This window comes from Mytilus galloprovincialis, chromosome 4 (assembly GCF_965363235.1).
Source record: "Mytilus galloprovincialis chromosome 4, xbMytGall1.hap1.1, whole genome shotgun sequence".
NCBI classification, from domain to species: domain Eukaryota; kingdom Metazoa; phylum Mollusca; class Bivalvia; order Mytilida; family Mytilidae; genus Mytilus; species Mytilus galloprovincialis.
Genome location: NC_134841.1, coordinates 51,329,865 through 51,401,953, shown reverse-complemented (window position 1 = coordinate 51,401,953; position 72,089 = coordinate 51,329,865). Strand labels below are relative to the sequence as shown.

The 72,089-nt window shown below is 33.3% G+C and overlaps 1 protein-coding gene and 1 long non-coding RNA gene across 6 annotated transcripts; both read right to left on the bottom strand.

Moving 5' to 3' along the window:
* Window positions 1–24,434: 24,434 nt before the first annotated feature.
* Window positions 24,435–24,768, bottom strand: LOC143072391 (uncharacterized). The gene is made up of 2 exons (XR_012977159.1): window positions 24,641–24,768; window positions 24,435–24,543 (listed from the first exon to the last, which is right to left on the bottom strand). It is a non-coding gene; the product is annotated as an uncharacterized LOC143072391 (long non-coding RNA).
* Window positions 24,769–25,218: 450 nt separating this feature from the next.
* Window positions 25,219–65,452, bottom strand: LOC143072390 (zinc finger RNA-binding protein-like). 5 transcript variants are annotated; one of them, XM_076247297.1, is made up of 24 exons: window positions 65,350–65,452; window positions 62,090–62,303; window positions 60,633–60,720; window positions 58,965–59,186; window positions 56,949–57,011; window positions 54,505–54,662; window positions 53,868–54,059; window positions 52,784–52,991; window positions 51,880–51,963; window positions 50,094–50,150; window positions 49,353–49,492; window positions 37,639–37,784; window positions 36,945–37,050; window positions 36,139–36,216; window positions 35,477–35,550; window positions 34,353–34,421; window positions 33,815–34,016; window positions 33,175–33,310; window positions 31,097–31,200; window positions 29,709–29,804; window positions 29,315–29,426; window positions 27,541–27,638; window positions 26,333–26,474; window positions 25,219–25,422 (listed from the first exon to the last, which is right to left on the bottom strand). In XM_076247297.1, the coding sequence occupies exons 2-24, from the start codon at window positions 62,288–62,290 to the stop codon at window positions 25,367–25,369; spliced, it is 2,832 nt and encodes a 943-aa protein (XP_076103412.1). In that variant the 5' UTR covers window positions 62,291–62,303; window positions 65,350–65,452; the 3' UTR covers window positions 25,219–25,366. The 5 variants fall into 5 exon arrangements, with proteins under 5 accessions (XP_076103412.1, XP_076103414.1, XP_076103413.1 ...); XM_076247299.1 differs by having other exon boundaries at window positions 25,219–25,416; XM_076247298.1 differs by having other exon boundaries at window positions 62,090–62,299; window positions 65,350–65,431.
* Window positions 65,453–72,089: the final 6,637 nt, after the last annotated feature.

Below are 72,089 nucleotides of genomic sequence, written 5' to 3'. Positions count from 1 at the left end.
CGCACTAGCGAAGCCGGAACTTTTCTTCAATATAAACAGTAAAACTTGTGCATGAAATTGAGATAATTGAAAGATTCACTAATCCCAAACAGCATCGAAAACCGTTTCACTGAATTAATAAAACCCGGGATTATATTAGCCGTTTACGGACGATCCAGGAGTAGATTACTTTATTTTAAAATGAGGGGGGATAGGACCTTTATCGGGACTCCGGGATCGGGTGTTTTTAAGCTCGGGATTTCGGGATTGACACTTTCGGGATCTGGGAATCCTTTTTTTTCGGATTTCGGGACGTCGGGATTTACTTTATTTAAATTCGGGACCTCGGGATTTCGTTTTTTTAAGTCCGGGATTTCGGGATCAGGACCCCTCCTATCCCCCCTCTAAAATGTATATCAGAAGTTAAACAATTTTAGCAAGCAACTTTAGATAACTTGGGAAATAATTCGCAAGCCAAGGTTCAAGTAATTGAAGGGGTGTATTTCGACAAATTATGTGCTAGGGAAAATACAATTCTTTTCAAATTAACCCAGGGGGGAAATATTTCGATTTACTGCAGAGTGTCGATATTTTTGTATTGGGGTTGAATTAACGGATATAGAAATTTTACAATGACAGATGATATGCACCTAACCCGATTAATTCAGTCGTTATATTCCGCTTACTACATCCTCGCAAGTAGGAGAGATCGATTACGGGGAGGGTCTGAATTATTCGGGTTAATATGCACCATGAAAGTTTAACACCTTATGATAAAAGTGTTGTACACTTAAAGGAAAATAATTTATTTATGGAAAACCGTTTACATGTACTTCTGTTTCATTTTTCCTCCCTACATTACTTGCGACAATACTGCATCTTTAGCTGAAAAACATTCGGAAGCTGTCAAAAGATTTCAAAACCCCCTTAACATGAAATTGTCCATATTTTGAGTTAGAGCTGATGAAGTTTTCTATAATTTTGATATAGTTTGTCCCAAAAGTAAATAAAAAAAAAGTTTGGTGACCCTAATAGAGTATATCAATAACATGGACATTTCTATATCAATACTCAAGAATGCACCATTTTTAAAGAAAATTCGTGAGACAGGATTTCACCTTTGCATTGTCAGTTTCTCTTGAGTTTACGAGTTTTGTGTGATCCTTTAATATCTTCCGCACTTTTTGTTCTCATGTCATCCGGCCACAAGCAGTTGCTGATTTGACATATGATTATAAATGGGACAACAAAAAATATTACTTATATATCTCACGCTACGCAATTTCTGCTTAGAAAAAATAAAGTTTGACTATCAAATTGGGTGTAATATTTGTGTAGTAGGGATCAAGCCATACAATTTATGGGCGGCAGTGTTTGTTGACCACTTCTTTTTATTTTTTCCATTTTTGTATCGTTTGTTTTCTGTCTTATGGATGTACAGTCTTAACCTTTTGCTATTGGTTTCAAATATTTAACACTTTTAAAATATATATTTTGAAAGTTTTACAAATTTTAATCATGTTAATTAGAAAGATAAAGAATTGTTTGAAGAATATTTTCAGATAATTTAGTCATCTAATGTTTTTAGTTTTCTCCAGAAACATGTACCCTGTAAACGTTATCAGATCATGTTTGTGTTCAGTGGAGCACCTTCGCTAGCCAAGGGTTACGATCGACTCCCGTTCTCTTCACCCTTGGCGGATTGAGATAAAATTTTGGAGACACAAGGTAAGGATTTTTATTGGTTGCAGTCGAAACTCGCTGCATCCAATCAAAAAGCGCCTATAACATGATCACGTGTAAATGTAGAAAGTGTTTGTAAACAATTGCCACTTGTTTATTGTTCAACAAGTCTTTACATTCTATAAACATAAGACTATATTTAGTGACAACTTGAATGTTTTTAATCAATAAAAAGAAGTTCCTGTGTATGTTTCATGCACAGATGCATGAATGTTGACGTATATTTTCGTTTCCGGCTTTATCAAGTATGTAGGTTCTAGACGCTACCGTGTTTTTACCTCAAAATTGAAGAGTTCAAGTGCTACCATTGGTCAAGAATAATGTATTCGGAATGGGCGTGACTTTAATCTTCCGATAGATGGCGCAACATTTTTTCACAAATGTTGGCTCAATCTGCCAAGGGTGAAGAGAACGGTAGTGGATCGTAACCCTTGGCTAGCGAAGATGTCTGTAGTGGATCGTAACCCTTGGCTAGCGAAGATGTCAGTGGAGTAGCTAGGTAATTTTTACGTGTACGCCCAAACCTCGATGAGGGGCCTGAATGAAAAAAGAATCGTACAATAACCATCTGTCACCCGACATCCGTCAGGACGACATAACTAATTTCAGCTGATCTATTTGATTGTTATTCATTATAGGCCTATCCAATTTATCACAAATAAATCGAAATATATATATTTTTCCGTGTTTGGTTTAAATCAGATATTGATCAAAATTGATAAATGGTTTCATTTGTGTAGTACACTGCCACTGCTTCGAAATTTTGTGTGCTAGTTTGCCTTTATTTATGAAGTTAACTGAATGAAATTAGTTCACATGGTTGACTTAAAAAAATACAGTTGTTATTTTATTTTTAAATTGTAACGTTTATCTGAATGACGTCATCAAAACTGGTGCTGTGTGTGACGTTTGTGCGTATAAAAGTGGCAGGTACTTGAAATTACTGGAAACGTTTTGCAGTAAAACCATTTATTTTTTACCGATTTTTACAATGTAAAGTGTTACAGATCGAAAAGCATTCGATAATTGGTAACACAGTTTGCTGTTTGTAAATTTATATTAAATAAAACTGTTTGTTCAAATTTAGAAGGTTAGCTCGGCAGCTATAGTCGGTAGAATCCGGGAATATCTCTTTTTGAATGCACTCTTTTACCCATCATATTTCTTGAGAAATTTACCCATTTTGGATTGGCTTAAACATAGGTTTACTTCACTAGTATTAAAACAATCAATTAAAGTTATAATAACTTATAAGGAATAATTTTGACAATGCCGGTCTAATAAGATAATTTCTGCGAAAACCAAATCAAACCCGGATTTTTTTGATTGATCATTCTAATACTTAAATACGGCATACAATCTGCATACCCCACCTTATGTGTACTGTACATCCGTCTCACTTTGTTGTCAATTCAATATGTTAGAATACATATTCAACTTTTAGTTAAGGTCGTGTTTTTATTTACCCATCACTTACTGAGTATTTTTGGATTTAGTTTTGTCCTTTGTTACTGTGCTGGTTTTTTTTTTTTTTTTGTGCTTGGTCCAATTTTGACAAGTCAAGCTCTTTTTAAAAGCTTTTCGCTATTTATCCTAATGTTAAACTGGTACCCGACAGTTCTAGATTGGAGGAGGGAATTAACGACTACAAAAATTTACTGAGTTATTCCAAAGCTAGGAAGAAGTCTTTGGCAAAGTTGTCGTATCACATACACTTTCATTTCATGTTTTTTTTTCTCGATCCTGCAATACTTAAACAAGCATGTCGTGATTATCTCATTTTAAGTGTTTCACATTGAATTATATAGTGACCAATCGTGCATACAAGGAGAGAGGTAAAAGATACCAAAGAGATAGTCAAACTCACAAGTCGAAAACAAACTAACAATGTCATGGCAAAACACTAAAACTGCCCAAAAGACAAGTTAAAGGCAGCAAAGAATACTAAAGACTGAGCAACATTAACCCAACCAAAAACTGGGGGAGATCATATATACATAACTATTGTCGAAGGCAGTACGCCGACGACCCGTAGTTTATAGCCTTGTTATGATGACTGTGGTGGCTATATGTGTCTCATTTGTAAACCATACTACAGATATCATAACTTTCAGATATCATAACGGACTCTTTCAAAAATAATACTGGTGCCAAAAGAAAATTCTGAATTATTTATTTTAACAAACATAATTGTTCAACAACAGCTAAAGAATAAACAATATATAAACACGGACGGCAGTGCATGATTCTATAAAAATTACATACAAGCTTATACTATAGTACTGACAATTCAAACCCATCACACGCAATTGATATACGAACTTGTTTATATACAGAAGTTAGCATGTAGATCAGTCCATCTGATTCATTAATATTATTACACTATTGTCATCATTTTGAATCCGGGTTTTTTTTCGTTACTAGGAAAGATTAAACAAGACTCCAGTCTAGCTACTTCGTATGACTATAACATAAAAAGATCAAGATATAATCAAATAGAGCTATGGAAAAGAGTTAAAAATATAAAAACATATTATGAGGCATCTCTTGTGATTCTAAGACCAGTGTTTTTTTAATTTTCCGTTTGGCTCAATACTGGATAATAAAGGGTCGTCTAAAATTGAGTATTATCTTCTATCTAACTGGATGGGGTATGAATTTTATTTATTAATGAAATGCACATTTATACAACCCCTGGGGGTTGAAGGCATATACAAACAATACAATACAATATACACAATATAAAAATTAACATATCAAACATCATATATAAAGTGGTAAAACAGTAATATTTATGCAGGCGTTGTGTCCACTCCCCTCAGTGCAAATGACTTTTTAATGAACGGAACAGTAAGCTGCATAATATCAAATGAAGATAGAATTAATTGTAATTTATCTGTTTCAGACAAATTAAAGTATTCTGGACATATATTATTTATATCTTTTTCAAGCTGATTACGTAAAGATTTATTAATTTTACATTTTAAGAAAAAGTGGGTTTCATCTTCAACCGCATTTAAATTACAATGTTTACATATTCTATTTTCTCTTTGAATTCTTTTATGACAACATTTTAATCCGGGGCAATTTAGGTGTCATACCACCAATTAAAAGTCCCTATCTGTTCAACCAAATTTTGCAATTTTCACAGATTTCTAAATATTTTACCTTAAGTTTAACTTCATAGAAACTAGGTATATCCTGAATTGTACAGGTGTCACCTTTCTGCATGCCAATTTTTATAGCTATAAATACGTTACCATCATAAATTCTGAGTGTAACCCCAATTGCGTCATAGGTCAGATGGAAAATCCCAACTAAAAATAAACGTACTCTCACTGGTCCGGACATATACCCCTGTTTGCCCATATTCTTCCATTCAATTTCCATCTGCGACATCGGTCACACGTGCACATCAAGTTTTACAGATTCAACAGAGAAGTGTTTAGTTTTTTGAATAGCTTAATTGCTTTTCATATATATTGTGTATTTTATTGGAAATATATTCCCTTGTTTTGTTTAAATTTCTAAACAAATTATTTGTGTTTTTGACTAAAGTAAAATTTATTATGGACTTTAATTTGAATAGTCCGTATGTAAGTATTCCTGGTTCGGACTATCTCTTAGATGGGTCACTACCTTTAAGTCCCCCCCAAACTACCAGTACATTGACCGGAGTTTCGACAACGGTGTCTGGTATTGCTACCTATCCGACCCTTTCACAAGGTTCGGCCATGCATTTTGGGGGGGTACCTACGTCAACTTCGGTGACTCATACTTTATCTAGGTCTGTTAATTCAGCGGGTACTATTAGTTCTGTCCCAGGTACAGCTATGGGCTTGAACTTGCCAGGTTCTAGACCCCCATTATCCTATTGTGGGTATATGCTTCCCAACACGGGCACACAACCTTTACCCTCATGGTCTCAGCCACCTTGGCCACAGTCTTACCCTTATGGTGGGTTTATGCCAAACCAACCTGGTTTTTGGCCTTATAGGGACAATTTCTATGGTCCCCCTTCTGGGGTAGCTACTGCACCACCTTTAGCTCCTGCTCTACCCGTAGCAGTATCTTTGACTTCTGCAGTAGCTCCTTCTACCACTGTACCTGACTCTCAAGCTTCTAGTTCTTCTCATGGTACTCAGGTTTCTGATCATGCATCACCTTTGGATGGTTTACAGAAGTTACTTTTAGACTTTGGTGAGTCTTTCAAGGCTGAATTTAGTACTCTATCCAGTCGTATGACTCTACTGGAAAATAGAGTTTCTTCTCATCAACCTTCTCCAGCTAAGTCTGTAGAATGTGATGAGAGGGAGGATGACGAGCTTTCTGTTTCCCCTGGGAGTCATGAAAGGGCTTTCCTCACTGATGAGGATGTTGAAAGTTCTTCTTCTCCCAAGGTATCGAAGACGGCCCCTGAGCCTTCTTCTAAGTCAGCTCAACAACCTCCCACCAAGGAGACTGAGGATCCTCCTTCCTTGAAGGATCTTAGGGATAAGGTGTATACCTTGATGAGGGATGAAGCACATATCCCTTTTCTCTCTCCTTCCAAGCCGAAGAAACCTTCTTCAACTTTTGAAGCTTCCTGTGGTATTTCTCAGGATACTGTGACTTCTCACAATTCTTTTCCTGAATCTGGCCATATGACTTTTGCTTTACAATTTATTAATGAAGGTATCGCTAATTCTGCTAGTGAAAAGGTTGCTAATAACAATATCTCAGGATTTGGAATGTCATCCTTTTCTGATCAGGTTAAGTACAAGGATTTTGATATCTTTGATTCTTCACTGGGTAGACTTGTTCCCAGTTGTGACAAATCTATGTCATCTTTATTGGGAAAAAAGCCAGTAGATGGTCTTCGTCTCACTCAACCTGTTTGGTCAAAGACTGAGAATCTCCTTCGTAGTGCTTCTCAAGTTCTTGGCACAGCCGAACATTTTCTAGCTGCAACCGGACATTTGCTTAACAGCGAAGATTCGGTTGTTCCAGCAGAAGTACGATCCTTCTTACTTCAACTGGATAAAGCTTTAGGTTCATCTCAGTTGCTTTTAATGGGTTCTATTGCTAATTGCACCCTATCTAAAAGAGCAGAGTTTCTTGAAAACATTTCTATCGCTGAGCCTTTGAAAGATTCTTTACTGAAATCTCCACTCTCTGACAAGATGTTTGGTTTACCCTTACAGCGGGTTCAAGAGGAACTCAGCAAAAACCCTCCTCCAGTCAAAGTTAGTGTACAAGTTACTAATGGCAAGAGGTCGGTTAATGCTACATCTAGTTCTAATAGTACTTCTGCTTCAGGTGGTCCTCCTTCTTCTGCTAAGAAAAGGAAGAATAACTACGGCAAACCGCAGAACAAACCCAATAACTCAGGAAAAAGCTCAGGTAAGCCTTCTGGTGGTTTTAAGGGTTCCAAGAAACCTGGGTCTAGTACCTAGGTTCTTGCCCCCTCGTACGTTATTGACAGCTTCCCCAGGGGAAAATTTACAACAAGTTCCTCAAAAATCAATACCAGTAGGGGGGAGGTTAAGTTTTTTCCTAAATCAGTGGAAGAAAATTACCTCAGACTGTTATGTGCTGTCAATAATTCGAGGGGGATTAACACTTCAGTTCAAGAACCCACCTCCTCTATCTGCAGTTCCAATAAGTTTGTCTCATACACAAGACCCAGTCAAGTGTCAACTTCTATCAGTAGAAGTGGACACTATGTTACAAAAAGCTGCAATAGAGGAGGTGTCGATCTTAACTCTGTCTCCGGGATTTTATTCCCGTCTTTTTCTGGTTCCAAAGAAGACTGGAGGAATGAGGCCAGTCATAGACCTATCTATTCTGAACAAATTTCTTATTGTTCCCCACTTCAAAATGGAAACAAACAGATCCATCAGGGCTTCAATCCTTCCAGGAATGTGGACTACTTCTCTGGATCTTTCAGACGCGTATTTCCACATTCCCATTTCCAAAACTTACAGGAAATACCTTCGCTTCGTTTGGAACAACAAAGTTTTCCAGTTCAAGGCTCTCCCTTTTGGCCTGTCTACAGCCCCTTTGGCTTTTACCAAAATCATGCAGGCAGCTATAGCTCACCTACATTCCCTGTCTATTCAGATTCATTCCTATCTGGACGATTCCCTTCTCAAGGAATTTTGCCCAATCAAATTGAGGGTTCAGACAGACTTGGTCATCAATTGTTTTCTGTCCCTAGGCTTCCTTATCTCTTGGAAAAAGTCAGAGATAATTCCGTCTCAAGACTTTGTTTTCCTGGGAGAACATTTCCTAACCAGTGTAGGCCTAGTCCTCCCACCAGAGGAGAAATTTACAAAACTATGTCAGAAAATACATTTATTCCTGACGGTTCAATCAGTCACAGCACGTCAATTCTTGCAACTTCTGGGTCTATTGAACTCTCTGGCAGATGTAATTCCATTGGGACGACTTCACATTCGTCCGCTTCAGTTTTATCTGCACAAGTTATGGATTGCAGCTTCACAAGAATGGGAAGCATTGATTCCAATCACTCAGCCTTTATTTCCACACCTTCAATGGTGGTTAGTACGGGAAAATGTAATGAGGGGCCTATGTCTGTCCCCTCAAGTTCCCAGTCTAACATTATTCACAGATGCCTCCACCCTCGGTTGGGGAGCATATCTGGAGGGGCTTACAATCTCGGGAGTCTGGAGTCCAGATCTTTTGGAAGAGCATATCAATGTATTGGAAATGAAAGCAGTTCTGTTTGCACTGAATCATTTCCAAATGTCTCTAAAGAATCAGTCTGTCATTCTGGCCACGGACAACACAACAGTTGTAGCTTATCTCAAGAATCAGGGAGGAACTCATTCACCTTCTCTTTATCAGATAGCCAGAGACATTCTCCTTCTGTGTTTTCAACTCCAGGTTCATCTAGTGGTGAGACATATTGCGGGGCACCTCAATATTCTAGCCGACACTCTATCCAGATCCCTTGCTCCAGTAAACACGGAGTGGGAACTACTTCAAGTAGTTTTCAAAGCTGTGACTCTTCATTGGGGGTCACCTCAGATAGATCTGTTTGCGACCAGTCTCAATCACAAACTTCTAACATTTGTGTCTCCGGTTCCAGATCCAAAATCTTTTGCGGTAGACGCAATGAGCCTATCTTGGAAAGGAATGTTCGGGTACGCCTTCCCTCCTTTCAGGTTTCTCTCCCCAGTACTTCAGAAAATAGCAGGGGAAAATTGCAAGATCATAGTTATTGCTCCAGCATGGCCAAAACAGTCTTGGTTTCCAGACCTTCTGCGCCTATCATGTGCTTGTCCTCTGGTTCTACCTCTGAGACCAGACCTTCTGTCTCAAATCAAGGGCAAGGTTCTTTATCAAAATCCAGAAAAACTTCATCTACACGCCTGGCTTCTCTCAGGGTTAGCCTCAGAAAGAGAGGTTTTTCTGAAGGAGCAACCAAGCATCTCACAAAGTCTGTCAGAGACTCCACTAGCATTGTCTATGATGCAAAATGGTCAATCTTCTCAGATTGGTGTAGTGAGCGGGAAATTGATCCTTTCCAAGTCACTGTACAACAATTAGCAGACTTTCTAGTTTTTCTTTTTGAATCCAAAGGATTATGTCCCTCTACTATTAAGGGATATAGATCAGCTATCTCAAGAACTATTCATATTTCTGGTGGCCCAGATTTTGGAATCAATGAGCATATTTCTCTTTTGGTTCGTAGTTTTAGTCTTGAAAGACCAAGACAAAAAACTTTAGTTCCTAAGTGGGACCTTGGACTAGTTTTATCCTTTTTAAAACTTCCTCCTTTTGAACCAGCAGAAACAATAGATTTAAGGTTTCTTTCCTATAAATGCTGTTTTCTTTTAGCTTTGGCTTCTGGACGGAGAAGGAGTGAAATCCATGCCTTCTCTATTTCTGATGCTTGCCTTCGATTTAACAGGGATAAATCTTCTGTTACTCTTTTAACGGATCCTGCTTTTTTGGCAAAGAATCAGATTCCAGATAAGGGTGCAGAACCAGTTGTGATTCCTGCACTCCCTAGCGATTCTATTTCTGTACTTTTATGTCCAGTAAGAATCCTATCTATTTATCTGGAAAGAACGTGTAGTTTACGTTCTGTTTCTAACTCAAGACTCTTTATTCCTATTAAAAAAGGAATCTCAGATCTTTCTGTTAAAACTATTTCTACTTGGATATGCAAATGCATATCTTTAGCTTATGGTTCTTCTAAGGCAGAACTTTTAAATAGTTTTAATGTTAAAGCTCATGATGTTAGGGGTATCTCTACATCCTGGGCTCTGTTTAACAGTGCATCTTTAGAAGAGGTACTGTCTGCAGGTTTCTGGAGAAATGAGAACTCTTTTATATCTCACTACCTCCAATCTATGGCTACTTTTGCCGAAAGTTTATACTCTCTTGGACCTATAGTTTCAGCACAAAGATTGAACTTTCCTCCTGTTTCTTCTGTTACAGGGGATTCAGCTTTACGTTAGATTCTGTTACTCAGAATTTATGATGGTAACGTATTTATAGCTATAAAATATTCAAATTTTAAAGTAAATTTGGATTTTATTAGATAAATACTTACCATCATAAATTATAGGTCCCACCCACCTCCCCTTCATCCCCTTTCCTTATGTTTCTGTCTTGAGGAAATTGAATGGAAGAATATGGGCAAACAGGGGTATATGTCCGGACCAGTGAGAGTACGTTTATTTTTAGTTGGGATTTTCCATCTGACCTATGACGCAATTGGGGTTACACTCAGAATTTATGATGGTAAGTATTTATCTAATAAAATCCAAATTTACTTTAAAATTTGAATATTTCAACATACATTCAAAATCATATAAGAAAGCAGAGAGCTTCCGAAAGGAGGTACCACTAAAAATAACCCCTGGTTTTCTGGAAATCTTAAATTAGTATACTATGGAGCGCATTAATCCTCAATTTTTAATGCAAACTCATAGACAGGTAAATTTTGGCTCAAAATGGTCTTAATATATTTCTCTTTCAACAAAACTTTCATTTCTGCAAATTTGTTAGTTAGTTTAGGTGAACAATGACATCAAATGCACTTTTTTTTGTCCGAGTAGGCCTACTTTCACGTTCTAAATTTGAGGGAGTAATTGGTGGTATGACACCTTTATCTGTGTCAGTCATCGGCGCAGTCATTCCCAAAAAATGGGTACAATTCGAATGTAGACACTGTTAAAAAATAAATTTCAACTGAACAGAGAGAGAGTGTTGTTTTCTTCTGTGTCTATATCTAGACTGTCATTTTTTTAATTTTTACTTACACCATTTTAGTTGTTTTTTAGTTTTAGCATTTTTTGTAAGACAAGGTAAGTATGAACGTATCGGAGGTTAGTGTTGTATAAAGTCATCTTAAAAATTGCATTAGAGAAAAACACAAGATTTAAATCCAGGCTCATGTGAAATGGGTTACATTTACCACCATAGCAAACTGATTTATACGTATTATTCTGTATATATTGAAAGCAAATACCAATTTTAAGGTCTGAATTAATATAGTGTTTAAAAAATAATTCAAATAAGTAGTTTTCACAACTTATTTAGTAATTAATTTAAACTAATGAAATGTTATGCTGTATAATATTTTAGTTTCATATTATACAGCTTTCCAGGAAAAACCCTATTATTTATGTTTTGAATCACTTGTATGTATTTTTTATGCTGGTATTAATTCACACCCCCATCTTTGTTACGGAGGTTGATATTAAACCAGTATCTGAATGCTGATACATAGTAACACTTAACTCTTTAATGCTAGCTTTTCTAAACAATTTATTGACATTACAAACTAAAAAACTGTTTTCTATCAAGTTATATGTTTCTTTTAGTCAAATGGACTTGTTCTTGTCAAAATCTCCGTAACGATTCATGAACTTTCACTCAAAAATATGTTTTACCTAAACCGAATACTGTTCAACTTAATTTTATTAGCTCTATACAGATAATGTCATCTTCCTTCACACCATAATGTATGTATTATACTCAACTATGAAGTTTTGGAGTCAAATAGTTTCATTTCGAAAATTTCTATCCTCCGTAACGACATTTAAAACCTCCATAACGGACAATTCCAGTTCTTACCAACAGCAAACATATAAATGAATGTAAATATTGGAATTAAATGACAAACAAGACAACAGAATTAAACATTTTCCTTAGTAAATCGTTATCTAAAAAGAGTAAAGTCCTGTTAGAGAAAAAAAACTTTTTTTCCTTAAATTTCTATCCTCCGTAACGTAAATCAATGATGTCGTCTATGATTGACATCACCTTTTGATTTTTATTAGTGATAATTGATGAACTGATTTGGTATCTATAACAATGTACAAGAATTTCAATTGGTATGATCGTGTTTACATGCATCTTTAGATTTTTTTTTATTTGCATAACCTCCGTTACATTGATGAGTCCTAAATAATCTTGAAAATGTTTGCCATAAACCGCTGTTAAAGTTATGATTGTCGTCGTAATTACACAAGTTGTGTTGTAGACTATTTTAAATCTAAGAAAATGGCTGATATAACGTTTATTAAACATTATAATGTTGCTCACACAATAGGGAAAAAACAAGTTAACCTACCTTTCCCAAAACAACATTTTTTTTCTCAAAATCTGTATTTTGTTTGTCTGTTTTCTTTATAATAAATTATGTCTGCTACAAAAATGACTTTCGGCAGTGTCGGCAGCCGCTGATACTGATAAAAAAAAGTCTGACAACTTAACTGTAAATAACTGCGTCACGGAGGTTATTTAAACGGAGGTTAGTTTTATTTACATTATACATGGAAATATGTAACAATATTGTTGAGTTGCTTTCTCAAAACTGATTATTGAGAAGCTTTATGGGTGCTTTCAATGAAATAATCATCATTTTGATTTGTTCTTGGTTAGAGCGTTCCAAAATACGCGTTACGTAGGTTGGATTCTTAGATGCGACAATCGAAAAAAAGAGAGAGAGAAGATTTTTTTTTATTTTTCGTTTCATTGCAATAAAAGTTAAAGGCAGGATTTTAAAATTTGATGTATCAACTTAGCTTAAAGTCACTTTGGGTATGATTTTTAATCATATAAATATGTTTTGACTGTACCTAAAGATACGTTACGGTAGGTTATACGTTTATCGGCGACATTGGTTTAATGGGTAAATCAAAGTGTATATTATAACTTTTGATTCTAAAACATTTTTGTGGATAAAAATCAATATAGTGTCAAATAAAAAAAGCAAATCTAATCATGATTTAGATGAAATAAAGTATTTTAATTCACACCGATATTTGGAGTTTTTCTTGGCGACATTCGGAATTCGTGTGATTTCCGTATATTGAATAGAAAATCACACAAATATATTTACGATATACATCACAAAAGACTATAATTTTATTTTAGTATACATATTAATCACTTAGAACACGAAAAAGATTATCTGTGACATATGTTAAGCTTGCATTTTGTGGTTATTTGCCGGCGACACTGAAATTTTGTAATTGTACCCATTTTTTGGGAATGACTGCGGCGATGTTTTCCACTCATGCCTGAGAGTTGTTTTATTGTCTCAGTCGTTGTTTTCGATAGTATTTGAGTTAGGTTTTTTTAATGTCCAAGCGATTGCGTTCGTTGATATCAGACTGCTATATTTTGATTTAGGAAATGAATGATATAGCAAATACTGGTAGTCTCGAATAAATGTATTCACAGGCAATTTATACTTTTGCTTTTAGTGTTTGAAATATCGTATAATGCATATGTCCGACTATCTTCTTTTCAGACAGTAATTTGACCTCTATATATCTCTGTTAATTTGTTTGTGTCCTGGAGTGTCATTTTCAAGTCTCATTTACACCGAGTCTGGATCTCTTTTTAAAATTGAGCTTGTGATTATATTTGTGCATGTTTCAAATCAAATTCAAAACTTATAGAATCAATCACAGTCAAAAGGAAAGTACGTCGTCCGTAATTATGATTGGAGTAAACTATTGGTACCAACATTTACCTCTTTTATTTCAATTAAACTTCAACCTTACCGTGTACATGTACTAGTTTAAATAAAAATAGACATACATCATAATGTAGGAATCTATGAAAGAAAATAGTTCAAGCATTTGGGGCTATGTCGATTTTAACGAAATACCTAAAGAAACTCTTGCCAATAGAATTTGTCTTTACGATTAGATAGTTTCTCCTCATTTTCTGCGGAAATCACACCTATGAAAAAGGGATCTACATCAGATGATCGCAACAAGAAACAAAATATTTTTATCGACAGACCCCGTTGAATGACTGAGGTTAAGTCGGACTTGTATTTAGCACATGCAGCATAGGACCTATGATTGTGTTTTTTACTGATATTAAGTTCATAACATTTTATAGAAATAGTATCTGTAAAAATCAGCTTACACCATTAAAAGGTCAAGTGAACCACAGATATTAATACATTAAATTGAGACATCAAGTGTTGCATAAAAAAAAAAAATATTTAGTGAAATTATGAAAATTTGCATGCCGTTGACATGTAAAATATTGATTGACTTGAATATCACTTGAAAAAAATCAGTTTAGGATATATTTATAAAAAAAGAAGCAAAATAAATGCTAAATGTTCACTACTACATGTACTGGTCTAGTCAGAAAAGTGACATTCCTCAAAACCAAATAGGCAAATCAAAATGAAAGATAAGTCACACAATTGTTAAGTTATAGCAAACTTATTTCAGATTATACGTTATCGGAAAAAAAAAAGATAAGTATTGTTGTATATTTATGAAATGTTTTCGGCTTAACTATTTTTTACTCAATTATTTGAGACTTATGATGGTTGAATTATTACAATGCTATTTACTTGTATCCCTAATATTGTGGTGATATGTAAAGATCTGCAAAGTGTTAAGTCGGACTCTTCATCGATTGTGCTTTAGAAAAAAAAACAGACCCGCGCTAAGTATGAAGAAACTGAGAACACTGCTCGTTTTTTTAATCATTTGATGATATCAAATCTTACATATGATGATGCTTCATAGAGGGGCGTAAAGAGAGGGGGTAACTGAAAAAAGGAAGGCGAAATAAAGTTGCCATTTCACGATGAACAACAATTAAAAATTCTTGCACGTTGATTTTTTTACCGATTTCACAAAACACGGTGAATAATGAACCTTTTTCACGGCTGCACGTGAAATAAAAATAGCAAAACACGTTACACGAAAATAACCCTTTACCACCCTCTTAATATCAAAATACAGTAATTGAGCTATATTTTCTTCAATATATTTTCACTGTTAATAATATTTATGCTATAAGAATCTTCATTCATTTCCATATTGTCGGGGTTTTTTTAATAGTATTCTAGAAAAGAATAAAAATAACTTCGAATTTTAGCCCGAAAATTAAGCAAAAATCCCTGAACATAGAATTTACGCATAGTTTGCTACGTGTACTCAAGTTAATTCAAAGGTCACCAGAGATATGGGAAATTTCCCCGAATGAGGCCCCTCATGGGGGGGTCCTAGTAATCACATAATCACCTTTTTTTTGCCAATATAATCACATAATCATTAAATATTTGCTTATCTTTAGTAATCAAATAATCATAAACTAAAAATACAGTCCTAGGTAATCAAATAATCATGAAATATTTGGCTTAATAATCAAATAATCATTAAAAAAACGGCCAAGTAATCACATAATCAAAAACCCCATGAGGGCCCTCCCGAATGTATGAGATGTCCAATTAATCGATTAACGAGGAAACGTGCATGTGCTTGTACGGTAATGTGTTGACGTTACGTTACGTATCATTTTAGTAACGTCATTGAAATATGTATGGCAACGTAACCATGTGAAAAAACAACGTCTCGGCGCTCAAAGGGTGAGAGTGTGACCATTTTTTTAAATGTTGAACGTCCAGACCAATCAAAAATCGATAATTAAAAGGAGAATGAATTGAATTACATCAAGGAATTTAGCGGGTTATTTAACAGTGTGCACCACATTTTTTTTTATGTTATTTCGAATAGACAGAAAAAATATTACAGTTATTTCTAATAATTTGATTCTAAATTCCATTTTAAACCGTAGAAAACCATGAAAAAACGTTGACGGTCACATGACTAAATTATGTCTATGGGCTGATAACAAAATAATGTTAGCCCATCAGAAGACGCGTTACTTCCAAAATTAAATTATTGATATATGTTCAAAAATATAATAATAAACAGCTGCGCCATGAGCGCGTGATACGCCAGACGTCTTGTGTGGAAGTTTTATGCAATAATCATCAATAGTTTCTGAGAAAGTATTAAGCAATAACCATTTGTTTTTGATACACGGCGGGACATGTGAAACCCCCACCCTGTTTTTTTTAAAACTAATTATCACTAAAATAAAATTTTGAATCAAACCAAAAAGTATACAGATCTGTGTGTGTACAGTTTCATGAGATACGGCGCGACACGTAAAAAAAACATCCCCTTTTTTACAAAATACTCAATAACTCAAAAATAAAATTTTGAGTCATCACCAAAAAATATACAGATCTTTAGGTTAATCTAACAAAGAAGTGTGTAAAATTTTAAGCAATAATCATAAATCGTTTTTGAGATACGGCGCGACATGTAAAAACCCCCTCCTCCTTTTTTATAAAATACTCAATAACTCAAAAATGAAATTTTGAATCATCACCAAAAAGTATACAGATCTTTAGATTAATATAACAAAGAAGTGTTAGATTTAAGCAATAATCATAAATCGTTTTTGAGATACAGCGCGACATGTAAAAAACACCCTCCCCTTTTTTTTACAAAATACTCAATAACTCAAAAACGAAATTTTGAATCACCACCAAAAAGTACAGATATTAAGATTAATATAACTAAGAAGTGTGTAAAGTTTTAAGCAATAATCAAGAATCGTTTTTGAGATACGGTGCGACATGTGAAAAAAACACACCCCTGTTTTAGTTACAAAGTGCCGTAACTCAAAAAGTTTAAATCTTATTTTCAACAAAAAGTATACAGATCATTTGACCTTTATAAGAAACAACTATATAAAGTTTCATGAAATTTGGATAAGTTGTTCTCAAGTTACGGTGCGACATGTTTACGCCGGACATTTGTATACCATAATACTTCCCGTCAAAATTTTGACGGGCGTATAAAATTGATAGGTCACCGTGCATTTTTTCAAGCTACAGGTTGTGACAAAATGACACATTTTGTATGGATTATACAGGAAAAAACAAGATTTTGTGATTAGAAACTGAACAAAATGAGTAAGGAAAAGACAGCTCTCAGAAAGTGCTTTGAGAATGTAAAAAGAAAAGATAGGGTCATCGTACGTTTTTTCTGGCTAAAATACAAAATAGAAAAATTCCATGTAGATTCCTTCAGAAAATGCACTGTTTATAATTAAAAGCGGTTCCTTCAACCAACATACGTTATAAATCTCAAGACTTTACATCGTTTTTTTTTTTAAATTTCATTGAATGAAAGATTGTTGCCTATAATTAAAATAATAACTAACAGTGTTTCGGGTTTTTTTGCTTATACTATTAAAGCATGGGTCCCTTTTCAAAAGTCTCCCTACTATATCCTTGATTTAGTAAGGTATTCTTTGATATTTTTGTTACGTTTATACGCTATGATAGGCACCTGGGTGAATATTTCACTACATTGTTTGTCTTTTTGCAGATTGCTCCGATGTTTTCTTATAACCTTATTAAGGTTTTTAACCATTGAATTATATTTAGTAATGAGAGTGAGTGGGACATTCTTTGTCCTATCGGCCTTCAATAAGGTTGTTTTTCTGCTTGTGTTATTCTTAACGTTTCTAATAACATTCTCTGTTTTATTTTTACAGTTAGTATCCTCTTTCAACTAACTTATCTTGTAAGTTAGTTAAATGTCTATCTAACTCATTGATGTCACTATTATTTCTAATATGACGTATAGATTCACACACTGTAATACTTGTGAATGTGTGTTTCGGATATGCACTATTTGGTAAATATTTAGTGTTGTCAAATAGTACACTTTTGCCTAACCGGTTACTCGGATAATTGTACTACCGATTAACCGGTTAACCGGTAGTCTAAGTGTGTGTTTGAAAGCTTTTAAGGCTTATCTTTAGTACCATACACATAGATATAAGAAGATGTGGTATGAGTGCATGTCAATGTGAAAACCTTTCATCCAGGTCATAGATTTAAGTTTTTATAATACGATAATTTGAAGTTTGTCCTTTGGTATTATAAGGCTTGTCTGTGAAGATTCCTGGCGAAGTTTGACTTTTAAAATAATCAAATACACCGTATCAACTATAACGTTTGTACTTAGTTCAGATTGAAAAATAAAAAAAAAAACTTCTTGATCTCGTAGAATTTAATATGTCTGAAACCGATGATTCTTTCATTTTCTCTTGTTGTCTCCGAAAATAATGTGGAGCGTTTCAATTTGAAATGAATAAGCCAAAGCTTGTCACTCGTACTATCAAGTATACATTGATTACATTCACATTGGTTTGCATTGCACATTTTTTTTAGTTAGAATTTCGTTTACAATATGACAAAGCCTTGCACGACGCAGATTGCACATTCAGATGTAGGTCTACACAATATAAGATCATATAACATGAAATGAAGTAAATCGTTAAATTCAATCGTAGTCTACTGATTTAAAGTTACTGTTAAAAAACATGTATGTTCCCTTAAGATCTTGGCCAGAGCTGAGAGAAAAGTTCTAATTATTGGGCGATATCTTTTTGCGCCAAAAAGTAACTCATTTGCGCCACAATTTAATTGCGCCAATATTTCTTTTGCGCCACCTAATTTTCAAAACTATAGGTATCATTTGCGCCAATAAAATAATCCTCTAATTGCGCCAATTTTATTTATTTTTTATATAACAACTAAATAATTGACTAGGTACCATCAGCAAAAAATTACTCTGACATTGTACACAGAAAATAGCCTCGCATCCTAACGCATCCTAATAAAATTATCCCATATTGGTTGCTTTTCTTATGCTCGCAGATCTCAAAATTTGACGTTCTAATTTCTGGAGACTGATAATGAAATAATTATATTTCTTTTTACAAATGAAAATGTGGTATTGTATACTGCCAAAATCTGCTTTGAAATTTTCATAAAGCGAAAATGTATTTTATACTCGAGATAGTTGACTAGTATTTGTATTATAATTTTAAGAAAAAATGTTTTATAGTCTCTCAAAACTCTTTATAGAGTGGCTCTTGTTGTTATCTTGTGTTTTAAAAAGCTGTATATTTTATATGTAACAAGTGGTGAGACTTTCATAAAGTATTTGTCTTGTCTTGTCTTGTCTTGATATAGGTAAAACATGTACAGGTATGATATAGGTAAAAATATTAACAGTTAAATGTGGCGCAGTTTCATTTCATTTATTGGCGCAATTAATACCATCAAAATAAAAGAGAGTGGCGCAATAAATACCTACTCAAAACTGCAATTGGCCCTAATTATTTTTGTAATTTGGATTAACAATATCAATCAATATACTGGACAATGATCTGTCAAACTAATTACCACGACGACAATTTTAAAGAAAACATAACTATTTCATGTTTTCAATACAAATTTATATCGAATCTATCAAAATTGAAAAAAAACCAGCCCGGTTAACAGGTTAGCGTTTATGGTATTCGGTATTCGGTCGTTCAAACGGTTAACCGGTTAACCGTTGACAACCCTTATAAATATTGATACGTTTCAGTTTTTTTAATATGTGATTTAACATCAAGGATGTTATTATTATGGAATCTTTCACCTTTGTACACTTCGGTATCTAAATAGGTCATACTAGAACTAGACACCTCAAATGTGAATTTAAGTAGAGGGTCAATTTTGTTCGCTATGTTGCTGCTCACAAAGGAAGCTATTAAACCAAGAGTTCCAAATGGTGAAGTTGAAATCATCCCTTCGTAAATTTTACGGACGCCATCACGAGTTGGTTGACCGTTATGGAATAACCGTTTCACAAATGAAATCCATGCGGATATGCTCCTTACGTCGTAATATATCCCCTTCCCTTTCATGAATTTGACCTACCGAATTAGACTATTTACCGGATTTGATATCACATAAGCAACACGACGGGTGCCACATGTGGAGCAGGATCTGCATACCCTTCCGGAGCACCTGATATCACCCCTAGTTTTTGGTGGGGTTCGTGTTGCTTATTCTTTAATTTTCTATGGTGTGTCATGTGTACTATTGTTTGTCTGTTTGTCTTTTTCATTTTTAGCCATGGCGTTGTCAGTTTATTTTAGATTTATGAGTTTGACTGTCCTTTTGGTATCTTTCGTCCCTCTTTTAAAGAAATCTTCAACCCGTTTCAATGTGCCTGTGAAGACCATAAAACCGTCATCTTAGAGTTACCTCCCCTTAAAATCACAACTTAAAATTTAAAAAAAACAACCATAAATAATCTACACTTGTAAAAATATTAATATCTATAAGTTATATTCTTATAAATTGGTTCTTTTAAATGAAAATTCACATTAAAAAACTGCATTCTTGTATCAAATTTTGCTAACTTGATAGAAAATATGTACCTTAGGTTCACTGTTTTTTACAATCCAAGATGGCGGAAGACGCCCATCAGTGGCGGATCCAGAAATTTTCATAAGTGGGGGCCCACTGACTGACCTAAGATGGGGCCCGCTCCAGTCACGCTTCAATGATTTCCTATATAAGCAACCAATTTTTTTCCCAAAAAGGGGGGCCCGGGCCCCCTGGGCCCCCCCTCTAAATCCGCCTCTGCCCATACCACCTTAATCATATAAAAGTACATGTATAACATGACGGTACCCAAATTACACCTATTTTGACAGTTTTTTTTTTTATGATCACGACAAAAATTCCTATTTTGTGTTCATTTTGTAGCCGTATCCTTTTTTATTATATCCTGTAGACCAATTTGAAAATGGGACCAAAAATTAAGAATCTACATATACAGTTAGTTTCAGCATATCAAAGAACCCCAATTATTCAATTTTTGATGAAAAATCAAAGAAAGTTTAATTTTGGACCCTTTGGACCCCTTATTGCTAAACTGTTGGGACCAAAACTCCCAAAATCAATCCCAACCTTCCTTTTATGGTCATAAACCTTGTGTTTAAATTTCATAGATTTCTATTTACTTATACTGAAGTTATGGTCGAAAACCAAGAAAAATGCTTTGTAGTCCTAAACTATTAGGACCTCAACTCCCAACCTTCCTTTTGTGTTTAAATTTCATTGATTTCTATTTGCTTATACTAAAGTTATTGTGTGAAAACCAAGAATAATGCTTATTTGGGCCCTTTTTGGCCCTTAATTCCTAAACTGTTGGGACCAAAACTCCCAAAATCAATCCCAACCTTCCTTTTGTGGTCATAAACCTTTTGTCAAAATATCATAGATTTCTATTTACTTAAACTAAAGTTATGGTGCGAAAACCAAGAAAATGCTTATTTGGGCCCCCAATTCCTAAACTGTTGGGACCAAAACTCCCAAAATCAATCCCAACCTTCCTTTTGTGGTTATAAACCTTGTGTCAAAATATCATAGATTTCTATTTACTTAAACTAAAGTTATAGTGCCAAAACCAAGAAAATGCTTATTTGGGCCCTTTTTGGCATACAATTCCTAAACTGTTGGGACCAAAACTCCCAAAATCAATTCCAACCTTCCTTTAATGGTCATAAACCTTGTGTTTAAATTTCATAAATTTCTATCTATTTATACATGGTTAGATTAAGCATATATCAAAGAAATTTTTGTTTTTTGTTTTGACCTTAACGTAGAACAATTTGAACAGGACAAAAAATTAAGAATCTAAATCTACGGTTAGATTTGGCATATCAAAGAACCCCAATAATTCATTTTTTGATGAAATCAAACAAACTTTAATTTTGGACCCTAATTCCTAAACTGTTGGAACCAAAACTCCCAAAATCAATCCCAACCTTCCTTTTATGGTCATAAATCTTGAATTTAAATTTCATAGATTTCTATTAACTTATACTAGTGTGAAAACCAAATGTTTTAGGACAAGGACAACGACGCCAACATCATACCAATATACGACCTTAAAATTTCAATTTTTGTGGTTGTATGAAAAACGCAGCAACTTATGGTCACAAGAGTGCACACGCTGAAATGTCTCGCCTTCTATACTAATCATTGATATTATGTTGATAGTCCTAAGTATAAAGCTTAGTTTTATTACAACTGTCTCATAAACTTAACATTAACCAAGATAACTAAACAAAGACCAATGAACCTTGAAAATGAGGTCAAGGTCAGATGAACCATGCCAGGCAGACATGTACAGCTAACAATGCTTCTATACAACATATATAGTTGACCCATTACTTATAGTTTAAGAAAAATAGACCAAACACAAAAACTTAACACTGTGCAATGAACCGTGAAAATGAGGTAACCGTCAAATAAAACCAGCGCGACTGACATAAAGATCATAAAATATTTCCATACACCAAATATAGTTGACCTATGGCATACAGTATTAGATAAAAAGACCAAAACTCAAAAACTTAACTTTGACCACTGAACCATGAAAATGAGGTCAAGGTCACATGACATCTGCCCGCTAGACATGTACACCTTACCATCATTCCATACAACAAATATAGTAGACCTATTGCATATAGTATGAGAAAACAAACAAAAACACAAAAATTTAACTATAACCACTGAACCATGAAAATGAGGTCAAGGTCAGATGACACCTGCCAGTTGGACATGTACACCTTACAGTCCTTCCATACACCGAATATACTAGCCCTATTGCTTATAGTATCTGAGATATGGACTTGACCACCAAAACTTAACCTTGATCACTGATCCATGAAATGAGGTCGAGGTCAAGTGAAAACTGTCTGACAGACATGAGGACCTTGCAAGGTACGCACATACCAAATATAGTTATCCTATTACTTATAATAAGAGAGAATTCAACATTACAAAAAAATTGAACTTTTTTTTCAAGTGGTCACTGAACCATGAAAATGAGGTCAAGGACATTGGACATGTGACTGACGGAAACTTGGTAACATGAAGCATCTATATACAAAGTATGAAGCATCCAGGTCTTCCACCTTCTGAAATATAAAGCTTTTAAGAAGTGAGCTAACACCGCCGCCGCCGCTGGATCACTATCCCTATGTCGAGCTTTCTGCAACAAAAGTTGCAGGCTCGACAAAAATGAGGACGTTAAATCCGAACGATGCCTTACTAGTTGTAGAGAGAATGCCACTGTTTGAGGCGTTCGTAGGTGGTCTACTGAAAGGAAATTTTTCTGTTCCTATCCAATAAACCCTTATTTTCCAATGCATGGTATTTTAAAATTTCCAGACCTTCATCGTGGACTAACCCTATTACAAGACCTAGCTACCTGTTGTATTGTTTTTTGTCCTGAACATACATAAATATTTGACACTGGATGTTTAGTAATCAATCAATCAAATAGCTTCCAGTTAATTATAAAATTTGTAAGGGTTTGCTATTACTGGCAGGCTCAACAAAATTAATAAAATATTCCTCTCGATACTATATTTTGATTGTAAGAAGACTGTATGTAATGTTAGCTGGAAGAAAAATTTAGTCCATTTATAAGTAAAATACGGATAAACAGGTACAAAATTTTAACAAAATTTCCTTCTAGATACTAGCTTTTGATCATAAACAAGCTTCTGTCCAAGTTTGCTACAAACCCAGGATAGTTTAAGAAAGTTATTTTAAAAGCTTTAACCAGAGTGAATGCAATGTTTCTTTGCAGAAAAACTAAGTCCATTTATAAGTAAAATACGGAAAAAAATGGGATTTTTTTTTTAATTTACTTCTGGATACTATCTTAGTATCTTATAATCATAAACAAACTTCTGTCCAAGTCTGGTAGTAATCCAGGACACAGTTTAAGAAAGTTATTAAATATTTGTGGCTGCTGCCACCAACAGAATGTAGGATTGCTATATCTTGCTTTTTTGAGTTAAGTTGAAGGCTCAACAAAAATCAGCATCTTATTTGTATAATATATGTTCTCCCTCAAGCAGAGTGGGTTTAATCAAAGGCAGGGTCAAATCTTCCCGAACCAGGCAGCATTTAGCAGCAACAATAAAGACTTGATTGGCTCAGTGACCGGATTGAGAGTTGTCTTATTGGCACTCATACAACTACTTCTTATATCTATTATCCCAATATGCATGCAGTATTTGTTGTTCCGTCCAATATTATCAGTAATTCCTGTTGGTTTCAAATATACAATTTTTAATTTGTATTCAACACATGTTTCAATTAAAGCCTCAAGAGTAATAACAATCTGGGTCATATATCTTGTAATCTGTTGTTAAATTGAGAAGGACAATGATTCAATTTAGTTTATTTTGACTGTCTAGAGCACAGCTGGATAATATGTATTTATATTCTTGTTTTGAATTTGTCGAAAAATTCCCTGTAAAATTTACATGTTTTTTTTTATAAGCACTGAAAGGAAAAGGTAGATGTGGGTTGTGCAATCTTGCAACTTGGTCCTTTGAATGGCTTTTACAACTATTATTCACTGCCTGCCAGACTTAACTAGTCATAATGGGAGAAATACATTTTTTTCAATAGCTGTATATATATATGTATATACAACTCGTCTAAACATATATAAGGAATAATACAGACATGATGTTTGTATGCACTTTTATTCACTCATGGCTAATATAGCCTTCTATATACATTTTACAATTACCAAGCTTTCAAATGTCTGACTTGAAAACTAACAAAGCTTTTACCTAACACTCAAGCATAAGCTTAATATACAATATCTTCCTTCTCAAATCAAACCTTTGTTTATTATCATGCTGACTTCATAAACAACAAAGCTTTTACCTAACACTCAAGCACAAGCTTAATATACAATATCTTCCTTATCAAATCAAAAACTTTGTTTATTATCATGTCCGACTTCATAAACAACAAAGCTTGTACCTAACATTCAAGCACAAGCTTTCACAATATGTCCCTAATCAATGAAAACCTTTGTTTTAGTACCAATCTACCACATAAACACATTTTAATATGCTGGTAAAATATTGTGCTTTTCATTTAATGCAACAACCTGAATGATCTCTTAACACCTGTCCGCATATATCAATCTTCAATTTGTATATTTTTTTAAAGAACTAACACAATTTCCAGCCTACAAAGAATATGTTCTGTACTCATGATCAAGAGGAATGGAACAACGGGTAACTAACTATATGCAAGTAATCAAAAATAAGAATTTGTTTTTAAAAGAAATGAAATGAATACTTTACAAAATTCATCAACCATAAGCTTTTGCTACAAGTTGACACTGTCAGAGAAAGACACAGGGTTATCTAGTTTGTGTAGGGCATACATGTTAGTAAATAAAACGCCCTATTGATTCCTCCCATTGTCTATCAGGCTTTACAAAATAAAACAAGAATAATAAAACATTCATATAAGGTGAATAAGTAAATATCTACTGAACAATAAGTAATGTTAAAGTTTGCCAATTTAACAATGATACAATTATCCACTTTGATCATATAAACACAACTGCTTATGGTCCCTTGAAAGACTGTTACAAATTCATTTCTTCAACTCTTCTGTCACTTCATCTTTTTTGTCCTTTTTCTCACCTGCAACTAAAAATGATATATTTTAAATGTATAAAATAAAGTTATCATCTTAAAATCCAAACATTATGGATTAAAAGCAAATTTGAACATTCATATTAATATATGAACATTAATAAATACATATTAAGTATTATTTTAAAAGCAGATTGATGTCATAAATGCTTTCTTTCGATGATTTATTCCATGAAGCCAAATATAAATGAATAAATTTTCCTTTTTTTTTTGGCTTTAATTACAGATATAATATACCAGTAATAGACAGTTTGTGACACATATACATACAATATCATTCATGATGAAATGCTTCACACATGCGTTTTTGGCCCCTAATTCAATCCCAACCTTCCTTTTGCAGTATTGAACCTTTCTGTAAAATGTCATAGAGATCCATTCGCTTTAACTATATTTATTGTCTGAAAACCAAATGTGTCTTCGGACGACAACAAAGGCAGACCACATCATAGCATTATACCAACCCAAAAATGTTCTGCAGTCATATAAACGAATGGTTTGTCTGAAAATATTTCAGCACAGAATTATTGTTTTTCTTGTTCTATAACTTGTCATAGTGTAAACTATTTAACAAATATCAAGTCAATATCTTTAAGCATGATGAGAAAAAGTGCAGAAAACGATTATTTGAGTAAATTTTCTAAGTCAAAGGACTATAACTCTGCACAAACTCATCCAACAGGAACAAAATTTGAACTTGGATCTGTAAATTGTCATGATAAAACTATACATTTCAATTTTCAAATCAAAATCTTCAAGCATGATGATAAAAAGTGTGGAAAACTGATTTGCTGGACTGACTAATTGACAGACAGACTGATGGAGTGCAAACCTCAAGTACACTTTGACTTTGTTGGTAGGGGACTAATAATCACAACTTAAGTAAATAAATCACATTACATACCATCACCATCAGCACCAGTATTCTCACTGTCAGTGCGGCGTCGTTTCCGTGGAGTCATGCGCATTCGTAATTTTGGTGCTGGCAGGGCATCCATACCAAGAACCTTGTGTATTTGTCTAAATGCAATCAGCCTCAATGCATGCTAAGCAAAAAATGTAACATCAGTTAGGATATTTTATTTCATGGTAAATCACTTATTCCTTTTAAAAAAAAAAGTCGCTCACCTTGGTCTATGTGCATATTAAACTAAGGACACATATGGTTTTTTAAGCAAAATTGTGTTTTTGTGATGGTGGTGTGTTTTTAGATCTTTCTTTACTAAACATTCTTGCTGGTTACAATTATCTCAATCTATAATGAACTTGGCCTAGTAGTTGCAGTGGAAAATATTTTGTAAAAATTAACAAAATTTATGAAAATTGTTAAAAATTGACTATAAACTCCTTAAGGGGTCAATTGACCATTTTGGTCATGATGACTTATTAGTAGATCTTATTTTGCTGTACATAATTCTGCTTACAGTTTATCTTTATCTATAATAAAATTCAGGATATAACCAAAAGCTGCAAAATATTCTTAAAATTTCAAATTCAGGGGCAGAAACCTAACAACGGGTTGTCCGATTCATCTGCAAATTTCAGAGCAGATAGATCTTGACTTAATGAACATTTTTACCCAGTGTCAGATTGAAACTAAATGCTTTGGTTTCAGAGTTAAAATCCAAATACTGCATTTTACCCCTATCTTCTATTTTTAGCAATATTGACCATCTGGATTGGTGGGCGGGGTCATCAGACATATTTACTAGACTAGATACTCTTATAATGATTGTGGCTAAGTATGGTTAAATTTGGCCCAGTAGTTTCCGAGGAGAAGATTTTTGCAAAAGTTAACAGACGACGACGAACGCTAAGTGATAAGAAAGGCTCACTTGGCCCTTTGGGCCAGGTGAGCTAAAAAAGAAAATGTATATTTCACAGAAGTATGTAGTCTCATTTAATCTGAGAATCAAACAATTAATAATGAACCCATTTAATTTTCTGCAATATTTCACTGATTCCTAAGTTCCTAACATCGTGCGTGGTTACTATTAAAGAATTCATAATTTCTTAATCATCTTTTTTCATTAAATCTTATAATAATCATAAAGAATATTTTTTTTGTTTATTTGTCTATGTCTGGGATCTGGATCTAGAAATGTTTAATACCTGTGCAGAGGCTGTAATATCTTCTCTCTCCTGATTGGTCAGTGATGTAGCAGCATCCATTGGATCTTTCTCACATGGATCATGTAATCCTGGTCCAGCTAAAATATAACACAATCAGGTTTTTAACAGCTGAAATATTTTTAAAATCTACTTGAAATGTAGAAATGAGTGATATTTAATTTTACTTTATTGAAAATTGCTTAAAAACATACATGTATAGCACAAAATGAAAACAAATATTACATATATTCGTGTATATCAATTTTCATAGTTTGAGCAAAAATTACATGTTCCTAGGTTTTATGTTTTTGAAGAAAAAAAAGACCAAGTTACAAATTTGAAGCAACCAGAAATGCAGACTCACGAAAATAATCATATGTTGTTTCATAATGATTTGTGGGACATTGTAAAAATACTTCGTTTCTTGTCTGTCCTAACTGACAACATTCAACACATTTATGATAAAATAATTGCTTTCAAATACGCTGCATCATTTATGCCTACTAATTGTCTTGAATGAATGAAATTGCATTTCAGTTGTTGCAACCATGTAATCAGAAGTACAAATGTATAGACACTAATTAACCTAAGATCGAAGGATCAACTGATTAACGAACTTCAAAGTAGTTTATTGGGCCATAAACATATCACCTAAAGAAAATGGTTAAATAAACAAATGCTTTAAATATACCCTAAATTATAAAATTAATTCTTATTCAAGGCAATCCCAATAATTTTTTTTGTGTATGAAAATTGTGTGGAGTAAAAGTACTTCATCATTGCATATCATCATGGGAAATCTAAGAGTCGTACAGTGTAGGATTTTTAAAAATTAAAAGGATAAAATCCTGCCTTCACTTATATATATTTGCAGAATTTGATATATACTATAGATTGTATGTCCATCCATATCTTTGGAGTCAAACCTACTTTCTTTTTACGATCTTTCCACATCTTAATTTGAACAATAATTTGAACAATCTATATATTTCTTTGGACACATAAATTCATGGATAATGCCATCCACGAAAACCATGAAAATAAGTGCCCTATTTTTTACCTCTATACATGTATAATTATACAGGTTGATATACTTTTCAAGGACTCCCTATCCTCAAGTGCAATGTTTACAGTTACCTTTCAACAATATTCATTACAAGAATATGCTGATAAAGTATGAAAACAAAACAAAACCCTACTATGTTTTGGTCAGTAAGAATGGGTTGAATTATCAAGCCAACTCTTAAAGAAAACGTCTACAGGTAACTCATACCTGCCAACTGTCACTAATTGTGGGGGATTTCCCCCATGAAGGCTCCAAAAAAATAATTTTGAAAGATCAATTTTGTCCATAATTTTTAACAAAACAATTAATTGTAAAATGGCCATAGGCTTGTTCAAGTAAGGAGAAGCCAAAAAACAACTTTAAAATGTATTTGAAGGCCCCATTGAAGGTTTTGTAGGACTACAATAGCCATCTTGCATGTAAAACCCCCCATGGGCATTTTGAAAAGGTATGGTAACTTACTATGTAATTGCAATCTGATATGTTTCTAAGACTGAGTGAACCGGTCTTGGATGAAAAATCTGGATATCAACAAGGCAGTTAATATGTTTTATTATATTTTATACTCTTTTTTTTTCTGTAAAAAATGACTTGAGTGTGCTGAAAAATGTGTCAAGTGTTAAACACGCACAACTTTAAAATAAATTAAATTGCATTAAGTCTGAGCTTCAAAATATTTTAAATAATTCAGATAATTTTGACATTTACCTGGAAGGAGTAATCCAGATGCAATACATTCAAAAACTCTTCTTAAAGCGTCACCAGGACTCATGCTGGGTCCTCCACTGGCTACACACTTCTCTACTAATAGTTCCATAGCCTGTAAACAGTTTATAACAGTTAGTATCAAAAACCTCTAATACACGGAGGAAAAATATTTTTAGTTCATTCATTCGTATTAGGTTTAATAAATTTCTTTCATACCTTTATAATTTATTGCCATCATTAAGAACTCTATATAATCTAATGACTTATATATTAAACAAGTCCTGCAGATTAGTATAAGCCCTTTCATTTGTTTCAAGTAAAGGCATTTTTTTTTTATAGCAAACCAACTCCTGAAGAAAACACTATACTTAGTTTCTAGTTTCAATTAACCTACCCATTCGTTGAGAGGTGTCCATGTTGGTACTCTCTGACAAAGGTCACGCAAGATACGAATCACCACTACACAGGATTGCAGTCCATTTGCTCTAGCCTGTAAAAATTATACAAAACAAATCTACTTTACACAAGTTTCTGTAATAATAAAAAGAAAAATGTGGATGGTGAAAAAAAGATTTTTTTTTGTTCAAAGAAAAATAAAATGACTTACCTTGTCATGAATTGTAATTTTTTGTTGATAATTTTTTATGGTTAATATAAATTGAACTATCGTTATATCAATTTCATCCACATTTTCCAAAAGTATTTTCACACTAACACTCAAATTTCAACAATAAACAATCATCTATTTTGGAGGTCAAATAAATGTGTTTAAAAAGAAAGTTGAGTGTAAATGGGTTATTATGATAAATGAAACTAGATTTTTCTATTTAGACCTAGTTTTCAGGGCTTTCAAATAAAACAAGTCTTACTTTTTTCTATGTAATCCATTTAACTAACTAGACAGCTTCCATTCTTATATTATTGGAAGAATGGAGCCACCTTTGGTCATATAATTGAAAGCCCTGTGTGTGCATATCAACTTTCCAGCCTCATGTTGGCACAAATGATCAATCTTTTTACATGGTTGAAACTCTTGCTTAATGTTGAGAGTATAAATAAAACAATTAAATGGCCTTACTTGTTAAAGCCAGGTTTACAGTTATTGCAAAAAAAAATAACGTTACTGTAGTTCTTCATTTTCTCAATGAAAAACCTGCATTTTGAACAAAGCAAGTGCAATATTTTGAACAAATCTTTGAAAGAAAACATAAGCTTGACATTAAAATATGTGAACTACAGTAAACAAAATATTGTAAGCTGAGATATTGGCTTTGACTTGTAGAAAGCTTGTTCACTAATTTAAATATGACAATGGCAGAAACCTACTATTTCACTGTTTACATTGATTAGATTTTTTTGACCAATGAATGTCTTTATGTAACCATGATTAGAAGTATGGAAGATTTTGCATCTAAATATATCAGCTTTTATTTATGGTATTTTATACACAAGAAAGATTGATCATTGTTTTGTTTTGTTTGCTTTCATACTTGTTCAGATTCTTGTGGTTTTTCTGTAAGCACCTATAACTATAAAATCACCTCATATATAAGCTCTACAGTATATTTCTCGAAGTATTTACGAGCCAGGACATTCTTAATTTTCTTTTCATGCACACAAAAATAGTCTCATGAACATATTTATAGGTGCTTTAGATTTCAGGTAGTGACTGCACATTTCTTACATAACTTAGTAACCACAAAAATATGTACAAAAACTTGCTTTAAAACATCAAAAGTATATTTCATAAGGCTGCAAAGTAGTAAATTAAAAGTTTCCAACCTGGAACCATTTAGCATGGCGTAGAGCTGCTAGGGCATCAAGGCATTTCTGCCTGTCCAATACATCTGGTGGATCTTTGGTGGTTACAGGCGTGGCTGAAGTTTCTGTTAACACAATAGCAGGTTGTAGGAATGGGTGTTTGACCATGAGCAAAGCAGACTGGCAAGCCTTTTTATGCAGACCCCAAAGGATGAAATCTTTGCATTCATTGTTTTGTTTTTTATAAGCATGCTTTATTCTAATTAAAAAATATTATGTCAATCATCACATATCCTTACCAGAACATTGACACAGTAACAAAACAAACAGAAAATAAACATTGGTTAACTGAGAATTCAATTTTCACAATAAAATTAGGCTTTAAAAAGAAAAAAAAAAGAAAAAAAATGTTACAAATTTCAAAGATATTTTTTTTAATTACTAACTGCATAAATGGTTATTGATTTCCTTGACAATTATTTTAAATGATCCAGCTTGTTAGTAAAAATAGAAAAAATTAAATTAAATTACAATACTAATGTATTTTACCAATTTAACCATGCAAAATAATCCTCCTCCATTAAAACTGATGGACACAGAGCATGCAAAAAACATGAGTACAAAAACCATGAAAAAAATCTGTAGGAATTCTTCTATATTTCTCTAAAACTTAAGAAACTGACCAAAAAAATGTCTGAATGCAGATTTCTCCCAATGGAGTCCACAACTGCTGCTATGGTCAAAAATCCTTCCGCTGAGAGACTGGATGTTCTCTGACCTGTGCAGTAGATTGTCTAGAAGGCTTCCCAATGTTAGCACAATATAAACAGTTATTAACATAATCAAAATATAAATAATTTGTTTTTCATGTAGTGTCATATTGTTAATAACTTCCATTGATATCATAATCAAAGGCAGCATGAAATGTTTTTCTGTACCAATCTTGTTTACATATTGAATATGTATAGAAATATATGGTACAGAATACAAGTCATACTTGGTTAGAAGTTGTCTGACAAGTTTAGTACTTCGCATTGCATGAGAATAAACTCGAGGAATTCTTGGTCACTTCTGGACATATGATATCACTAAGGACATATAAATTAGCAAGAAAATATACTGTTCACCATACTATATTTGACAACATGTAATAAAAAAGTAGAACAATCTACAAATTAATCTTTCTTCAAGCATTGTTTCTTTACCATTATTTTTTTTAATGTTTTCTGTACAGTAAATGGAACAATTCTTTTATCCTCATTTTAAGTTATTCTTTTTAAACATTACATATTCTGTGAAACATATTATTCATGAACAGTGTATCTTCTTACTTACTTATTTTACTTGTACAAAAACTAAGAAAACAAAGATCAAGAATAATTACCAAGAACTCATTACAGGAACTGGCATAAAATAAATTTCAAACTTTAACTTTTGTAGGATGTATAATAATACATATTTACAACTATTATTACCTGTGTGCATTGGACTTAATAAACAGACAGCTTCAACAACTATCAGCAACATCAAAGTCCCACTTAAATCTCCATAACCTTAGTACTGTATATGTAAAGTGGACATATTTGTTGTATAGATGAACAACTTTAAAATTAAGTCCAGAAGTGCCATGATAAACTTTCATATTAAAATTAACATTGAGACTTGTGTAAATACTGACAACTCTCCCTATGAAGAACCAATGTTTATGCGATGTACTAATCTGTGTTTAGATTACTAATTCTGACAATACATAAACCCAGTATGGTAAAGCCTTCTATTTTCCTATTGACATGTCTAATGCAATATGTGGTAGAAATTATTTTTTAGAAAATGTAGAATGATCATGTCCTCACTACAAACCAAACCACCTCAAATACAAAATGACCTCAGAATCTAGGAACTTTTGAACTGTGAGACTCTTTCTATCAAAGTGAAGTACATCCAGGCCCCTATCCTATAGTTTATATATACTTTTGAGCTTGACTGCACTTCATTTAAATGAGTCCACAATAAGCCTGAAGATGTTCATGACCACTCTACAATTTTCCTTTAATGCCAAAATTTAAGAAATAAAAACTTTCGTTAATACTTGTCTTTACCTCCTTCAGGGGTTGCTGTTTCCCTCATGACTGGAGAGGTCAGAGTGATGGTACATGATGCTTTAATTTCTGCATCACTGGTAACAACAATAGCTGCTTCTTCAACACATCGTCTCACTTCAAATTTTTCCTCAGACTGAAAATAGAATTGATTGGTTAGGAACTTAATTTTAGTAAAAATTATTAATACCCAGTAGGTATTTGCCAAAAATAATTCTTTCAAATACTTTGTACATTTACCCAGGTTAAATGGTTGAAAAACAAAATATCTAATTATTTTTTGTTGAAGTGTGGAAGCTATATAAGAGTGAAAGTATCAAGATTATTTTTTACATTAGCTACTTCGTACTTCGAGACAATCATGCATCTAAATACTTATTTGAATTTGAAGATCAATAAACAAGTTGAAATCAACTAAAATCAATGTATTTTTTTAACAAAACTATTTATGCTTTTTTAATTGTATGCCTTTACATAATGCATCCTTAAGTACTTGTTTATAGTTTGTATTATCTCAGCTTTAAAGATGCATATATTATAACTGTCCTTTCTTAAATGTATTGTTTAATGTATTTTTGCAATGATTGAATCATGGATGGTGCTTGTATGACAGAGAGGCAGCTATATGATTGTAAGATACCTTCATTTCAGTTAGACATGCTGCAATTTGTTTTGGTAAATTATCTGCAACTCTTTCCAGTAATGTTCTGGTAGGTTTCTCTGCACATAAGACTACCAAGTTAACATTGAGATCCCCATGTAATAACAGTCCTTTAGCAAGGACACCAACTCTCATTACACCCTTCAGTGTTCTAGGTGGCTGATTGTCTTCTTTCTTCTCTCTGGAATATAATATATTTCTTGATGACTACATTCAAAACAATCATAGATGTGAAAAATGTCCAAGATCATTGATTAATTAAGGCATCAAATACCAGGAACTAGTTAATTCTATATACTCATAGTTTTTGTTGTTTTATGTACTGCAACAAATCTAATCTGTCCCATTTCAATCTATGTGATATCAAACAAACAGCGGTTCATAAATGTTTTCATATTGAATAGGCAGGATAAATTTGTCAAAGGGTGACCATTTCGAGTGAAGCCTTACATGGGTATCTATTTACATGGAACTTTCATACTGAGTCATAAAAATATATGTGATTGTAAACACTAACCCCTCCTTCGCATCCTTAGCAGCTTCTTTATTTTCAACTTCCATCTTAACTTCTACTTTCTTTGGCAAGCTGAAAAAGAAAGTTTCTTGCATAAAAGAAAAGGATAGTCATGTTTTTTATGTGATTTTTGGCAGTAAAATGCTTTCCAAAATGAAAAATTCATAACATTTAAAAATAATACGGCTGATTCATTAAACAACATCTTGATGATAAGAAATGTGAAAAGTGTAACCCATTTTTCTCTTCAATAAGAAGACAAAGAAACAACCTTTTATCAATTTTCCTTGTTCTTCGAACTTCTTGCCAACTTTCTACTAGTCACAATTGAGAATCTAATCAGTACCTTCAATCTTCAAATGCTGGGAATCACAAAGAATTTACTTATATAATTAAATCTGTATATGGAATTAAACATATTAGACTTAAAGGATGTACATTTTGAGACTATTTAAAACAAGAGACTGTCAGATTGACAGAAAACCAGATTTTCCTGCATAAAAATTATATTTGCAAATCTGGACCCCAAACAGGATCAAGTAAACAAAAAACATTTGTAGAGGTTGCCAATGGGAAAGGCCAAAAGGGTTATAACTCCACAACAATAAAAGCTTAAATCATGAAAATCGAACTGGACCTTTAAAAAGAATTTGACAAAGTGTTTTTAAGTGTTTAACAGCCACTCCCCCACATCACCAAATCAATAACTGATATTTTCCTTTAGAAAAAAAAAAATTGTCTACAATCTGGCCATTCATAATTTGAATGATATAATACATTTTCTTTGTTCAATTTCAAACCTCTTATTTGTCTTTTTATGTATGGTGCGACATAACCCATATGTGCTGAGACATGGCATGTAAACAAATCAAGTTATTTCAGAAACAAAACAACACAGAGATAACATAGCTGCTTTATAGCAGTCTCATGAGATGATCAAAAGTCCTGCCTTCTTGCAAATATTCATTGTAAAATGAAGATTATATAGTAAATAAATAAATTATAAGGAAAATATCAGGAGTTTGTTATAGGAGATAAACAATATTTTTCTCAATTTTTGAAAATAATACCTAGGCCCGGAAAGACCAACATGCATTTACGGCACAGCATAAATATGAAATACAAACCTTTCTGCTAAGAAATCAGACACCAATTTCAGTGCTTTTTCACATAGTGATACTATATTCTGTACTGCTTGAAGCTGAAAAAAGGTGATTTAGTATTTCAACATCTTCACATCACATCTTATAAAAAATTTTAAGAGAGCATATATTAGTCTAATATTTGAAATATAACTGTACATATAGAATAAAAAAATTATGATTTATATTGTGCTTTGTTCTTTAAAGAGATGCCAGTGATCCTTACATTATTCCTTGTATAATTTCATATGCATCTTCTAGTAATTTTCTAATCCAATACTCTTTGCATTTTCAATTATTGCGAACCCAATTGTACCTATCCATAGATTCACATGATAGTTACCTGTCCATTTAAACTTTAGGCAGTTCTATTGTCCTGTTGAACAAATACAAAAGGTATTTTTCTCAGTGTAGTTTATTCACTCAGACCTTTAAATTTCTTGTAAGAGAAATCTATCACTCATTGATTAATCTACCCGAGTAAAAAAAAGTTTATCTGCTAAATAGATAGAAAAAACAGGTCTCTATGGAAAGGTATAATCGAGTTTGCAATAAAATATTAAGATAGCATCAATGGAATGCTCATTCAGAATATGTAATATTGTACCTTGACAATTATAAACAAGCTTTTTTAATACAATGCTTACCTCAGCCTCATTTGGATAAATGCTGGAATGTTTTGCCATCACATGACGATCATCTGAAGTGTCTGGACGTCGCATTGGCTACAAAAACACACCAAATAAATTATTTCTATTTTTGGCACACAAAATATCAATAAAATGCAACTATAGGATTCTTTACTTCGCCCAGTACCTGAAGTCAATGTAGCAATATTGTGTTTTCAATTATAACTTGTGTTACTTTAAAAATATAAAGCCAAGACACAATATGTAGGGAACTTCAAATGGTGTTATAACAATTATGACCTAGTCCTTTAATCATATCTGTCATCTTTACTTCACTGTCGACCATCAACTGGATTGATACCACTTTGTGATCAAATCATAAGTTGAATGTTTTTTTTTTATTCATTTCAGTTTTTTTCTCTCTTCAATTTAGGATACATCTTTAAACATCTAACAAGACAGGATTGAACATAAATAAAAATTTTCACTGTCTGCTGTACTATGTGAATACTTTGACATTTTTTCATGGTAATCAATTTAAAATTTTGAATTGTCAAAGAACCTATTTCTTGCAGTCTCTAATATCTTTTTAGTGTGCAAGACATTAAGTTTTAAGATCCATAGGCATTTCAGATTTGAAATGTCCAATATGTTGTATAAACTTTAAACTGTCAATCCCTTGATTTAGTATCAACCAAACTTGTAATTGATGATTTCTGGTATAATTTAGACTTCAAAACCCCTATACAAAATAACACAATATATATCATATTACATACTATTTGTCAATCTATATGTGTAATTCAATTTTAAAGATATCTTACTCCCATAGGACCTGCTCCTGGCATAAATGGGCCACGTGGCATCATTCCTGGTCTTCCTCGCCAGTCATAGTAATCTCTTCCATCCCAATACATCTCTTCTTCCATTCTAAAAAGATTGAAAAATCAAATTTACTTAGTCATTGTGGTAAATATATATAATCAGGTCATTATGAGTTGTCTAGCTTGAATGGTTCTACACTAGGCTATTTGAGGTCCTGCGGTATGTGTTTTCTAATCATTGAAAAATACACCTCCTTTATTTTTATACCTGAATATTCTATGATTGGAGCCCTGAAACCTATAAACTACAAATTGGTCATTCCTTCCAAAAAACATACTAACCACAAAAATATTTTGCTTTACAGTACTATTTAAACACTGATTTTCATAAAGTTGCAAATCTGGATCTGTAACAAACTAACTTTATGTGCAATCTTTTCCTTGTTCCAAGTTTCTGACTTTATTCAATGCAAGTGGCAATCAAAGTGTCATTTTACATTCCCAAAGATTGAGATGTAAGTCAGCTAAGGGCTCTGACTGAAGATTTAAAATACATAAATTTCATATTTACACAGATTCTTCTAATATTGAGAACAGATACATAATTAACAAGAAATCTTTTAATTTTAAATAAGATATCTGTTGAATTCAAATACATTAAAAAAAAAAAAACCAGACTTATTTGAGCCTGTACCTCATTTCTTCCCTCCATCTTGCTTCTTGTTCTTTTCTTCTCCAGTATTCCTCTTTCTGTTGTTGTCTTCTCATCTTTTCTTCCTGAAGTTTTCGTGCTCTAATACTTGGCTTGACTTCAACTTGAAGATGAGGATCAACTTTTTTCTATCAAAAATATAAATCAAATGTATATCAATAAATCTTTTCTAAACTAGATGTGTTGAAACGACACAAATGGCCCCGTCTCATAAAGTTGAAAAATCTGCAATTTCAACAACACATGTAGACACAAACATGATGGTAGTCTCACATGTCGAAAATCAGCTCGAAATCTGAAGGTGTATAGAAAAAAAAGTCTGTATAACTATGATTTTCAACAATTTATCAAAGTCCAAAGCCCGTAATTTCAACAAAGATTAGCAGAGCAGTACAAACTAAATTTGGCATTAAAACAAGAAGTAATTGTAACAGGATGCTGTTACGAAGTCTCCCAAACAAAGCTCCCATAACTCCTCATTCATATGGTCCCATGTTCATTTGATTTGATTTTTTGTCCCATACAAGAATATATATGCCTTACAAGTAGGGATCTCCACCATTTACAAGTTTTGAAACAGGAGGGGGTGGTGGTGACCCCCAAGGACTTGACCAACATTTCATTTGAGTTGTTTTATTGTCCCCTACGAGAATATATATGATTTAGGGGTGGGGATGTTGGCCGTTTACAAGTTTTCAAACAAGAGGGGGTGGGGTGACCCCCTCTGAACTTCTCTTTTATTTCATTTCATTTGTTTTATTGTCCCCTACAAGAATATATATGGTTTAGGGGTGGGGATCTTGACCGTTTACAATATAATAGTACATTCTCAAATTGAACGGGGTGGGGGTGACCCCCAGGAACTTTCATTTAATTTAATGTGATTTGTTTTATTGTCCCATACAAGAATATATATGGTTTAGGGGTGGGGATATTGACCGTTTACAAGTTTTCAAACAAGAGGGATGGGAGTGACCCCCTAGGGACTTCCCATTAATTTCATTTCATTTGTTTTATTGTCCCCTACAAGAATATATATGGTTTAGGGGTGGGGATCTGGACCGTTTACAAGATAATAGCACATTCTCATATTGAACGGGGTGGGGATGACCCCTCGGGGACCTCCCTTTAATTTCATTTGATTTGTTTTATCGTTCCATTCAAGAATATATATGGTTTAGGGGTGGGGATCTGGACCGTTTACAAGTTTTCAAACAAGAGGGGTCGGGGTGACCCCCTAGGGACTTCCCTTTAATTTCATTTCATTTGTTTTATTGTCCCCTACAAGAATATATATGGTTTAGGGGTGGGGATCTGGACCGTTTACAAGATAATAGCATATTCTCATATTGAACGGAGTTGGGATGACCCCCAGGGACCTCCCTTTAATTTCATTTGATTTGTTTTATCGTTCCATTCAAGAATATATATGGTTTAGGGGTGGGGATCTGGACCGTTTACAAGTTTTCAAACAAGAGGGGTCGGGGTGACCCCCTAGGGACTTCCCTTTCATTTCATTTCATTTGTTTTATTGTCCCCTACAAGAATATATATGGTTTAGGGGTGGGGATCTGGACTGTTTACAAGATAATAGCATATTCTCATATTGAACGGGGTGGGGATGACCCCCAGGGACCTCCCTTTAATTTCATTTGATTTGTTTTATCGTTCCATTCAAGAATATATATGGTTTAGGGGTGGGGATCTGGACCGTTTACAAGATAAAAGCATATTCTCAAATTGAAGGGGGTGGGGATGACCCCCCAGGGACTCCCCTATATATCATGTGATTTGTTCTATTGTCCTATAATCATTTCTGAAGACTGCATGTATCTATCACTTACAGTTTTCAAGTTATATTCATTTGAAAATTTTAGAAAATAAAATCCCATAGGGTTCTATAGTAAACCCCTTCCTCCTTTCTACCCCCCAAAATACCCCTTAATAGACCCCAATGCACAAACGAAAGATTGATGGCTCACCTAGACATATTAGTCTACCATATTATGAAATCCTAAGTCAATCTGACAAGCGGTTTTGGAGAAACGCTGCGGACAAGTTCATTTTTTAAAGTGGCGGAAGAGGAAGAGGAAGTGGAAGAAGAACTAGAATTGCCATTGCAAGCAATAGCGGATGTCACCCTTCCCCCCATTGCCACTAAGCGGCAGCCATTTCAAAACAACTTAACAGTGAATGCAGATCTATGAATTGCAATATATCTTTCTGTAAATTTTCAGTACAATAAGATCATTGTCAAAAGTTTCACATTTCTGCTGTTTCCATGGCAACGGCTGCCATTTTGAAAATTCCAAAGTCAAAAGTCTCATCTATACATGCCAGTTGACAATAATATTAAGTTTGATTAAGTTTGGAGCATTTTGAAAATATTTGACATTTCTGCAGTTCCCATGGCAACGGTGGCCATTTTGGAAATTCCAACTCCAAAAATCTCATGCAGACTTAACAGTCAACAATCATATCAAGTTTCATTACTTTTGGAGCATTTTGAAATTTTTGAAATTTTTGACATTTTGGCTGGTTTCTATGGTAACACAGACCATTTCAAATTTTTAATGGCAGATACTCCATTGGTACATGGGAGGGAACATACCATCAGAGTTTCAATGGATTTGACCTACCATTTTAAGGAAGTAAAGGCCACTTTTGAAGGTTTTTTAAAGCGTTTTGACCATTTTTGCCTTGTTTCCATGGTAACACAAGACATTTTCGAAATTCCAACGCCAAATTGCACATCTACCAATGTTGCTCATCGTTACTGTGAAGTTTCATTAAATTTGGAGCATTTTGATATTTTGGAAATTTTTGGTGTAGTATCCATGGCAACATAGTAGTTCCAATGAATGCCAAAAATCATCCAAAACAAGTATATAGTGGGCACCTACACTGTATCAAAATATAATGATTCTAAGTTAAAGCATCTCCAAATAATTCCCCAAAACCAAAAAGTGGAATTTTTCACATTTGTTCCGTTTCCATGGTAACGGCAGCCATTTTTAATGGTCTTTAGACCTACTGCAACCCGAAATTTTTTGTTCCTCATTATAGTTGACTATCACTAAGATTGGTTCCATTGCCTTCAAAAAATCTGCTGGACAAAAATCATTGGAAGAATAAGAAGAATAACTAGAATTGCCATTGCAAGCAATAGCGGATGTCACCCTTCCCCTATTGCCACTAAGCGGCAGCCATTTGAAAACAATTTAACAGTGAATGCAGATCAACGCATTGCGATATATCTTTCTGTAAATTTTCAGTACATTTTGAGCAATGTCAAAAGTATCACATTTCTGCTGTTTCCATGGCAACGGCAGCCATTTTGAAAATTCCAAAGTCAAAAGTCTCATCTATACCTGCCAGTTAACAATAATATTAAGTTTCATTAAGTTTGGAGCATTTTGAAAATATTTGACATTTCTGCAGTTTCCATGGCAACGGTGGCCATTTTGGAAATTCCAACTTCAAAAGTCTCATGCAGACTTGACAGTCAACAAATATATTAAGTTTCATAAATTTTGGAGCATTTTGAAATTTTTGAAATTTTTGACATTTTGGCTGGTTTCTATGGTAACACAGACCATTCCAAATTTCTAATGGCAGATACTACATTGGTACATGGGAGGGAACATACCATCAGAGTTTCAATGGATTTGACCTACCATATTAAGAAAGTAAATGCCACTTTTAGGTGTTTTTGGACCATTTTGACCTGTTTTGCCTTGTTTCCATGGTAACACAAGACATTTTCGAAATTCCAACGCCAACTTACACATCTACCAATGTTGCTCATCGTTACTGTGAAGTTTCATTAAATTTGGAGCATTTTGATATTTTGGAAATTTTTGGTGTAGTATCCATGGCAACATAGTAGTTCCAATGAATGCCAAAAATCATCCAAAACAAGTATATAGTGGGCACCTACATTGTATCAAAATATAATGATTCTAAGTTAAAGCATCTCCAAATAATTCCCCAAAACCAAAAAGTGGAATTTTTCACATTTGTTCCGTTTCCATGGTAACGGCAGCCATTTTTAATGGTTCTATGACCTACTGCAACCCGAAATTTTTTGTTCCTCATTATAGTTGACTATCACTAAGATTGGTTCCATTGTCTTCAAAAAATCTGCCGGACAAAAATCATTGGAAGAATAAGAATAATAATAACAAAGAAACGGAGGAATAACAATATGTCACCCGACATTGTCGATCGGGTGACATAATAACTAGAATTGCCATTGCAAGCAATAGCAGATGTCACCCTTCCCCTATTGCCACTAAGCGGCATCCATTTGAAAACAATTTAACAGTGAATGCAGATCAACGCATTGCGATATATCTTTCTGTAAATTTTCAGTACGTTTTGAGCATTGTCAAAAGTTTCACATTTCTTCTGTTTCCATGGCAACGGCAGCCATTTTGAAAATTCCAAAGTCAAAAGTCTCATCTATACATGACAGTTAACAATTATATTAAGTTTCATTAAGTTTGGAGCATTTTGAAAATAATTGACATTTCTGCAGTTTCCATGGCAACGGTGGCCATTTTTGAAATTCCAACTTCAAAAGTCTCATGCAGACTTGACAGTCAACAAATATATTACGTTTCATCAATTTTGGAGCATTTTGAAATTTTTGAAATTTTTAACATTTTGGCTGGTTTCTATGGTAACAGATACCATTCCAAATTTCTAATGGCAGATAACACATTGGTACATGGGAGGGAACATACCATCAAAGTTTCAATGGATTTGACCTACCATTTTAAGAAAGTAAATGCCACTTTAAGGTTTTTGAAGCATTTTGACCATTTTCGACTTGTTTCCATGGTAACAGCAGACATTTTCGAAATTCCTACGCCAAATTGCACGTCTACCAATGTTGCTCATCGTTACTATGAAGTTTCAAAAAAATTGGAGCATTTTGATATTTTTGAAATTTTTGGTGCAGTTTCCATGGCAACATAGTAGTTCCAATGATTGCCAAAATCATCCAAAACCAGTATATGGCTGGCACCTACATTGTATCAAAATATGATGATTCTGAGTTTAAGAATCTCCAAATTATTCACCAAAACCAAAAACTGGAATTTTTCACAATTATTCTGTTTCCATGGAAACGGCAGCCATTTTTTATGGTCTTAGACCCACCTGCACCCCGAAATTTTTTGTTCCACCTTATAGTGAACTATCATTAAGATTGGTTCCATTTCACTCCAAAAAACATGCCGGACAAAATAGGTGGAAGTATAATAATAATAATACAGAAAAAGAAACAGAGGAAAAGCAATATGTCACCCGACATTGTCGATCGGGTGACATAATAACTAGAATTGCCATTGCAAGCAATAGCGGATGTCACCCTTCCCCCAATTGCTACTAAGCGGCAGCCATCTCAAAATTGTTTAACAGTGAATGCACATATATGCATGGCAATACATCTTTCTGTAAATTTTCAGTACATTCAGAGCATTTTAAAAAATTTCACATTTCTGCTGTTTCCATGGCAACGGCAGCCATTTTGAAAATTTCGAAGTCAAAAGTCTCATCTGTACTTGCCAGTTAACAATAATATCAAGTTTCATTAATTTCAAAGCAATTTGAGAATTTTGGACTTTTTTGCAGTTTCCATGGCAACGGTGGCCATTTTGGAAATTCCAAAGTCAAAAGTCTCATCCAGACTTGCCAGTCAACAACTATATTAAGTTTGACGAATTTTGGAGCATTTTGAAATTTTTGAAATATTTGGTCCTGTATCCATGGTAACAGAAGAGTTCCAATGATTGTCAAAATCATTCAAAACCTGTATATAGTGGACAACTATATTGTGTAAAAATTTTATGATTTCAAGTTCAAGCATACCAAAATTATTCAGCAAACCCTGAGGTTTTTAGAGCATTTTGACACTTATGCACTGTTTCCATGGTAACGGCAGACATTTTGGAAATTCCAACGCCAAATTACGCATCGACCAATGTTGCTCATCGTTATTATGAAGTTTCAAAAAATTTGGAGCATTTTAAAATTTTTGAAATTTTTGGGGTAGTTTCCATGGCAACATAGTGGTTCCAATTATTGCCAATATCATCCAAAACCAATATATGGCTGGCACCTACATTGTGATAAAATATGATGATTCTGAGTTTAAGCATCTCTAAATTATTCACAAAACCAAAAACTGGAATTTTTCACAATTGTTTCGTTTCCATGGAAACGGCAGCCATTTTTTATGGTCTTAGACCCTACTGCAACCCGAAATTTTGTGTTCCTCCTTATAGTGAATTATCATTAAGATTGGTTCCATTTTACTCCAAAAAACCTGTCGGACAAAAAAAGGTGGAAGAATAATAATAATAACTAGAATTGCCATTGCAAGCAATAGCGGATGTCACCCTTCCCCCCATTGCCACTAAGCGGCAGCCATTTCAAAACAACTTAACAGTGAATGCAGATCTAATGATTGCGATATATCTTTCTGTAAATTTTCAGTACAATAAGAGCATTGTCAAAAGTTACACATTTCTGCTGTTTCCATGGCAACAGCGACCATTTTGAAAATTCCAAAGTCAAAAGTCTAATCTATACATACCAGTTGACAATAATATTAAGTTTGATTAAGTTTGGAGCATTTTGAAAATATTTGACATTTCTGCAGTTTCCATGGCAACGGTGGCCATTTTGGAAATTCCAACTCCAAAAATCTCATGCAGACTTAACAGTCAACAATCATATTAAGTTTCATTACTTTTGGAGCATTTTGAAATTTTTGAAATTTTTGACATTTTGGCTGGTTTCTATGGTAACACAGACCATTCCAAATTTTTAATGGCAGATACTCCATTGGTACATGGGAGGGAACATACCATCAGAGTTTCAATGGATTTGACCTACCATTTTAAGGAAGTAAAGGCCACTTTTGAAGGTTTTTTAAAGCGTTTTGACCATTTTTGCCTTGTTTCCATGGTAACACAAGACATTTTCAAAATTCCAACGCCAAATTGCACATCTACCAATGTTGCTCATCGTTACTGTGAAGTTTCATTAAATTTGGAGCATTTTGATATTTTGGAAATTTTTGGTGTAGTATCCATGGCAACATAGTAGTTCCAATGAATGCCAAAAATCATCCAAAACAAGTATATAGTGGGCACCTACATTGTATCAAAATATAATGATTCTAAGTTAAAGCGTCTCCAAATAATTCCCTAAAACCAAAAAGTGGAATTTTTCACAATTGTTCCGTTTCCATGGTAACGGCAGCCATTTTTATTGGTCTTTAGACCTACTGCAACCCGAAATTTTTTTGTTCCTCATTATAGTTGACTATCACTAAGATTGGTTCCATTGCCTTCAAAAAATCTGCCGGACAAAAATCATTGGAAGAATAAGAATAATAACTAGAATTGCCATTGCAAGCAATAGCGGATGTCACCCTTCCCCCCATTGCCACTAATTTGCAGCCATTTCAGAATCGTTTAACAGTGAATGCACATATATGCATGGCAATACATCTTTCTGTAAATTTTCAGTACATTCACAGCATTTTAGAAATTTCACATTTCTGCCGTTTCCATGGCAACGGCAGCCATTTTGAAAATTTCAAAGTCAAAAGCCTCATCATTACTTATCAGTTAACAATAATATCAAGTTTTATTAAGTTCAAGGCATTTTGAAAATTTTTGACTGTTTTGCAGTTTCCATGGCAACGGTGGCCATTTTGGAAATCCCAAAGTCAAAAGTCTCATCCAGACTTGGCAGTCAACAATAATATTAAGTTTCATCAATTTTGGAGCATTTTGAAATTTTTGAAATATTTGATCCTGTATCCATGGTAACAGAGTATTTCCAATGATTGTCATAATCATTCAAAACCTGTATATAGTGGACAACTATATTGTATAAAAATTTGATGATTTTAAGTTCAAGCATACCAAAGTTATTCACCAAACCCGGAAGTTTTTGGAGCATTTTGACCTTTTTGCATTGTTTCCATGGAAACGGCAGACATTTTGGAAATTCCAATGCCAAATTCCACATCTACCAAAGTTGCTCATCGTTATGCTTGAATTTCAAAAAATTTGGAGCATTTTCATTTTTTGGGAATTTTTGGTGTAGTATCCATGGCAACATAGTAGTTCCAATGATTGCCAAAATCATCCCAAAGCAGTATATAATGGGCACCTACATTGTATTAAAATCTAAAGATTTTAAGGTTAAGCATTCTCAAACAATTCACCTAACTCCAAAATTATATTTTTTCACCATTTTTCCGTTTCCATGGTGATGGCAGCCATTTTTTTAGCGCCAATATTGAAAAGCAACAGGAAAGTCAGGGTTCCTTGTTATAGTGCACCATCATTCAGATTGGTTCCTTTGGCTCTGAGAAAGCGAGCGGACAAAATTAGGTGGAAGAAAAATAATAATAATAATAGGGAAAAAGAAACAGAGGAAAAGCAATATGTCACCCGACATTGTCGATCGGGTGACATAACTAGAATTGCCATTGCAAGCAATAGCGGATGTCACCCTTCCCCTATTGCCACTAAGCGGCAGCCATTTGAAAACAATTTAACAGTGAATGCAGATCAACGCATTGCGATATATCTTTCTGTAAATTTTCAGTACATTTTGAGCAATGTCAAAAGTATCACATTTCTGCTGTTTCCATGGCAACGGCAGCCATTTTGAAAATTCCAAAGTCAAAAGTCTCATCTATACCTGCCAGTTAACAATAATATTAAGTTTCATTAAGTTTGGAGCATTTTGAAAATATTTGACATTTCTGCAGTTTCCATGGCAACGGTGGCCATTTTGGAAATTCCAACTTCAAAAGTCTCATGCAGACTTGACAGTCAACAAATATATTAAGTTTCATAAATTTTGGAGCATTTTGAAATTTTTGAAATTTTTGACATTTTGGCTGGTTTCTATGGTAACACAGACCATTCCAAATTTCTAATGGCAGATACTACATTGGTACATGGGAGGGAACATACCATCAGAGTTTCAATGGATTTGACCTACCATATTAAGAAAGTAAATGCCACTTTTAGGTGTTTTTGGACCATTTTGACCTGTTTTGCCTTGTTTCCATGGTAACACAAGACATTTTCGAAATTCCAACGCCAACTTACACATCTACCAATGTTGCTCATCGTTACTGTGAAGTTTCATTAAATTTGGAGCATTTTGATATTTTGGAAATTTTTGGTGTAGTATCCATGGCAACATAGTAGTTCCAATGAATGCCAAAAATCATCCAAAACAAGTATATAGTGGGCACCTACATTGTATCAAAATATAATGATTCTAAGTTAAAGCATCTCCAAATAATTCCCCAAAACCAAAAAGTGGAATTTTTCACATTTGTTCCGTTTCCATGGTAACGGCAGCCATTTTTAATGGTTCTATGACCTACTGCAACCCGAAATTTTTTGTTCCTCATTATAGTTGACTATCACTAAGATTGGTTCCATTGTCTTCAAAAAATCTGCCGGACAAAAATCATTGGAAGAATAAGAATAATAATAACAAAGAAACGGAGGAATAACAATATGTCACCCGACATTGTCGATCGGGTGACATAATAACAAAGAAACGGAGGAAAAGCAATATGTCACCCGACATTGTCGATCGGGTGACATAACAAAGAAACATAAGAAAAGCAATATGTCACCCGACATTGTCGATCGGGTGACATAACTAGAATTGCTATTGCAAGCAATAGCGGATGTCACCCTTCCCCCCATTGCCACTAACCATTTCAAAAACTTTTAATAGTGAATGCACATATTTGCATGGCTATACATTTTTCTGTAAATTTTCAGTACATGTAGATCATTTTTAAAAACATGACATTTTTGCTGTTTCCATGGCAACGGCAGCCATTTTGAAATTTTCAAAGTCAAAAGTCTCATCTATACATGCCAGTTTACAATAAAATTAAGTTTCACTAAGTTTGGAGCATTTCGAAAATATTTGACATTTTTCCAGTTTCCATGGCAACGGTAGCCATTTTTGAAATTCCAACTTCAAAAGTCTCATGCAGATTTGACAGTCAACAATCCTGTTAAGTTTCATCAATTTTGGAGCATTTTGAAACTTTTGAAATTTTTGACATTTTGATTTGTTCCTATGGCAACAGAGACCATTCCCAAAAGTTAATGGCATATACCACATTGGTACATAGGAGGGACCATACCATCAAAGTTTCGATCAATTTGACCTACCATTTTAAGAAAGTAAATGCCACTTTAAGGTTTTTGAACCATTTTGACCTGTTTTGCATTGTTTCCATGGTAACGGCAGACATTTTTGAAATTCTAACGCCAAATTCCACATCTACCAATGTTGCTCATCGTTACTGTAAAGTTTCATTAAATTTGGAGCATTCTGATATTTTTGAAATTTTTGGTGTGGTTTCCATGGCAACATAGTAGTTCCAATGATTGCCAAAATCCTCCAAAACCAGTATATAGTGGGCACCTACATTGTATCAAAATATAATGATTCTGAGTTTAAACATATCCAAATAATTCATTAAAACCAAAAACTGAATTTTTTCACAATTGTTCCGTTTCCATGGTAACGGCAGCCATTTTTTAGTTCCAAAGTTGCACTGCAACTCGAAAGTCAGGGTTCCTTGTTATAGTGAACTATCATTTAGATTGGTTCCTTTGGTTCCGAGAAAGCGGTTGGACAAAATTAGGTGGAAGAAAAATAATAATAATACGGAAAAAGAAACAGAGGAATAGCAATATGTCACCCGACATTGTCGATCGGGTGACATAACAAAGAAACGGAGGAAAAGCAATATGTCACCCGACATTGTCGATCGGGTGACATAATAATAATAAAAATAATAAGAACTGAGCAAAAACAATAAGTCTCCAAACTTTGTTTGGGAGACTTAATTAGAAAGATCATGTCATAGCGATCATGTGTACTAAATTTCAAGTAAATTGGACTTCAATCAAAAACTACGTCGACCAAAAACTTTAACCTGAAGCGGGACAGTAGGAAGAACAGATGGACAAACTGACGCATAGACGGAAAAACGTAATGCCTCTTGACAGGGCATAAAAAAGCACCTACCTTGAATATAATCAAAGTGCTTGAAAGCACTGAACGGTAAAGATTGCTTCAATTTATCAGTGGGAAGTAAAATCAAATATTGCATTGGATGTTGTTGCTTTAACAGCTATTCTAGACAAAGGAAGATAATTCCAACTTTTAAAGAACAGGTTAACAATGACATAATTTATATTTTTAGGACAGATATTAGATTCCTGCACCTTGCAAAAGTTATGATTTTCTTGACAAGTGAAACATCATTTTGTGCTTTGAATATCTGAGCATATATTGTATCGATAAATTTCTAGAAATGTTCATGTATAGTATGTATAGAATGTTATGATCAATGCATTGTATTTTGTGTATCAAAAAGGTAGTGATCATCAGCCTTGGAACATTTAGATATCAAGTCAGTCCCATAAGGTTTTGATTTGCATTTCATGCAATCTTTACCTAAAAACTTCAACACTTAAAAATAAAGATCACATGTGCTTATCTAGATTACATTAAACTTAATTCTATAAAGTGCTCTGAAACAGTTCTGCCCTTAACACATATCAAGGAATGTTCATTTTTCGTTACAGAGCCACTCAATTAACCAGACATACCTTATACTGAAGTCTGTGACGTCTTCCTTTCATGTGCATGTCTTTAGCATTAGGATCATTAAATTTACATTCACATAATTTGCAATTAAAGCTGACTGTCTTTCCGTGTTCATTTTTAACTTCTTCAATGTACTCATGTCCTTTAAAGATAAAAGTTCATTGAATTGTTTACTCATAGAAAAGTCATGATTGAATATAAATCAATTATTTAATCTTTAATTTATTACATCACTTGAATAACTTGAACACTTGTAAAATATCAACAAAATTCCTATTTTGTGTTTCCTCAGCTAACTGCTTTCGAAAAGCAGCATACCCAATACTTCTCTGTGTTTAAAGACCATCAAGTTTAATAGGTTTGTTTCCATATCATAACCAAAACACTCTTCAAAATCTTTAAGCTTTTGATAGTATGTTGTTTTATTTGTATTTAAAACACTATTTTCCCACCTGCTTCTAAGCCTTGTACAAATAAAATGTAGACCTTAGATAATAAAATTGCAGACCAATTGAAGTGTTGTTGTCAATTTTGAATATTATTTCAGTATTGCATTCTTTTGCATGATTTGACAAACAGGCATACCAAGGTATTCACTTCAGGGACTCTACCAAAACGATTTCAAAGGCCTTGGTTCACCACACGGAGTTTAAATAAAATTTATATTTCAAGAAAATGTATAATTATTCTATATTTATCCACATCTGAAAGTACCATAAAACATTGCATGTACTTCTACTAACCTACTGGAGCTACGTCTTTCTCTCCCAAAATATTCAATGGACCATCATCTTTCTCATCTGTATATATAAATATATTCACTTAATCAAGGAATACAACATTTACACAAACAAGCATTCAGAGAGTATTGCATGGCAATACATAGTCCCCTACCGGGTAAAAATTAAATTACACTGTAACAAAATGCTAAGTTATTCTATAACTTGTCATGGTGTAAACAAAAGTAAATATCAAGTCATTATATTTAAGCATGACTAAAAACAGTGTGAATAACTGACTATATGAGTGAATTTGTCAAGTCCAAGGACCGTAACATGCAAAACATTATCAGACCAAAACAAAAATTTGAACTTGATCTGGAACTTGTCATGATAAAACTATATACCAATTATCAATCAATATCTTCAAGCATGATGACAAAAAGTGTGAAAAACTCTCTTAACATTGGATATGATTAATAGTTCTCTAAAATTAGATATGATGTAATACAATGTATATCTATTTTCAAATTATAATCAAATATATAATTAATAGTTCCAAATATTTTTTCTTTCATTTGTCACAAACTAATATAGATTTGTAAGTTATCTATAGTGTCAACGACTTTTATCTACACAATGAAAAATATACCTTAATAAAAATAGATTATTATCTAATTAAAGGATGCCACTTGATAATATTTTTTTCTATATATATAGCATTCAGAAAATTAATTAATACAAAATAACAAACAAACTGGCACAAATTTTTCAAACAATTTACAAATGAATTTCTTTAAAAAAATTGTATAGAAATATGTTTTAACATAGTACTCTAACATTAGATATGGATTTTTTTTATGGACCACATCTCAGGACTAAATCATCAGAATGGAACAAAATTCAAACTTGATCTGTAACTTTTCATTATAAAACCATATAACAAATATTAAATCAATATCTTTAAGAACAAAGAAAAAAAGTGTGGAAAGCTGATTTGCCGGACTGACGGATGGACAGACAGAGAGACAGAGTGCAAACCTAAAGTCCCCTTCGACTTCGTCGGTAGGAGACTAAAACAAATCTTAACTATGAACTAAAAAAAGACACAAATTTAAACTGCATATATGAAATTTAATGGTGCGTCATAATTTCTTGTTCCAAAATAGATTAAATCACAAATGTACTGCCAACAGAGCGATCCAGCTTTTAACAACTTTTGTGACAGGAAAATTTACCAAGTATCATGTCATCAGATGAGTGGGTTTTTGGTAAGTTTATGACTATCCTGTTGGATAAAAAGTCAATTTTTCAGTTGAGTTTATCCAAATTACATTTGATTCATTTTTTTCTATCAGAAAATCTGACATCTGACTTATTTTCTTATTCAAATTTGTATATATCAATTTTAATTTACTATCTTACAGTTTTACTATTTATACAATTCTATTATTTATTGATAGTTCAAAAAGAGTATTACACTTTCTTTATAGCACAACCTTTGCTTTCTTTATTTGATGGAGGGACTGAGAGGAATATTATCTAGAATATTGGGTATATTATATATTAAATAATGGTGTAACGGTCATGTGTACTAAGTTTGTTAAGTTGAAGGGAGCACATGTACATTTACCCATATCAAATTTTAATTTGGTAAAAGATGGACAGACCGACCCATAGACCAGAAAACCTAACGACACTTAACTATCTTAGCCTAAGCTTAAACATCAGAGACTTTAGAAGCTCCATGTGGTATAAATTAGTCATTTTAGTGAAAGAAGTTAAAATTCAACACAAAATAAAATGGTACCTTCAGATGTATTAGATGTATTCATAGGTTCTTCAACTTTTACTTCCTCTGTCTTTATTCCAAGAATTTTCAATTGTGTTCCTCCTACAATATATAGAAATGTAACAATGGAACTTTATATAATGAGATAATATGTTGCAAATTCTATAGTTCTCTCTTCAGTAGTTGAAGCAATAAGCAATGAATTATTTCATACACCTTGCCAATAGGATCCAAAAATATTTGAAACAAAAAAACATTTTTAAATCTCTTTAGACTTAGAAAAAAAGTAATCAAGATAATAATTCACAGAAAAATATTTTACATTTCAGACGATGTTCAGGTGTAAACTTTTACATTGAGAGTGCATCATTCGAGTCTGCAACATCAGAATACTAACATCTGCCTTGTATGCTTTATTAATGCTGTACACACAGTCAAAGACTTTTTTTGTTATTTAAAATCACATTTTCAAAATACCTGATATAGACATGACAATGGTTAAGAAACGGACAGTGACATTTTCATTAAGCATCACACCAGTGCACACTTGTACTAGTTCAATGTAGTTCTGTCTATTTTTTTTTTTTATCTCTGCTTGTTTTTTTTTTTTACCTTTTATGACAAGAATTGTTAAGCAATTTAAAGCAAAGGTCAGGTCAGAGACAGCATAAACCTATTTTTTTTTTAAATCATGTTAAAATGGCAAACCCAGCCATGCTACCCATGCAATATAGTGATCTGGATTTTTCATTTGGTTAGTATTCTATTTTAACAAGAATAAGTTTGAATACATGATACTTAGGTTTTATTACATTTTTCTTCCACTTTTTAACTGCCATGTTCTAAATGGCAGCTGGACTGTTTTATGGCTCAAACTTTTCTATTTGAAAGAAATGTAATCACAAACAGACAAGAAACTTACCAACAAACGTAATCTTAGGAGTAGCTGCCACTTTCTTTGTTATAGTTGGTACTGGGACAGCAGTGACAGGCTTGATACCTGGCTTCACCCCTGTTGTTATTGTTGTGGTAGACACACCAGCTTTGGCGGTAGAGGAGGTAGCTGTTGATAATACTACTGGATTAGTTGATGGAATGGGCTTTCCAAGTCTTGTATGAAGTTTCAAAACCTGTAACAAAACAAATATTATATATTGATAGTTAAAGTACACTCTCGAAAATATACAGATTTTTCAGTTTTCAGTTTTGTAATAACTAACAAAATCTAGAGATATATCATTCAAAGTGGTAAACTACACAGAAAAACTGTTCTCATAGGCATGCATTTTACTCTAAAATAATTCACAAGATAAAAGATATTGTTTAAATAATTCTCAAGATAAAGGATATTGCTAAAAACTAATACTTTGCACTCTGTGGTGATCCTCAGTGAAAGGTTGAACACATCAGTGACTTCAAATCATTACATGTCTAACTTGTCTAACTTTGAAAATGTAATTCTTTGCGATTATAAATGTAACTGGTTTTTTTTTTTTTTTTATATTGTTGACTTTGTAATCTTTTATATATCTATTCAATAGTTTATTATTGATTTGATTATTGTATACTAATAAGAATATGTATTATAAGAGCTTTAACTATGCAAAACAATTCTTTGGACTTCTTATTATATAGGGTTTAGCATACACTAGACAACCAATAATAAATAGCAGATAAAACTATCTGAATCATGTCCCCATTTTGTAAACATTTTCTAAGTAAGACGTATTAGATTATCACAAGGTAAACCCAACTAGTACTATTTAAGCAGTTCTTCACCAAGTTGACATCCATACTTTACACAAAATAAGATTTAAATATATAAAACTTGTTAACGTTTGAAGGGTGATGAGGCTTTGAGAAATCACTAATCAATATGTTTGAAAGGACATGGCTTGCAAAATATGTTTAACAGGAACATTTTTAATTGTTTTCCCCCAATATTTTTACTACTTGTATATACTTTTACTCAATCTGATGAAGAAACAAAGAAATTGTAATAAAACCTTTTGATGTTTAGCTCCTCTGATATGAGCAGCATAAGCATCCGCTCCTGTACATGTGACATCACACAGCTCACATCTCAGCTGATTTTGACCACGAGGGGTTGATGATGATGATGTTGTTGTTCCAGTTTGACTTTTCATTGCAGCCTCCTTTTTCTTGTGTTTCTGTCCTTCCAAATGCTCTCTGTATGTCTGTATTGGGTAAAAACAAGTTTTTTGTCAATTCCATACTGTAATTAATTCTTTGCTTTGCGTAAAACATTTTGCTTTCTCAGGGACAACAACTTGCCATAATCCTCATAACACGATTATAAGTGTACACTACTCTTAATATACATCAACCACCGCAAGTCAACTTTATAGCATTATTATTGTTTTCCAATTTTGTTACACAATAAGTATGTAAAACATTTCATGGTATCATTTAATCGTTATATGATAAGATGAAAATGCTCTACCAAATGAAATACATGCATATATTCTCTGTTAAGTAACCAACAATCAATCTTTATTCTCTTGCATCAATTAGAAACATAATTAAAATTTAAGAGTTACTTCCCCTTGACCATTGAATTTTTTAATTTTTTTTAAATTTTTTTTTAATTTTTTAAAGATATGCATTTAAACAGTTTCATACCTGTGGTCCTGCACAGCTAATTTTACAAACATCACAGTAATGTAGCTGTGGTTGCTTAGGTGGCATTTTAGTCTTTGTTTTCACACCAACTTTAACCTTGGCAGCCTGTTGCTGCTGGTAATAAGATGTAGCTGCTGAGTATAAAGCAGCATCATAACCTGTAGAGAAATATAAAATACAAAGTCAAGTATAAACAAATAATGGCCTGCACCTTTTTAATTTTTCATTGGACAATATTGGATTCAAGGATTGTTAACACCACATTTACAATGAGATTTGTTATACATGAAGGATTTGTAAGAAGTTAAAGGTCCTCAAGGAAATTAAGATTGTCACTATGTAAGAAATATATACTCTGCCACATTTTTGCGCCTGTCCCAAGTCAGGAACCTCTGGCCTTTGTTAGTCTTGTATTATTTTTAATTTTAGTTTCTTGTGTACAATTTGGAGTTAAGTATGGAGTTCATTATCACTGAACTAGTATATATCTGTTTAGGGGCCAGCTGAAGGATGCCTCCAGGTGCGAGAATTGTTTGCTACATTGAAGACCTGTTGGTGACCTTCTGCTGTTGTCTGTTCTATGGTCCGGTTGCTGTCTCTTTGACAAATTCCCCATGTTCATTCTCAATTTTATTCAAAGAATTCATGATAAAATAATGTAAAAAACTATGAGATAACACAGATTTTAGAAAATAATGTTGTTCAGAATATTTAAAAATCTGTATTGTGGTATAATTTGTTTGATGTACTGCAATACACAATGCTGGAGTAAAAGGGGCACTAGCTGTCAAATTCATGTGCATAGATTTTAATCAAATTATCATATTTGATTTATAACAATGTAAAACATTTATCCAAACTATTAAAAGTCTAAAATAAACAACACACAGGGCACTTAAGTCTAGAAGCCATCTAATTAACCATCAAGTTGACCCCTAAAGTCATCCGATGACCATATAAGCGATGCACACATAAATATAAGACATTAATAGATTAAGTAAACTTGTGCTGTTGGATTATTTTAGGTCTATTTAATTTCATATTTTAGATGAAAATAAATGTTTACCATCATTTTTACCTTATAAGAATGATTTTTTGTGGATCGAATCATTCAATCAAATGATTTGCCTTTGTTTCACTTTCAATGTTGGCATTCTTTTCCTTTAAATAACTTTACACATACAATTCACGTGTTATCTATCTAAAACTAAGGGGTTAAATTGAAGTTCACATGAATACGGATTCAATGAGGTCTATTAGCTTACTTTGACAAATTGAACCATACTGGCTGCTATTTGCATTTCATTAATGCTTGAGCAAAAAAATAATATATTCAATTTTTTAAAAAATATCTCGTAGCTAGTGCCCCTTTAATCAGTGTTATGTGATATTTCTATTAAATAGGATCATATATGAGTGAAAAACAACAAAAAATATCCTGGAAATGAACTATTATCTACAAGAAGAATCCGCACAAAAATGAAAAGAGAACGCCCAAAGTATCATGTAACAAAAAGTTTTTCAGTCATATATTTGAAACATAAAGCAGCTTTATCAAATTTTTGCTCTAAACAAATCTTTTTAAAGAATTAACACTAAAAATAATATTTTTGTAATAATAAAAAAAGAAAAGAACATGCAAAGCATTAGAGAATTATAAGATTGACAACTTGTCACAAATTAATTCCATACAACTTTGTTAACATCTTCAACCTAACTAAGGAATGTACCAGCTAGTAAATAAAAGTTTCTGTCTAAATTAAATGTCATAACATTTTTGGGTAATCAAATTTTGACAGTAACTAGTCCAGACAAGAATCTAAACTGTATGGGTAGTTCAAGTTTTATTAACTAATATCTAATTTTTCAGCAGAGTATGAAATAGCTTGTTTCTTTTACCAGGTATATTTTACTGTCTAATAGTGTAAAAAGCACACACACACAAAAAACAACATGCAAAATTTGTGATTGTTTCTTCTTCAACATTTTAAATGAAATCTAACACAACAAACTAGTATGGTAATAATGAAATAGTAAGAAATAAAGACATAAGCATGAAACTACACTACCACTTCTCAAACATCATGATAGAGTTGTAATGACCCATTCAATATAAAGCACAAATTTCACGTGCTCATCAAAATTATCAGTATAGGATACTTCATTCTGTCTAGTATAGCCTATGCCACTTATGCATATTAGCTACACTATTAAAATATTCAGCTTGTTAAATTTTTTTTCAAATTAACCTCCTTTTAATTATTTTAAAAATATTTCTCATAACTGTATTTCGCTCCAATAATAATTGTTAAAGTCCATGTTTATGGAATTCAACAAAATAGGACCATTTCAATGCACATTTAAAACTTAAACAAAAAGATCCCAAATTTACATGCCAAATATGACAAATGTCTGATGACCCAACAGGCATAGTCATAACGTACCTTTTATGACAACTGGTTGTACTGTTTGTTTTATGGTGGTATAGTTGGACACGCCTTGTGGGGCTGAAATGTGAAGGGTTAGAAAGTTAGCCAAACCAATATCAGAACCAAGCTGTGATACACTAAATTGCTAACCTTGTTCTGAATCAATGCATTCTCAAAAATATATTTTTGAAATACTTTAAAAGTATAAATAAATATAATTGACATACAAGCAAATTCTGGTATGGTAATTCATATACATAAATGTTAATACATTAACTTATCAAGAATCAAGCATATAGTTGAATATTCAACAGCATTGTTTTTCAAAATAGTTTAGAGTGAAAAATCCTAATTTAACTGATTCTTTTTTTTTGTTTTGTTTACTTGTAAATATGCAAATTTTTAGTTAAATGTCTCTACTGTAATCTATCAAATTATCATTTAATAACATTTCAATCTTTAAATCATTGATTCTAACAAGCATAGCAGATAATTCTGTAATAAGAAATTCAAAGCATACATTTTTACAATGGCTTCACACATGTCACATTAGCAATTCCAATGTAAAAACATTTGCTTCAATTCATGCAAACCAATGTTTTCTCACATTTTACAAATCTGAGAACAATTCAAAGCTTGGTTATCCAAAACAATTAGCTACATATGTACAAATGATAAAGCATCTCCCCATGAATATTCAATGCATCAACCCATCAACAAAGACATAATGCTACACTAAACTGATTAGGTGTTCTTTTTTCTAAAATCTATATACTGATATATTTGATACACACAAAGATAAATATGCTTCATTTATAACACTCCCAAAATCTGCTAGACTGAGATTTCAAGAGAAGTGAATCTCGGTCGTTTCTCTTAATATTGCATTGTCTTTTGTTATTTAAGAAGTAAACATACAAAAAATACATCAGGGTTTCCAATGTAAGATAAAATTATATTATTTTTTTTGAAGCATTAATTATAAAACTAAACATATTCTTTTTAAAAAAATGCCACTAATCGGTTTGATGGAACACAATGTGTACATCGTTTGAAATTAATTCTGTCAAGTGTAATCTTCAAGTTTGGCTAAGATATTAATTCAACAAACAGTTCTACTGCAAAAGTAGTGTCCTACTAAACTAACAAATATCACACATATCTGCACATGAAGTGGTGTGATTAATATCAAAACAAATTCAGAAGCTCTACATGATTTCATAATTCATAAAAGAGTGAATGATACATGTATCTTACATTGAAACAAATGAATATTGTGAAACTGTCAGATAATTTTGAACATTTAATTGAATTTTTACAAGTCTGTTTATATTTGCCATGATTTATTTTTTTGTATAATAAATTCTGGACTACTTATGAAATCATGTTTATCACAAGTGAAACAAGTCTAAAATAAACAGTTTTGGACTATATACCAGCAGCTTTCTAAATTTTAACAAATAATTGTCAAATTCTGTTAACAAATAGACCTGGTCTACTGGTAATCTTAGATACTTAATGAATAAGCAATTACAAAATTCTTTAATTCTAGACTTCATGGAATTCATCCTGTGTACTTATTTTTATCAGTTAAAAGTGTTTATAATGTTCATTTACTTAAGGCTATCCCAGAATTGATCTTATAAATGGGTTTGGAAGGCTATTCTATTAATATTTGAAGGACTGATTATTTTTGAAAAGATACATATGTGGCACGAAAAATCATCGGAAATAATAAATAAAGGTAAATAAGGGTAAAATCATAAGTACTTTCCTATCACAGCTGATCCCACACACAAACATTTATTTCTGGAAAAGCCTCAAGTTAATAAATACTAGTTAGTAATACAAAAGATTCTACAGTGCTTATTTTTGTTTGTATATACAAATAAAAAAGAAACAAAGTTCACATTTTTTACTTCTTGTGTCAACTTCAGTTTGTGTGTGTGAAAGTGAAGTATTCAATGTTCCATCTATTAAACAATGACTTTGATATATATGTTACTAAAACTGCTTTCCTGTTGTCCTTACCCTTGCTTGTATAAGATACTGTAGTTGTAGCATTCGTGTTACCAGCATAAGTTGTTGAGTATGATGACACCTGAGGAGTAGTAACAGCTGTTGGATATACATAGGTGGCAGCACTAGAAGCCTGGATTGGTGCCTGCACTTTTTGCTGTGCTACAACTCTGGGTGTAGCATAATTTGTGGTATTTGTTGAATATACTGGTTTGGCAGCTGCTTGAACATGAACTAATAAAAATAAAAAAAACTTACATGTTATAAAATTGTAGTTTTTGTGTCAAAAAATGATTTGCATTAATAATATGAGGCCCCAAAAAACTGTTTTTCTGTTTAAGGTTTATTAACAAAAATAGGGTAGAAAGGTCAGTATTCATATTTCTTTGTTAGCGACTTGATTATGAATCATGCTGTCCATTTTGCTATGGTCCGTGTTGTCCATAAGCAGAATTTCCCAATATCTTTAATGAGTTGATTATTTTTCATTAAGTTATTGATTTGAAAAAATTGGCAAAGTGTTTATTTCATATAAGGAGATTCAAATTTCTTTAATACAACTGTCATATTTATGATTGTGAAAATAAGGATGTATTAAACAATTAATTTCTTTTATCATGCTTAGTGGCAACTCTAACTTCACTTTTGACAAAGATTTCAATTGATTGTTCTTACATTTTATTGGCCTGAAAGGTGTAGGTTTCATAAGGTCCCAGTATTTATTTGGCCAGTTTTTCTGTGAAAGTCTCATATTAAGATTAACTAAGCAACACCACAAAAAGTCATAACTGAATAATGACTTTGAAATTTGTTCAAATATCTTCCTACAGGCATTTGATATTGGCATTTGACTAAAAAAAGGGCTCAGAACAAAAGATAAATATGACTTGAATATTAAGGCTGTTTCACAGACCTTATTTTGATAAAAATCATAATTTTAACGCTTTATTAACATTATTAAGTAAAGCTTGCCACAAATATTTCTATATCACTTTCTTTTTTTGCCATCAACTTGACATATTTACTATCTTTAAACAGAAGGTTAATATTTGGGGTCAAATATGGCTAGTACTGAACTTAGTCCTTTAAAAGTGGACTATGAAATATAGCTGTCCATGACAAATTTAGTGTGTGCATTGTGTAAGTTAATTTAATATACATTAAGACCCTTTTTCGTACACATAAACATATATATATATATATAGAGTCTATAAGAATCTACCAACCAGTAAACTTAATAGGTATTGGATCATCAAAATTGACAATACTACACAAACAGGAAAAATTATATGAGTCTGAAAGATTGTGTAACAATACCGATAAATAGATGGAAAACAGATATATATATCACTGCAATATCTGTTTCCATTTTTTAATGTTATTTTCACATTCAGAAGGCCATATTTATCCAGTCTTTGTACAAAATATCTGTTTATCTTAAATGTATTTTCCCATGCAAAAACAATATTCCCTTAAGTCTTACAAATTATGTAAGTTTTAGTTATAACAGTATCTTTCCAGTCTAGCTGTACATACAACTGTGGTACTCAAATAAAAGTAAAAAGACATTTTGTTCTTTTAAATCTGTATCTGATTTGTCTGCTAAACATTATCTTTGCATTCTATTTACATAAAACTAAATCAGAAAAAAGCAAGTTTCCTGTGAAACATGATCCTTACCTGGCTGATAATGTGTTTCAGCACCACTGTATGATACAGTTGCTTGAGCTGGTTGATAATATGCTTTCTGATCATATGTTCCTGCAGGCTGTCAATAGAAATAAACATCATTAAAATGTGTTGCTCTCCCCTCCCCCCCCCCCCAACAAAAATATCCCAATAATATCTTCATTCTACTAATTATATAGTGATGGAGATCAATGGCTATTTAACATCCAGTGGCAAATTAAATGAATAGTTTGGACAAGAAACTGATAATGTAATATGGATATATTCTCTGGTTTGTACTAGACTGATAGTCTTTCATACACTGAGCTGATTTTCTAACAGGCTAACTAGTATGTAAGGTAATAGTCTGCACGATGACATGTCGCCCATCTTTGCTAGCCAAGGGTTACAATCCACTTCCCTCCTCTCCACCCTTGGCAAATTGAGATAGAATTTCAGAGACACAAAGTAATAATTTTCATTGGATGCAGTTCAATCAAAAAGTGCCTATAACATGATCACACGTAAAAGTAGAAAATGAAGGTTAACAATTTCCACAAGCTGATTCTGCACCAAGTCTTTACACCTCAAATGTACGACGATATTTAGTGACAATTTCAAATGTTTTTAATCACCTTAATGAAGTTCCTAAGTCATGTAAGTATGTTTCTTACACAAATTTTGGAATATCAACAAATAATTTTTGTTTTCTGCTTCACCAAGTTTGTAGACTCTACCCTGTTTTCACCTCCACACTGAAGAGAGTTCAAGTGCTCCAATTGGTCAAGAATAATGCAATCGGAATGGGCGTGACTTTAATCAACGGATAGATGGCACAACATTGTTATCACAAAGGTTGGCTTAATCTGCCAAGGGTGGATAGACGGGAAGTAGATCGTAACTATTGGCTCGTAAAGATGCATGTCACCCTACCTGGACACATTATTCTGACTCCAAGACGACCAGTCTTTGCTCTAACTTCTAAATGCCATGAGCTTAGCAGAGAAGCAGCAAATTAGTACCAATTTTCTTTCTTTTTACCTGGCAGATGTTTCAAACCAAGACCTCCTACTCTCAAGCCGAGCATGCTTCCAGACCTATCACCAGAGGCTATTCATATACATGTATTCATGAAGTGGAGGACTTGATCTGAATAGAAACTTTCAAATTGTTCTGGAAAATCAGCAAACAAGAAATAAGCAGAGAACCTATTTTTTTTCCATTTTCCTTTAGTATAATCATTGGCCATTTAAAATTTGTGTGGCATACATGCTAATTAAAAAAAAGTAAAACCTTCCATGGCAAATAGCTGATTCAATACATGTATGCACAGTGCTTTTCCGTCCATTTCTTTGATTTTAACATTCAGTAACAAATGGCAAGTTAAAGTAGCATCTAATTGTCTTAAACAAATCAGATATGAGTTGGTTATATTACAAAAAATAACCTTGTTAAGTTGTAATACTTACAGTAACTGCAACTTGTGTACGTGTATATGCATACTGGGGTGCAGCAGGTGTAGTCTGATATCCTTCATATCCACCTGCAGCCCTTGGTGCAGCAGCTGCAGCATAAGCAGCCTGAGGTGCAGCTGCTACATAAGCAGTCTGAACAGTTGGGTATGCAGCTGTTGGTTGGGGTTGGCCAGTAGGGTATACAAAGTGAGCCATCTTAGCAGGCTACCTACAAAGAAACATAAATATGTAAATCTTCAAAAACCACTTTTTCATATTGTTTTGTTAACTTTTCTTAATGGGATCAATCATTTTATTCTTTGGTCCAGGTGTCTATTTTATACAATGTTTCAGCAAAATAGTACATTTCTTTTTAGCCTTATCAGGGACTGCGCTGTCTGTCGCCAATGTCGCAATATGCGAATTTTTATTTAATCTGGCAACAAAATATGGCTGCTGACGATATTTCTGTAGCCAACATTTTCCTATGTACAAATTTTCATTCCTTGACAATATCTTCATTTAAATTGGTAAAAGTTTAAAAAAGTTTATGACTTTGTTAACAACCCCAAGCTAATCAACAGCTACAACAGGTGTCATAATCTGTTGTTACAGGTAATCCATTTATTGGATGAGTGGTTAATGATCATGAACTTTAATTAATTCAAATAGAATTGGTCAGTCAGCATTTGTATATTTCTTTTGAAGAAATGTTCACAATTTGTCAAGTTTACCGTAGTTGAATGAACTGCAGGAAGTTAAAAACCATAATCAATTTGTTAAAAATCATTTGTTTTTCTTGTTTTCCGTGAAAAAAATAGCAATTACAGACGAAATTTGTCTTTGACTGCCATCAGTTATGATACGAAAATAACAAAACTGGCTACCATTGTTGATCATGTTTACTTTTTCTACGTACTGTTTATAATCCTCCAAAATAGGAGCACACCCAAATAAAGAAAGATAACTCAATTTTCCTATTATAGAGATAACTACTGAAGACCTGTCCAAGATATATCTGCATACTTCTGGCTTTAGAATTTATAAGTTTAGGTCTTTTGAGTTATCTGAAGAGTTAATTTAGGTCTTTTGAGTTATCTGAAGAGTTAAAGCAGGTCTTAGTAGCAGTAGGGGTAGGGTGCCTTGGTCACCTTTTCTATCTGTATTCTTTATTTTTAATAAAAATTTTCACTATTCTGCAAATTTAAACACCTCTTATTCTGTTTTCTTCATTCAATAACCCATTTTTTTCTATTCTTTATTTCTTAATTTAAAGACATTTTCTCTATTCTGTAGCATATATACAGACCATAAGCTAATTTATATTCTTCTACATATGAAATACTGACAAAGAAAATAAAGTACACAAGTTGTTTTGTAGTACATGTATGTATATAAACCATATGCATATATGCAATAACTTACTTTAAATAGTGTAACATGTTAAATGATGTAAAGTGCAGGCTGTGCATAAGAAATTTAAATTTGGTAGAAGAAATAAAGACTCTAGCTGGCTCTAAAGTTTGCTCCTAGTTTTCAAAACTGGCGACAAAATATCATATGGGAGCTGGCGATTTTTCTGGCTCAAACTTTTTGGGAGCCAGAGCAGCCCCTGTATATGATTTCCATTTCCTCAACATCCTCAATATTGTAGATCATTTTTAAGTTATAAAATACATCGATTATATACTATTATTTAATAATCAATGTTTAAAAGTCACCAATATGTGCTAATATAAAAATTTCAAGTGTTATTCGGTCATTACAAGTGTTATCCGGATATTAAGTGTTATTCGGTCATTTGAGGTACCGTTCAGGCATTTGCTATACAGCTATGTAGCCAAAACCAACGAGTTAATGACCATCGGAACGTCTCTATTGTTATGGTTCGATGACCACCAGAACTGCCTGTAAACATTTGAAAAAGATGTTTTTTTTCTTTTTAAATTTATATTTTTGTCAGTGAAGTAGCCGGCACTTGATGCCACCGTAAAAGATGGAAATCTGTCGTCTACCGGCTTCTTTGAAAAGCCCTGTTTCTTGAAGCCAAAACTGTGATCGCTTCATATTGTTAATGACCATCAGAACACCCCTCTTGTTATCCTTGCAAATATATGATACATTCCAACTTTAAATAGGCGACCAATCAGTGACCTGAATTAAGTGAACTATTTTTAGTCAAAGGTAAACACTGATATTGACATCCTTATTTATCGCGACTTTGATGCAATACATTTTAAAAACATTTTTCTTTTTGAATTTAAATTTTAGTCTGTGAAGTAGCCAGTACTTAAGAGAGTCACGGTAAATGGCAGATTTCAGTCAGTCTAGTACTTGTTTCCAATTCGCCACCTGGGCTACCACAACTGAGTAAAAAGATCGCTCAGGTCAATTTCTGGTCATAATTGGCGATTGGAAAACCATTGTCATTTATAGCTTGTGTTTATTGAAATCACATGTTCGAGCTCCATTCTCGATTTTGTCAATAAACAAATGAAACAAGGTTGGCGACAATTTTGTAACTTGTTCTTATTGATTCAATAAAATACCGGCTACAATTTCGCAAAAGATTTCAGGTGTTCATATTAATTGATGGGGCAATCGCCAGTGCTTCTGCACAAGTCCGATAGAATTTTACTATACTGGGGCTTCAGACTACCGCTAAAGGTCGCAGATTGTCATAAAACATGTGCAATGTAATAAAATCAAATAAATCATGTGGTTATGTTGCAGCATAAAAACTTACTACTTTAGCTAGACAAAAAATGTAGGCAACCTGAAATTATTTCCCAGCAACTGAAATTTTGAGTTGGCCACTAAATTTTCATGTCTGGTGGCCAATTGGCAATTTCATTTCAGAATCTACTTTTGAGGGCTGAATATGATGCCATGTACAAGCCCTGCATCCTGCCTATTCAGAAAATTTCAGTCCTAACTTTACTATTTTAGAATTTTATACCGGTTTTGTGCTGTTTATTTTCCAGACCCTTGTGCTTATTTCATTATTGGTTTTGACTTTCATCAGATAGTGAAAAGAAATTGAAATATTGATTTCATTTTAATAGTACATGAAGTAAGTCTTGGCTGGATGTCTTTTCATCGTGTTCTTTCTTGGTTAAGAGTTATGTCAACTTATGAGACGCCATTTTTCAGACATGCATGCGGTTTACATTTCCTTGTCTGATTTTTGCATTTGAATGCGTTTATATATCTCAGTATTTGATTGAATGTTAATCTATAATTGCTAAACTTGTAGTTAATATTGTTGACATTACCTGTATTGAGCTGTTAATTACAAAAATTACCAATAAACTTGTTTTTTGATTGCTAAATAATTATGAATGCCCGAAATTATCACAGACTCAAACAATGACGTCACACATACATTATTTTCGCTTCCGGAAATTTCGGCCTAAAAAATCTCGGCCTATAACAAGCTCGCACCTTAAATTTTAAATGAAATAAACGTCTTGTTTTCTGTTCTGTTTTTATTTTTTCTATTACATCGTTTAGTTTTACCTAGACTGGGATTATCATACTAGTGAGTATATAGTTTCTAACTATACGACATTCGCAAATATGATGATAACTAGTAATTAAAGGGACACATGCAGCCCCTAGCTACGCCTGTAATCTGGAAATAGAATATGATTGTAATTTGGATATACGTTTTATACAAATCCTTGGTTTAAGTATATGAAATATGAGAAGTTTCATCAAATTGGTGAACATGAATTTGACAGCTCACGGTATAGCCGTGCCCCTTACAAATCTTTGCAATTAAACTCGTATATAAACAAGTTGAGCTAAACTGAATGAAGGTGGTAAGGGGATATATTTACATCAGGCCCGGCATTATTCCCCTGTTTTGCATATGTAGACAGAAACATTAGCTATGGTAAGATATTTTAAAACCGTATGCTAAAAAAAATTAAATTTGTGCTAAAAAATTACAATTGGAATACTTCCATCAGTAGATTTAACTCCATTAACAACTCGTAAAATTTAAAAAAACGCAAACCCTAAAATTATTATGAATAGATGTAGAAAAAATAGTAGCTTAAGTTCTACAGTTCTATACATGATACATGTCATATTGTCGACCCTCAACCTGTGGTTATAATCTTAATTTAGATTCTCAACATTTATCTGATATGTAATTTCAATAATTTCATTCAGTAGAATTGAAAATAAAATCTAAAATAAACAAGAATGTGTGACCATTGGGTTAAGATTGCACTTCATATAGACGTTATCTTCTCTTGCATCAACTGAGTTTTCTGTTTAAATTCTTGACTCAGGACTAAAGTTTATTTTTTGAGCCAATGTTTTGCAGTCTATTTTTTATGGATAATTAATGTCTGGTTCCTTTTGAAATTTTCATTCCATTTGTTATATACTACACTCGGAGTGTAGTATGAGTTTTTTCAACACTGTGATAGTTTTTTTTTTTTGCGGTTTTTCATTTAGTCTAGAGCTGGGCACCTGCGTAAAAAATGATCTCGAGTTCCTAACACAGAGTACCGTTTGCTATTTCTGGTTCCCTTTTGAATTTCTGTACATCACATTCTAAAAGGTAAACTAGTAAACTAGTAAGTAATCTGGTCTGATGTATTTTGAGTTCTGCATTTTTTTATTGCAGAATCTTGGAGTGGATTTTTCTTGCATTTCGGCTTGTCGTTGTATCGGCTGTGGCCGTGTTAATTTGCTTCATTCATTGAAATTAAAATTTTGTTGGGAGTTTTTTTTTCCGATTTGAATTGACATTAGATTTTAATATTGTAGGATTTCTTGTACTCTTGAGAAGAAATCTTTCTTCGTTTTCTGAGTTGACAATCAGCTGTCTTTCTATTAAAGTTTTCACTTACTTTATGATCGAATATAGCAAGCTAATTTTCTCTTATGAAGTTCTGCTTCAATTGGTATGGCGCATATATACTGAGGAGCTGTTTAAGTTCTTATTGAAAGGGATTGGAAACATCTAATAGTGTTGATGTGGAATTGTCTTACTTCTCCTATTTGTGTTACATTCAGAGGTAGTATTTCCAGGCCGTATAGTAGCCTTGGAAGAATGTACGCTTGATAGATCTTGTATGTTGTTGTGGTGTTAAGACCTCCTTTTCCATTTAGATAAACTGGAATTAAAGAACACAGAGTCTTAATGCAATATTTCTTTGTACTTATATGTCCTTGTATATCTATTCTTGATTCGTCTTTGATTGCTCGTATGATAACTTATTGTTTTGCTTGGTCGTCAGTTTGTATTGCTTCATTTCTTATAGTTTTTTAATTTCTGAGACTACCACCATTCTAATTTCTAGTCGTAATGTTAGACCTAGGGCTCTTTTCTCTAGTTATATTGAAAACTAATCAACATAGGACTTGTAAAAATGAGTGGATAGGACACCCCTTGTTCTACTCCTTGTTTTATTGGAAATCTTTTACTGGTGTTATTATTCCATTTTAAATCCGTTTACATATTTGAATACCGGCAAATTTTGCAAGGTCATGTTTTTCTCGGACTGTTTATAGATATAGGAAGATGTGGTGTGAGTGCCAATGAGACAACTCTCCATACAAATAACAATTTAAAAAGTAAACCATTATAGGTTAATTATTATGAATTATGACGTCTTTACACTAAATATATTGGATGTTGGATGTGTATGGATTGATAATTTTTTATTAGTTGTTAGTGGCTTTGAACTAGCTGTCAGTTAACTGCGAGTACTCTCAGATCTGGACCTGTAGTAAAATTGAAAATGGAAATGGGGAATGTGTCAAGGAGACAACAACCTGACCATAGAACAGACAACAACAGAAGGTCACAATAGGTCTTCAATGCAGCAAGAAAATCCCGCACCCGCGGAGGCTTCCTTCAGCTGGCCCCTAAACAATTATATATACTAGTTCAGTGATAATGGTGTCTTTCTGTTGTTCTGTTGTTAAAATTGGGATGTACAAGTACCCGGCCACGTCCACTTGCATTTTTGTCCATTTGATGAGTTAAGCATTTTTCAACTGATTTTTATAGTTCGTCCTTATGTTATACTGTTAAACCACTGTCCCAGGTTAGTGGGAGGGTTGGGATCCTGCTAACGTGTTTAACCCCGACACATTATGTATTTTTGTGCCTGTCCCAAGCCAGGAGCCTGTAATTCAGTGGATTAGTTATTTTTCACTTGGTCAATTCAAATTTGTATAGTACCTTCAGTTGTTGCTGTGTATCTATCTGTGATTTGAGGTCCATATATTCGTTTTCAAGCTAATGATTAAAATCACTCGAAAATGCATCTTTTCCCGATATGTCGCAGTTCGACGTAGCGAAAAAACAACATTTTATGTATTACCTTCCCTGTAACTGCACGTAACGATGAGCTTACATTTTTTTACACCACACAGCACTGCAGTTGAACGGTTCTTTTTGTTTTAATCGATTGCCACAATACATATGTCTATGAAAGACTTTACACGTGCACATTGTATACTGTATATAAAACTACAGAGCTTGAATCATTCAACAAAATGTATCAGTCATTGGCCTTTCGACGACTTTACAATCAATAGTACAATTCAATATAAAATCCTGAAGACCTTTGTAAAAAAACAAAACATTAGGAAGGACGAATTCGTAATAAAAATGGTTACAAGTTACAAATTCAAAACTGCATGTGAATGAAATTGGTTAAACAATGAAATACTATCTTGTTGTAGTTATATCTTAGCGTTGTCCTTTAATACAAGGAATATGCGAACCTATTAGCATACAAAACTGAGATTTTGTCACAAAATTCAATTTTGTGTTTATTTTTGTGTAGACAAAATTGAGTTTTGTTAAACAGAAGTTAACATTTAACACAAAAGTAAATTTTGTGCCACAAAAGTCAATTTTGTGTCACAAAAGTCAATTTTGTGTCACAAAAGTCAACCTTGTCTACACAAAAATAAACACAAAATTGAATTTTGTAATGATAAAATTCTTTTTTGTAGACCAAATTAATTTTTGTCATGACAAAATTCAGTTTTGTGTTTATTTTTGTGTTTACAAAATTGACTTTTGTGACACAAAATTCATTTTTTTTTGACACAAAATTCATTTTGTAGACAAATTCATTTTTGTCATGACAAAGTTCAATTTTGTGTTTATTTTTGTGTAGACAAAATTGAGTTTTGTTAAACAGAAGTGAAAATTTAACACAAAATTCATTTTTGCCACAAAAGTCAATTTTGTGTCACTAGAGTCAATTTTGTATGCAAATAAGTTTATATTTGCATACCTATAAAAATGAATTTTGTCTTCAAAAATGAATTTTGTCTTGAAAAAAATGAATTTTGTATACAAAAATGAATTTTGTCATCACAAAATTAAAGTTCTCATAAAACAAGTCTGTATCACATAGTTTTGTAAGACAAAAATGATTTTGTTATGACAGAATTGAATTTTGTACAAAACCACAAGAGTCCAATTCGGCGCCCCGTATTAATGCGAACGCAATGTGAAATGAAGCAATTAAAAAAAATCACAAAAAATCTGGGATTTAAATTTTTATGGTTTGATGCTTAAAATAATTAATCATAGAGCAGCCTTTATCAATGTATGATGATTCTGAATGAAATGTAGACATGAAAGAGCTAGGTCTGTAAAAATATTAAATTTCTTTACATTTAAGAACTGTACAAAGGCTCCTTCCTCTAATGTACGGTACTGATAAACAACAAACAGATTTGGAAAGCATCTTGTTTATAGAAGCAGATCTAACAAAGTTTCATTGACACTGCCATTTACTAATTCTGGGAAATATTATCAGACATAAGAGCACTGGTAGAAAAGGAAAATAACTGCTCCTGGTTTAACATATATGTAGGACTCGGAGGTGCGATGGGGACCCTGAAGTGCGATGGTCACGCTGAAGTGCAATGGTCTACGCCGAAGTGCGATGATCCTTTCGCTGAAGTGCGATTGTTTAACGTTACGTTATACCCCACTAGGCCACGATCGCACTACGATCTGTGAAAAAAAAGCAAATTTTGATGATCGTAGTGCGATCGTGTAGATCGCAGTAAGGTCGTATCACGGTCGTGGTGAGGTCTTCAAGATCGTGAAGAGCGTGGCCAACTTTGAACATGTTCAAAACAATCGTGGGTGCGGTCGTGGCGAAATCAGGTCGTAGTAGAAGCGTAGTGAGAGCGCACTAAGATCGTAGTAAGATCGCAAAGGTCGCTGTACAATCGAAGTGAGAGCGTAGCGAAAGCGTGATTCTATTCGGAGAGACTGCGCTACGATCGCACAGCGACGTTATCACGACCTCACTACGACCATCACGTTCTAACTGCGACCCAACTACGCTTCCACTACGACTATACCACGCTGTTCACGACCATAGTACGATTCTAGCACGCCATTGCCGTCCTCATCACGCTTTTCTTACGACCTGACTACGTTCACACTACGACCATCATTCTCAAAAAATTGTCATTTTCACATAAAATATATAAAAAAAACTCCCTAGATTTTGTTTGTTTGAATGTAATTATCCATTTGCTATAACGGCTCAACCATGCTTCTCGTTTTTATATAGATTAGACCGTTGGTTTTCCCGTTTAATTGGTTTAACACTAGTAATATTTTGGGTCCTTTATAGCGTGCTGATTGATAAGAGCCAAGTCTCCGTGTTGAAGGCCGTACCTTGGCCTATAATGGTTTACTTTTATAAATTGTTACTTGGATGGAGAGTTGTCTCATTGGCACTCATACCACATCTTGATACATCTATGTCATCTCTGCTATCGTTCACTAAAATATCGTCATTGAGCTTTATGGACCAGCAATAGGTTGTAATTTAGGTTGGATTGGTCGGTCCGACATCTCTGCTTGATCAGGATTCGTTACTTTGCTCCCTCTGCCTCTACATCAACTCCTACCACCATGCCCACGTGTTCTGGTAGATTTTGGTGGCATGACTGTATTGTTTCCGAGAAATCTACGATTTAATCAGAAATAGAAGGAACTGAACTGTATTGATATGGAACACGATGTTGACGTTATTGCTGAGAACGTAGGAAGATCGCGCTATGAACGTAGTATAATCGTGGTAAGAATGTGTTATAATCGCAGTAAGATCGTGTTGCAATCGGATAACTCGTGATATGGTCGTAGTGAGAACGTGAAGAGCGTAGAAAGATCTTGATAAGCGTAGTGAGGTCGTAGAATAAGCGCGGTGAGAACGTGGTACAATCGTAGCGGGATCTTTATAGAAGCGTAGAGAGGACGTAGTAGCATCGTGAAAGCAACGAATATTTACATTTTCATGCCGCTCATACCGCGACCTCACCACGATCTAAATTTATTTTAGATCGCGGTGAGCGTGGTGCGATCGTGGTCTAGTGGGACTGGGGCTTTAGATATTGTGACGTTTCCAAATACATTATTGAAAACAAAATGGATTCGCATGCAGAAGAATAATATTTGTAGATAAAGTTTTATGCGTCACAGGAAAGGAAGCAGAATGAAACGAACAATTTAAGTCGGGGACAGTTTAAAGCATTTGAGAATTCGATGGAGGTTTCCAAAATGTGTAAATCTAATTCAGCCAGCAAACGATGGATGACAAGGCGGCTAAAAGAGGATCTGAAAACCACTTCGAACGTTCAAAACATGCAAAATGTATGCCGCAAACTTTGTGTACGACAAGTTAAATGTTGTTATCTTAACATCAATATTGACTTCTCTCTTCAAGTATACTTCACATGATTTTGTCTGGACAGTTTGATAATAAAATTATATTAATTATTAACAGAGTTTTCGTTTTATCAAGTAGAATTAACTTTCTTTTATTTTTGAGACGAGTCCTGCTTTGTAAGAAAACCCGCACTTAAGGAGGCTTGAGGGTATAAAAATTTCAGAAAAAAATCAAACATTTGTTTTTCATTACAAATTTTATTTATTTCCTTTTGTAGTTGTTACTTTATCATATGGTACAAAAATCATTCAAAACAATCAATTCGTGTTGGCCCC

Excerpts from the sequence above, each read along its gene's own strand:
- LOC143072390 (XM_076247297.1), bottom strand. The coding sequence starts at position 62,290 with ATGGCTCACTTTGTATACCCTACTGGCCAACCCCAACCAACAGCTGCA. Across the intron at positions 37,785-49,352 it reads GTCACAGACTTCAGTATAAG|AAAAAAGTTGATCCTCATCT; the intron begins GTATGTCTGGTT and ends TATTTTTGATAG. Across the intron at positions 26,475-27,540 it reads ATATTACAGCCTCTGCACAG|CATGCATTGAGGCTGATTGC; the intron begins GTATTAAACATT and ends TTTTTTGCTTAG.